Here is a 72,089-nt window from a genome sequence, read left to right on the forward strand (position 1 = left end):
TGATCCCGGCCTTAAAATAACTTGATTACATTAACGGTCATGTGATTTCATTTTTACAACTTCATTCCGATGTTAAACACTTCCATTGAGCCGTAATTAGGTTTGCATGTGCTTGCAAACCGATAAATGTGCTGTTGGAAGCAATTTAGTTTATAGACTGCTTCCAATGGTGCAGACTCAGGCTGCTGCAAACATTTTCGTGTCCCATAGAAAGTATTTGAAGATGTTAATCTATAAATTATTGTGAATATGATAGTGAAAGACAGCACCTATTTTCCTTCTGGGGCACGGGAAAAGGGTTAGCCAGACCCCAATGTATATCCAAAAAAAAGTATTTTTCCAGCCACCAATTAAACTTTAAAAAGACCTTTATTCATTTCTTACAGGGTCCATCATATCAACAACGTTTCAAACCTATGCCAGGTTCTTAATCATGTTTAAGAACCTGGCATAGGTTTGAAACGTTGTTGATATGATGGACCCTGTAAGAAATGAATAAAAATCTATAAATTATACCAGGTTTCCAATGAAAGCGCAAACCGTTAATACACTGTCGGAAGTTGTCGAAACATTGAGAAAAATTACCCCCAGTTTAACTAGATGTAAAAGAAGAAAAATTAGCTTTTTAATGCCTGGTTCCCATTGAAATTTTAAAACTTACAAATAATGCAAGTGTTTCATGTAGAAATAAATTGTAATATGTAATATTTATTGTTCTCCCATGTATAGGAATAGTTGCACTTATGTTTTTATGGAAATATCAGTATGTATTTACATATAAAAATATATGCAAGCAAATATCTACAGAATTCAAACTAGACCTATGCCTAGTTCAGCAATACATATTATATATATTAATAAAGTAGAAACTATAATTCTAATAAAAAATTGTCGGCTAGATTACGAGTTGTGCGTTAGGGTTAAAAAGCAGTGTTAAGAGGTCCTAATGCTGCTTTTTAATGCTCGCTGGTATTACGAGTCTTGCAGGTACAGGTGTACCGCTCACTTTTTTGGCCAGACTCGGAAATACCGCAAATTCACTTACGTCAATTGCGTATCCTATATTTTCAATGGGACTTGCATATCGCCGGTATTACGAGTCTGACCAAAAGTGAGTGGTACAGTCTCTCCTGTCAAGACTGATACCGCATTTTAAAGTCAGTAGTTAAGAGTTTTATGGTACAACGCCGTAGTATAAAACTCTTAACTAAAGTGTTAAAAAGTACACTAACACCCATAAACTACCTATTAACCCCTAAACCGAGGCCCCCCCACATCGCAAACAATAAAATAAATATTTTAACCCCTAATCTGCCGAACCGGACATCGCCGTCACTATAATAAATATATTAACCCCTAAACCATCGCACTCCCGCATCGCAAACACTAGTTAAATATTATTAACCCCTAATCTACCAGCCCTAACATCGCCGACACCTACCTACATTTATTAACCCCTAATCTGCCGCCCCCAAGTTATTAACCGCAAACCTAAGTCTAACCCTAACCCTAACACCCCCTAACTAATAACTAATAGTTACATTGTAGCTATCTTAGGGTTTATTTTTATTTTACAGGCAACTTTGTATTTATTTTAACTAGGTACAATAGTTATTAAATAGTTAAATAGATGGCGTCCCTTCAATTCCGATTGGCTGATAGAATTCTATCAGCCAATCGGAATTAAAGTAGAAAAAATCTTATTGGCTGATGCAATCAGCCAATAGGATTGAACTGGCATTCTATTGGATGATTGGAACAGCCAATAGAATGCCAGCTCAATCCTATTGGCTGATTGGATAAGCCAATAGGATTGAACTTCAATCCTATTGGCTGATTGCATCAGCCAATAGGATTTTTTCTACCATAATTCCGATTGACTGATAGAATTCTATCAGCCAATCGGAATTGAAGGGATGCCATCATGGATGACATCATTTAAAGGAACCTTCATTCAGTCGTCGGCCATCGTTATAAGAGGATGCTCCGCGTCGGATGTCTTGAAGATGGACCCGCTCCGCACCGGATGGATGAAGATAGAAGATGCCGTCTGGATGAAGACTTCTGGCCGGCTGGAGGTCCACTTCTGCCCGGTTGGGTGAAGACTTCTGCCCGTCTGGAGGTCCACTTCTGCCCGGTTGGGTGAAGACGTCTCATGGTAGGGTGATCTTCAAGGGGTTAGTGTTAGTTTTTTTTAAGGGGGGATTGGGTGGGTTTTAGAGTAGGGTTGGTTGTGTGGGTGGTGGGTTTTAATGTTGGGGGGGGTATTTGCGCTTTTTTTTTTACAGGTAAAAGAGCTGATTACTTTGGGGCAATGCCCCGCAAAAGGCCCTTTTAAGGGCTAGTTGTAATTTAGTGTAGGGTAGGGCTTTTTTATTTTGGGGGACTTTTTTATATTGTTAGGGGGATTAGAGTAGGTGTAATTAGTTTAAAAATCTTGTAATTATTTTATTATTTTCTGTAATTTAGTGTTTTTTTGTGTACTTTTATTTAATTGTAATTAATTGTATTTTTAATTTATTTCATTTATTTAATTATAGTGTAGTGTTAGGTGTAATTGTAACTTAGGTTAGGTTTTATTTTACAGGGAAATTTGTCTTTATTTTAACTAGGTAGTTAATAAATAGTTAATAACTATTTAATAACTATTGTACCTAGCTAAAATAAGTTGACTGTAAAATAAAAATAAACCCTAAGCTAGCTACAATGTAATTATTAGTTATATTGTAGCTATCTTAGGGTTTACTTTATAAGTAAGTATTTAGTTTTAAATAGGAATTATTTAGTTAATTGTAGTAATTTTATTTAGATTTATTGTAATTATATTTAAGTTAGGGGGTGTTAGGGTTAGACTTAGGTTTAGGGGTTGTGGGTGGCAGATTAGGGGTTAATAAATATAATGTAGGGTTCTAGCGACGTTGGGGGCAGCAGATAAGGGGTTCATAACTATAATGTAGGTGGCGGCGGTGTCCGGAGCGGCAGATTAGGGGTTAATAATATAATGTAGGTGTCGGCGATGTCAGGGGTGGCTGATTAGGGGTTAATAAGTGTAAGATTAGGGGTGTTTAAACTCAGGGTTCATGTTAGGGTGTTAGGTGTAGACATAACTTTTATTTCCCCATAGGAATCAATGGGGCTGCGTTAGGAGCTTTACGCTGCTTTTTTGCAGGTGTTAGGTTTTTTTTCAGCCGGCTATCCCCCATTGATTCCTATGGGGAAATCGTGCACAAGCACGTTTTAGCAGCTCACCGCTAACGTAAGCAGCGCTGGTATTGAGGTGAGATGTGAAGCTAAATTTTGCTCTTCACTCACTTTTTTGTAAAAACCCGTAATATCAGTGCTGTCTGCAAGTGAACAGTGAGCATAAACTGCTCGTTAGCACCGCACAGCCTCTAACACAAAACTCGTAATCTAGGTGAGTATTTGCTTATAGTTAAAAAATATATATTATAAATAAGGGTATCTTTGTTTTTGTTTCTCATTAGAGGTGATCAATCACAGGTAAGGAGCACAGATGCTAAATGTAAATTTTATAGTGTAAGGTCAGGTTACCAAAACTAATTGATTTTCAAGAAATCCAACGTCGGATGGAAGCGTTAACACAATGTCAACATATTTCAATGGAAAATTGGTACTAAAATGGAGCCGTAAATTACTTTTAGCTGTCGGCAACTTCGGTAGCTTATGGCTCCATTTTTAGCAACTCAATGAAAGCGAGCCCTTTGATGCCGACACAAAGGGGTTAAAGTCTATGGAGCATTTTTATGTTACCACCAGTTTCCAAACTTTACCATCTCAATGGAAACTAGGCCTAATTTGGTTGTTCTTTTGTCTGTTTTTAATTGGCTGATTAGAAGATAAGATTTGACTTAATATCATATTTGTTTCTTTTTTAATGTTTTTCAGTGAAATGTTTAAATTTTCCATTCATTCGTATACGCTGAATTTATGTGAATGGCACTTTTTTATGGTTAGCTTTCCTCATCTCATTTGACAGGAAATGGAGAAGGAGTGTCCTCTGCTAGCTAATTGTCATAAACTGAAATGTTGGGTAACATGGAGAGAGAAAGTGTTTTACACATCATTTTTTGTTACCACGTGAAACCACTTTCCTTAAATCTGAAGAGCTGCAGGTTAAGTGACTACCCAGTCAATCCTATGCTACTTTTCCATGATAGGGTATGGGTGCCTTACTTGATACTGTACTGTTGGCCTGCATGATCCAGGACAAGGCATGGCATGCTAAAGTTAGTGTAGGGACCTCTAACGGGTCTGTAACGCTCTAAGGGTTTAGGCAGCAAAGGGAATGGGACAGGAGAAGACGTAGTGTCTAGATGGCAACTTTGTTGGAAGAGCAGTGGAAGGGGAAGTCTCCCACCTTAAAAAGCCAGTTCCTGAATGTTCCAGCTCTCTTCTCCTTGGATCCTGAAGCTGAACGTTTTTTCTTCAACTGATCCGGCTGTGACTTCTTGCAATTATGCAGCGCTCCAAATGAAAACTGCTCCTCCAAAAAGATTCAAGGAATCTCTGACATTCTTACCATCTAGAAGGACAACAGACAGATGGATAAGTACCAATGAGGAAGACCATGATCTGGTTATGTGCCAGAGTTGCAGTTTTCTTTTGTGCTTTTATTAAATAAGGTGACTGAAAGCCTTCATGTATCCTTTGCTGTTTTCTTTCTTCATAGTTTATATAGCAGTCAAGGGGATAATGGAAGTTAAAGATTATGTTGCAGTAAATAAACCTCCTAGGCGATTACCAGCAACACATTTAGCCATACTCCAAATTACATCCAATAGCGCAAAAACTCTAATTGCACAATTTTGGAAACAATCCAAAATTCCTAACAATGAATTGACACCATACATAAGACTATTCAATTAGAGGAATACCATTACATGAAAGCATCCCGCATAGACTTCTTTCATAAGATACTCTTTATTTGGGAAGACTATATACATAATAAACATGGTAAATGAGCTGCCATCAAGAGTTGAAAACTCTTTTTCTGGATGGGTGACTGGTTAACACATGAAATTCGGGATTCACAATTCAGATGACAATCTTTCTTCTTTCTTCTTCCTCTTCCTTTCCCCTCTTTTTCTTTTTCAATTCTTTCTTCTTTAAAGTTAAAACAAATTGAGGCTCTAGCCATTGTCAATGGTCATGTTTTTGGTTACTGTCTTATGTTGTAATTCTGCTCCTTTGTGACATGATCTTGATCATGTAATATGTTCAATTGTATGACTTGTTTTACCTCAATAAAAAAAATATTTAAAAAAAAAAAAAAAGGATTATGTTGCAGAGCTGCTAACGTTCTTGAGTTTGTGAAAAGCACATAGTTCATAATGTGTAACTTTTTATGTATTGTGTATAATTTGTATTTCATACTTATTTCCTATTTTTCATACTTTATATCAGTAATTCTCAGCCATGGTGTCACAGCCCTCAGCATAAGGTATAACATATGATTATAAAAAAAAAATCCCAAATTGCTCATGAATTGTCTTTTAGCATTCAGCTATAAATTGTAAAAAGTGCAGCCATTATGTTATATTGCCTTTATAGTTCATGGTTACAATCTTTTTTTCATTTTTCCTTGTTTTATGTTACTAGAGTCCTCGGGGCATCACAAATATATAAAAATACATTAAGGGTATCCTGTAAATGTTATAAGTACAACAAACGAGTGTCAAAGCAAAACAGGCTGGGGGCCACTGTCCTATTTATATAAGCAGGTTTTGCAGCCATATCGGCCTGCTGTAAATTACATTGTGCACAATAATGCAAGCTTTACATAAAGTTTGTGGATAAGGGAAAGCCCTGAGAAAGTGAGGTCTGAAAGGTGCACTGATTTATTTGTCTAAAACTGTCCTTTTTTTGCACTTTTGTTACATGTATGCTGTTGACAATTTCTCCTGCATAGCTGGGAGGACTAAACAGTTGCTGTGATTTAGAGAGGAAAAGAAAATGTTTCTATTAAGTTGTGTTACTTGATTAAAATGATATATAAGCTAAATATAAACAGCTGATATGAAATGCATTATACTAAACCTTTTTAGACTTTGAAAGAATCTTCCGAGATATTTTATTTACTGTATATTCAAGACAGAGATAATGCTATTCCTTTAAGAAATACCTCAAGACTTTTTTAATCGTTTACCAGATTTTGCAAAAATATGCAACAAATCAGAACTCCCAAACTGACTTGTTATTGAAAACGTGTAAACTAATACAGGATGACAAGGAACGAAAGGCAAATTGCTAACTGGAACAAGAATTGATGCTTATATTCAGAACAAGGGACCTTAACTTTCTTGGCTTGTGACACCTTAGTGCATTCTTTAAACACAAGTGACATTCCAAGCATGAGGTTGGCAACTGGTTGCCCATAGAATCTTTTCATAGGACTATCATTGTGTTCTCTGAAGCAAATCTAGATATCTCATAAACATCAGAACTCATATATACTCTCTTTTAGCTTATTAAACTATTTTTCAATAAGCTGTTCTCACTTTAAAAGATCAGATTGTTTAGGAGTTAAAAACACAATGGTGATTATTTGAGGATTTTGGTGATACATGAGACCCTTAGGGGGAACCTAGTTGCTTAAGAGTGTTAGCTGGTGAAGTTTTGAGTTTGTGGGGCACCTAGGCTCTTCCCAAACTTAACCCGGAATGTGATATCCCATCCCATGCCTCCAACATGCATCACACACAGACACACACATACACGTCACACACACACAAGCACACACATATACATACACACACACACACAAGCACACACATATACATACACACACAAACAACATGAACACATTCTCACATGCATACATGCATCACACAGACACACACATACACGTCACACACACACAGACACACACATACACGTCACACACACACAAACACACACATATACATACACACACAAACAACATGAACACATTCTCACATGCATACATGCATCACACACACAACCACACTCTCACACGCATACTCTCACACAATGCCCTGTTCACGCTCATGAAGGCAAACATATATGGTCTTAATTGGACTTTGGAATGAAAGTGAAGGATGTGGGACATCTGAGACTGACACTTTTTTAGATAAGAAAATCAAACTAAAATCACAATATATGTAACAGGCTATATTTAGAGATAGGTATAAAATCAGGTATTTGTAGATACAACACAAAACTTAAGGACTTATTTTCAGTGTGTTAATTTCTATTTACACCATGAGCCCTGTTTCCTTCCTGTGCAGACTGAGAACACTAAGGACTAGATTACAAGTGGAGCAGTATTTTGCATTTCCACTAGAGCGATAACTCCGCTAGAATTAAGATTTTTGTGCTAGTCAGGTTGCGCTAGTATTACAAGTAACGTTGAATGTGAACTGTATTTGCTCTAGCAGTAAACCAAATCTAAACTTAGAATATCATGTGCTCGTTCACGTATTCCCCCATAGAAGTCAATGGAGAAAAAAAAGTGGAAAAAAACACCGCACTCTTGCGAAACACCATCACATATTCTCATTAGCGCTAATCCACATTAAAATATGGATATTTCATATTCCAATATCCATTATGTAAGGGAATATGTTCTATTTATTCATAAATAAATATTTCTACATATATCTGATGTTTTTTTAAACAAATGTATATTTATACCTATTTATAGATGACAATATACAGTATAGGTATAGATATTTACAGATATACTGTATATAGGAATATCTATTTAAAAATACTTAGAACACATTCCCCTATGTATAGAACTTAGAAATGTGAAATAGTTACAGTAAATACATAGCTAAAAAATGTATTAAATATGAATATTACAAAAATATGTTTTTTAATGTTTTCATCTACTTAAAGGGACACTCAGGTCAAAATTAAACTTTAATGATTCAGATAGAGCATGTAATTTTAAACAACTTTTCAATTTACTTCCATTAACAAAATGTGCACAGTGTTTTAATATTTACACTTTTTGAGTCACCAGCTCCTACTGAGCATGTGCAAGAATTCACAGAATATACGTATACACATTTGTGATTGGCTGATGGCTGTCACATGATACAGGGGGAGTGGAAATAGACATAACTTTGAAATCTGTCATAAAAAAATCCACTACTCATTTGAAGTTCAGACTTTGGAGCCAATTTGCTAATGTCTGTCCGACATGATACGCTGTAGTGTATCATGTCCGACAGACATCGATGCATGCCGACAGCATACACAGTTGGCATTTAACATTGCACAAGCAGTTCACCAGAACTGCTTGTGCAATGCCGCCCCCTGCAGATTTGGGGCATTGCACTTCTAATACACTTCTATATACATGTCTGTATATATATATATATATCTATATATATATATACATATATATATGTATTTATGTGTTTATTATACATATATATATATATATATATATATATATATATATACACACATATAAATACATAAATGTACACACACACACACACATATATATATATATATATATATATATATATATATACACATATACAGTATCTCACAAAAATGAGTACATCCCTCACATTTTTGTAAATATTTTATTATATATTTTCATGTGACAACACTGAAGAAATGACACTTTGCTGCAATGTAAAGTAGTTAGTGTACAGCCTGTATAACAGTGTAAATTTCCTTCCCTTTAAAATAACTCAACACATAGCCATTAATGTCTAAACCGTTGGCAACAAAAGTGAGTACACCACTAAGTGGAAATGTCTAAATTGGGCCCAAAGTGTTACTATTTTGTGTGGTCACCATTATTTTCCAGCACTGCCTTAACGCTCTTGGGCATGGAGTTCACCAGAGCTTCACAGGTTGCCACTGGAGTCTTCTTCCACTCCTCCATGATGACATAACGGAGCTGGTGGATGTTAGAGACCTTGCACTCCGCCACCTTCCATTTGAGGATGCCCCACAGATGCTCAATAGGGTTTAGGTCTGGAGACATGCTTGGCCAATCCATCACCTTTACCCTCAGCTTCTTTAGCAAGGCAATGGTCGTTTTGGAGGTGTATTTGGGGTAATTATCATGTTGGAATACTGCCCTGCGGCCCAGTTTCCGAAGGGAGGGGATCATGCTCTGCTTTCGTATGTCAGTGTACATGTTGGCATTCATGGTTCCCTCAATGAACTGTAGCTCCCCAGTGCCAGCAGCACTCATGCAGGCCCAGACAATGACACTCCCACCACCATGCTTGACTGTAGGCTAGACAAACTTGTCTTTGTACTCCTCACCTAGTTGCCGCCACACACGCTTGACACCATCAAAACCAAATAAGTTTATCTTTGTCTTGGACCCCCACCCCTTCAACCTTTGCAGCAATGCTGGCAGCACTCATACGTATTTTTCCCAAAGAAAACCTCTTGGATATGATGCTGAGCACGTGCACTCAACTTCTTTGGTTGACCATGGTGAGGCCTGTTCTGAGTAGAACCTGTCCGGTGAAGCCGCTGTATGGTCTTGCCCACCATGCTGCTGCTCAGTTTCAGGGCCTTGGCAATCTTCTTATAGCCTAGGCCATCTTTATGTAGAGCAACAATTCTTTTTTTCAGATCCTCAGAGTTCTTTACCATGAGGTGCCATGTTGAACTTCCAGTGACCAGTATGAGAGAGTGTGAGAGCAATAACACCAAATGTAACACACCTGCTCCCCATTCACACCTGAGACCTTGTAACACTAATGCGCCACATGACACAGGGGAGGGAAAATGGTTAATTGGGCCCAATTTGGACATTTCCACTTAGGGGTGTACTCCCTTTTATTGCCAACTCTTTAGACATTAATGGCTATGGGGCATATTTATCAAGGTCTGGCGGACCTGATCCGACACTGCAGATCAGGTCCACCAGACCTCGCTGAATACGGCGAGCAATACGCTTGCCGTATTCAGCATTGCACTAGCCGCTCACAAGAGCTGCTGGTGCAACGCCACCCCCTGCAGACTCGCGGCCAATGGGCCGCCAGCAGGGGTGTCAATCAACCTGATCGTACTCGATTGGGTTGTATTGTGTCGATGTCTGTCTGCCTGCTCAGAGCAGGCGGACAGGTTATGAAGCAGCGGTCTTTGTGACCGCTGCTTCATAACTGCTGTTTCTGGCGAGTCTGAAGACTCGCCAGAAACAGGGGCCATCAAGCTCCATACAGAGCTTGTTAAATAGAGCCCTATGTGTTGAGTTATTTTGAGGGGACAGCAAATTTACACTGTTATACAGGTTGTACACTCACTAATTTACATTGTAGCAAAGTGTCATTTCTTCAGTGTTGTCACATGAAAAGATATAATAAAATATTTACAAAAATGTGAGGGATTTACTCACTTTTGTGAGACACTGTACATCATTATACATGTATATGTATGTATCTCTTTGCTAAGCCCGAGATTTAATTTTTTTTTTTTTTATCAGACAGTGTTATTATTAGTGTAGCGGTACTTTGTAATGTATTCTTGATGTGTTTTGTGCAACTTTTTATTTTCGTCAAACAGTTAACCACAGCTCTGAAGTCACGGTAAGGATTCTAGCATAAATCACGATTTCTCTCACTCAATCACATTTATTTTCAACTTGTAAATACGAGCAGTAAGCCTGATGAGCGCAAACCCTTGCAATATACCTCTTATCGCTACGGTGCAAACGATTGCGCTAAACTTGTAATCGAGCCCTTAAAGTGGAAAAAGTGGTAGGGACAGCAAAATACATGACTGCTACAATAAAATAAAATAAAAATGATTACCTGATCTTCAGGTGATTTCCTCCTACTTCCTGTTATGAAGGAAATCACTGCACAAGTTTTCTAAAGAGACACGCCTATCTATGCTGTCAATTGTTTTTAGGCATCCAATCAAAGGCAGTTTAGGCAGGCCATTGATTGGTAAGACAAGGTGCCTGGCTGAAAATATGTTTAAAGGGATATGAAAAACTATTTTTATAAAAAATTGCACTCATTAATTTGCGCTGTTTGGAAGGCAAGCTGGGGCAAAATTATGATGAATTTCTCCACTCGAAACATGGAAGCTGATTAATCATTTCAAACCCATGTTTTACATGGGGCAAATATGCACATTAATTTTGGTGAGACACATTTTTTATTTAATTTTGTTATAATAATGACCCTTTGTAACCATAACACATTCAAATAGTTAATAGAATTTTCGTTCTTTGGGGGGCAATTTTGCATTCTATATTTTGCATATGTGTGTTCTATATTTTGTCCCTGTATTTTGAGCCTTTGCAAGCGCATATTTTCTTCATTCTCCCACCTTTCCTGGCTCCTATCCAAAGATAGAGCTGCTAGAATCAGAAAGTACTCCATCAGAAATAGATGTGAACATGACACAAGCTCAAAGACACAATGATTTCTAATGCTGTTTTCCTCAGTACCTATGGAGAACTATAATGTGCGTATTTGTAGGAGAACTTTGCGTTCTCCAAAATGATAAATTGGCAACTGAGCGTTATGCTAAAGCAAACTCTATGACATGCAATTAAAAGTAGCTAATTTAACATTTTTTTAAACGCACCAGTGCACCTTAGCAAGCAAAGCGAGAGGAATGTATAGTCGGACCTGCCAGATTTTAGGCGCACATTGCATTAATAAATCAGAGGATTCAGTCGTATGCGGATTTATAGGCACAATTTTAGGAGAATGATATGTATGAACCTGCAGTTGTATTGAGTGATAATGAGGAGCTATTAAGTAGCTCTGAATATTCATATAAGGGAGCGTTCTAGTAATATCCTGGACTATACTGACTATTGTTTGAGCTATCAGGTGCTAGGTCAGTGCAAGAGTCTTGCTTTTTCATCAGTAGCTAGCATCAGAGATATGAATTCTCTTTACTCACTAGAATTAGTACTATTAGAAGGGGAGTTGGATCTTTATTCATTCATTGGCAGCTGAATATTGTTCACTAAGTTCTATACAGTGTATGTTAATTTAAAATAATAATTGTTAATTGCACATATGTTATAAATGTATATTATCATAGAAATTGCCTGCAAACATCCTTTGAAAAGCCTGCAAAGTGTCTGTGATAGATTTTTTCTCCAGTGATATTGCAGATCTCCCAGATCTTGTGGGAATGTCCTGGATTGTGACATCTGCCTGCTGTAAGGGCAAATGTCCAGGTTTCCAGTGACTGCCCCAGTTCTGCCTACTGCACTCACTGACTCTGCCTAGCTGGTTCCGCCCTGCCCACAGCGCATCCACTTCCCCACCTGCTCCTGCCACTGCTCCACCAACCAAACACTGGTTGTCCAATGCTCACAAGTCCTCTCATCTATATATACAGGTAGCCCTCAGTTTACACCGGGGTTAGGTTCCAGACAGAATGGTTTTAAATCGAAACCGTTGTAAATTGAAACCCAGTTTATAATGTAAGTCAATGGGAAGTGAGGGAGTTAGGTTCCAGGCCCCTCTCAAAATTGGCATAAGTAACACCTAATACATTATTTTTAAAGCTTTGAAATGAAGACTTTAAATGCTAAACAGCATTATAAACCTAATAAAATAATCACACAACACAGGATATATAATTAAACTAAGTTAAATGAACAAATACATTTGCTAAACAGCATTATAAACCTAATAAAATAATCACACAACACAGACTTGTATTTTTCTGCAAACAGTTCTTTCTATGCATTCCAATCTGGACTGATTTATAGTCAGGAAGATCTTGTTCCTTTGCAAGCTGCTCAATAGCTCAGGTCTGGTTAAACCGATTCATTTCAGCTTGCTTGGCTTGCATATCTTTGCTGCAACATCAGACTGTATATATGCGTCCATGAAATTGTATATAGATTTATAGTTGTACTGCTTTAGACAGTTGTAGATTTAGCTTACTGTGAAGGCTACGGAAATGAAGCAAAAAGCAGCCAAGCAGGCACAGTCAGTTATCACAGCTTTTCTAATGGATTGGAATGGGGGACAGTATTTGCTAATTGTTCTTTTCAAAGGAATTTGGTAAAATATGTGCTAATTTTCATGTTCTGTGAGGTTGTTCAATCATCCATAAGCTCTAGGATAAAGCATATGCCTTAATTAGCAGTGCTGCAGGCACCACGATAGGTATAAATCCTTTATTATTTTACTGAATTTCTTAGAGACTCTCTTATCTTAGACATATAACGTTAATAAGACACATCATTAATGCTACTTAAAAACATCCATTGTAGTACGCTTGATCCAGACATTTGCACCTATATTAATTAATGAGTTAAAATGTATAAATTCAGAAAATAAGGTTTTAATAAGTAGATATGACAAATTAGAAAAAAAATGAACATATGAGAGACACAGATTATTCTTTTAGGAAGCAGAGTTTTAAGGATTGTTAGTATACTCTATGTGAAGGGTAAAATAGGAACCCATTTATAAGTGCCATTTCTTGTTTGTATTAATCTTTATTATTTGAATTACCTTCATGGGTTATAGAAAATATAGAAGTTTTATGAAAATACCCATGCAGCAATATAAAAAGGAGTGTATTAAATAAATGTGTTTTATCCCTCTATCCCATTGCAGTCAAAGGGGTTAAAGGTTCAAGCTTGCAAGTTACAACTTTATAAATACTAACGGCTAGATTTAGAGTTCTGCGTTAGCCTTAAAAAGCAGCATTAAGGGGTCCTAACGCTGCTTTTTAACGTCCGCTGGTATTATGAGTCAGGCAGGAAAGGGTCTACCGCTCACTTTTTTACTGCAACTCGAGGCTACCGATTGGCTGATTGGATGAGCCAATAGAATGCGAGGTCAATTCTATTGACTGATCCAATCAGCCAATCAGATTGAACTTCAATCCGATTGGCTGATTAAATCAACCAATCAGATTTTTCCTACCTTAATTCCGATTGGCTGATAGAATCCTATCAGCCAATCGGAATTCGAGGGACGCAATCTTGGATGACGTCATTTAAAGGAACCTTCATTCGTCGTTAGTCCGTCGGAAGAAGAGGATGGCTCTGCGTCGGCTGGATAGAAGATGGCTCCGCTCCAGAAGGATGAAGATAGAAGATGCCGCCTGGATGAAGATGTCTGCCTGTCCGGATGTCCTCTTCTGCCTGGATAGGATGAAGACTTCTGCCGGTCCGGATGACCTCTTCTGTCCCATCGGTGGCCGGCTGGCTGAAGACGGCTCAAGGTAGGGTGATCTTCAGGGGGCTAGTGTTAGGTTTTTTTAAGGGGGGATCAGGTGGGTTTTAGAGTAGGGGTGTGTGGGTGGTGGGTTGTAATGCTGGGGGGGATTGTATTTTTTTTTACAGGTAAAAGAGCTGATTACTTTGTGGCAATGCTCCACAAAAAGCCCTTTTAAGGGCTGGTAAAAGAGCTGATTACGTTGTAATTTAGTTTAGGGTAGGGAATTTTATTATTTTGGGTGGCTTTTTTATTTTATTAGGGGTCTTAGATTAGGTGTAATTAGATTAAAATTCTTGTAATATTTTTTTATTTTTGTAATTTAGTGTTTTTTTTTTTTTGTATTATAGTTTAGTTTATTTAATTGTATTTTAGTTTAGATCATTGTAGTTAATTTATTTAATTAATTTATTGATAGTGTAGTGTTAGGTGTATTTGTAACTTAGGTTAGGATTTATTTTAAAGGTAATTTTGTAATTATTTTAACTAGGTAGCTATTAAATAGTTAATAACTATTTAATAGCTATTGTACCTATTTAAAATAAATACAAAGTTGCCTGTAAAATAAATATAAATCCTAAAATAGCTACAATGTAACTATTAGTTATATTGTAGCTATATTAGGGTTTATTTTATAGGTTAGTATTTATTTTTAAATAGGATTAATTTATTTAATTTTAGTAATTTTAGTTCGTTTTATTTAAATTATATTTAATTTAGGGTTAGGGTTAGGGTTAGACTTAGGTTTAGGGGTTAATAACTTTATTATAGTAGCGGCGACGTTGGGGGCGGAAGATTAGGGGTTAATAATTGTATGTAGGTGGCGGGGATGTTAGGAAGGGCAGATTAGGGGTTAATACAATTTATTATAGTGTTTGCAAGGCGGGAGTGCGGCAGTTTAGGGGTTAATACATTTATTATAGTGGCGGCTATGTCCAGTCGGCAGATTAGGGGTTAATAAGTGTAGGTAGGTAGGTGTAGGAAGGTGGCGGCGACATTGGGGGGGGCAGATTAGGGGTTAATAAATATAATATAGGTGTCGGCGATGTTAGAGACAGCAGATTAGGGGTTCATAGCTATAATGTAGGTTGCGGAGGTGTCCGGAGCGGCAGATTAGGGGTTAATAGTATAATGCAGGTGTCAGCGATAGCGGGGGCAGCAGATTAGGGGTTAATAAGTGTAATATTAGGGGTGTTTAGACTCGGGGTTCATGTTAGGGTGTTAGGTGTAGACTTAGAAAGTGTTTCCCCATAGGAGCTGCGTTAGGAGCGGAACGCTGCTTTTTTTTCCAGGTGTTAGGTTTTTTTCAGCCAGCTCAGTCCCATTGTTTCCTATGGGGAAAACGTGCACGGGCACGTTTTTCCAGCTTACTGCTACCGTAAGCAACACTGGTATTGAGGGTTGAAGTGGAGATAAATTTTGATCAACGCTCACTTTTCTGAGGCTAACGCAGCCATTCAGACAACTCGTAATATCAGCGTTGTCTTAAGGGTGCGGTGAAAAAAAAGGCTCGTTAGCACCGCAGGACTTTACCGACAAAACACCAAATCTAGGCGTAAACTTTTCAAAGTTCATCCAATAATTTGTATTTGTTAAAGTGGTATACATATCAACATATACAGTACATAAACATACAATCATATATTTTCATGGAAACGATCATTGTGAGACTGGTTTGGATGGCCTATACCACCTTTTCCATGCAGCAAGTAGAAATTTGTCATTGGCTGATAAGGCATAATAACACCAAAACAGCTGTTTTCATGTAATTTCTCTTGTTGAACCCTAAGGGGGGTATTTATCAAAGTTCTGGTGGACCTGATACGCTCTCCGTATTCAGCATTGCACCAGCAGCTCTTGTGAACTTCTGGTGCAACGCAGCCCCCTGCAGGTTCGCGACCAATCGGCCGCCAGCAGGGGGGTGTCAATCAACCCGATCGCACTCGATGGGGTTGAATTGCAGCAATGTCTGTCCGCCTGCTCAAAGCCGGCGGACAGGTTATGGAGCAGCGTTCTTTAGACCGCTGCTTCATAACTGGTGTTTCTGGCGAGTCTGATGTCTCGCCAGAAACACGGGCCCTCAAGCTCCATCCGAAGCCTGATAAATGGGCCCCTTAAGGATTAAGTAAACTCATTGATTCACCAAGATGCCAAGAAATAACCTGCAGCCTCTTCTCCATAAACCCACAGCAACCTTTAACAAAACACAAAGAAACAAAGCTTGAGAATAAGACCATCATGGTTGCTTTATGTATAAACAATATTCTTTAATAAGACATGGAAATCTAAACTTTTTGTTAAGAAAATGAGCTCCAAGAAAACAGAGTTCCTATAATAAGAACCCAAGCAATAGCAGGTCAGGGCTCCAGTTTTGGTTATGCTGTGAAGCCCCTGCCAAGCTTTACCCTAAAAAATTTAAACTTCCAGATGCCCTGGAGCCATGTTCAGCAGACCCTTGAGGAGAGATACTCCAGGCTCCAACCTGCAGTATCTTGCTTTTCATATTAGTTTGACGCATACTCTATCCAGGCCCTGGCGCTGCCACAAGAAAATCACCAGCATAAAGACAATGGGAACTCTTGCCACCAAACCATTATAAAGATATCTGAACTAAAAGGGACAGTATAATCCAAGAACAGATTCAAACCCTTTTTGGTCAGATGCACCAATCATGATAAAGGTGCCTCATGTCCCCCCATATATTTCCATGCCAAACAATAAAATAACCAGCGACCACTATGATTCTCCCCAGTTTCCTGTTTATTAATTTCCTAATTATGTAGGCTGCATAAAGACAGTGAAGATTTCCCCACACCTAGCAATCATACAGGACCATTCAATCTGAACACCGGGGAGCCTGACACATGCTTTTATTCTATTGATTTGGTCTAGTACTAGGGCTGACCCCAAGTAGGTGCCCCCAAGATGGATCACAACATTCTGAGACCTACTCCACCTGACCTACTCTACTTCTTGAAGGACCACCAGTTACTCCAGAGCATTCCTCTCCTTTCCAGCCATCTAACAGAAGCCTGCATATGTGCAAAACCTATGCTCTGACTTCCAGGAGGTGCCAAAGCTCATATTAAAGAACAGTGGATGTAGAAGGTCTATACAATGCCTGTAAAAAACAAGACCAAAGAGCTTCAGGTGGTGAGGAAAGGAAGAAAGAGGTGGTAGGCAGTAGGAAGGTAAAGAGGAGGAAGATAGGTAGAACTGCTGAGTTGTTAAGGTAGAGAAGCAGTATGCCGAATGTATTTCTGGTACTTACATGAGCACCATTGTGACGTACCGCCTGGTACCCCAAATGGGTACCTCCACCAAAAGCTGCCTCCTTCCCTCCAAACCCCTCCAGCAGATGGATAGCTAACACCAGCCCTTTACCCCAAACAGGACTCAAGTTCAGTTAAAACCAAAGGAATGACTGTTTATTGCAAGGTTCACACACATTTTTTACACTTCCAGGGACAACCCCCTTCATGAATAGACATTAACTGGATCAGCAGGTCAAACATTAGATTATCAGATCAAACAATAGAAATGTCTCCAAACTGTTGAAAATGACATACAACCAGTAGAAACATGACACTTTAAATTTCAAACTTCAAACATTAATCTAATCAGCTAGACACTAGACAAGTCTTATCAGTAGGATTAGTAGTTACAGGAATCCCCCATCCTGCCTCCCTTGTCTATGTGCTGGGAAACATGAACACTGTAAATTCTGATTAGCCTGGGCGTGCCAACCAAGATGCCCAGAAACAGTTCCACAATCCAAGCTCCCTTCCGTGACCTGACTGGGCAAATAGGGCAAAATCCCTGGTCTCTTCCACTGGCCATAATCAGTGGGCCTCCAGAAGCCCCAGTGATGGTAGGTTCCGTCACATTCCTTCAGGCAGAAAAACCCCACAACACACTTCCATTGGAGAGTCAGTTTCCGCTGATGGGGAGCTGAGCAGACTGCCCAGTCTCCCGGAAACATACACTGCTGCTACTGCTGCGGAGGAGCTGAGCTGACAACCAAGGCTTCCGGAGGCTCATCCGATGGCTGTGAAGATACTTCCCTGGTGTGGTCTTGGAACTGTAGCTGAAGGGATGAGCTGCCCGCTCCATCTCCCAGAAACACAAACTCTGGTTGTGGATGTGAAATGGTTTCTTTCACGCCTGGGTCCTTTTACTGAGATATCGCTTCTCAGGGATTGTCTCCCATGCTCCCGGACTCACATTGGGTAGCGAGGACAGCTTCCTCCGCTCCCGGGTCTACAGACTGCCACTGGTGAGATGTCTCCCGGGGACCGTCTCCCAAACTCCCTGACTCTGGCTGCCATTTGGGAGATGAACCGGTTGCTCCATCTCCCAGACCCCCTTTCAGTTGCTGGGCAGACGCATCACCAGTGCTGTCTCCCATGCTCCTGAACTGTTGCTGGAGAGGGAAGATGGTTTTCTTTGCTCCCAGGTTCTTGCACTCCTGCTGGTTAGATGAGCCAACTGCTGCATCTCCCAGATCCCCCTCCTTTAGCTGGGGAACATAGGAAGCTGTTTTCACTCCCGAGTCATCACACCGCTGCTGAGGAGCGAGGATGGCTTCCTCCACTCCTGTGTAATCCCACTGCTGCTGAGGAGAGGCTTTCCTGGACTCTTGATGCTACTTGGGGAATGAGATGATTTCTCCATCCCCCAGACCCCCAACCAGCTGTCGGACAGATGTATCCCTCCATCTCATCTTGCCCTGTGCAGAAACAGACTAATCGAGATGGACCAATATTTGATGCATGCGCAATAGGAGATCTTCCATAACTGTGGGTAGAGGGGGGTAGAGCACACTATTAATTGGCCCTATTGCAGACACTTCAGCCAGGTCTTCAGAGCTGTCGGCTGTTACCTCCTGATAGTCCCAGGCAAAGGGAGCCTTGCCGGGCTGCTGAGCAGAGTCTAGCAGCTGTCAGTTGGCAATCTCCAGCTCCTATTCCTGAATGGCCAGAGCCTCTAAATCTTCCTGAGCCCAGTACACTTCTGAGATACCCCGCAGCCGGTCTTTGTAATCCAGGATTTCCTCCCATCGCCACTGCAGGTCACTCCTGAAGACAGGGTCCGTGGAAAGCTTTCCATACAACAGCCCCAAGCCGATGTAGCCAAAGCCTTCTGTCAGGCTATCATCCGCGGTCCAGGGGCACACTTGGGGTACATACCAGTGGAGGGCTCTGTAGCTCTCGTCCAGTCGCATCTCTTCCCGGACCAGCCTACTCAACTTAGCTGTCCACTCTTTGTGCATTTTTTCTCCCAAGAACAGTACCCACACCTTGTACTGCGCCTAGTAACTTTCCTGGAGGTAGGGGAGAATCTTTCTCTGGTGGCTCTGATCTCTGTCTAGAGCTTCTTGCCAGAGTTGCCTGCAGACGGAGTCATACTACTCCAGCAGGACCTGCTCTGCCACTGGTCTTCTGTGTTCTGCCGGCATTTCTGGCAACCTTCTTCTAAATTCCTCTTCCATGGCTGCTGGTGTCTGTTCCCCTCCTCTCTTGCTAGACAGACCTCGGATCCTGGTGGTCTTTTGGATATCCTATACTGCAGGAAGCATCCCACTACTGCCACCAATTTTGATGGACCGCCTGGTACCCCAAATTTGGTACCTCCACCAAAAGCTGCCTTCTGCCCTCGAAACCCCTCCAGCAGATAGATAGGGGTTAATAGGTAGTATATGGGTGTTAGTGTACATTGTAACATATTTTTTATGAGTTTTGTGAAACATCTTTGATTGCGGAATGAATTGTTGCGGTATAGGCTATAACGATCACTGTACAGCCATACCACACAACTTGTAATATTAAGTAGCTGACCATTTCGCACTCAAAGGCCATGTTTCAAGTGGTATAGCCACACCGCACAACTTGTAATCTTGCCCTAATAGTCTAATATAATTTTTTTTAATTTAATTAAAATGTAAATATCTGCATCTGTGATTATGTACATATGTTTAAAAATTATATATATCCACATGTAATGGGCAAGATTACATATGTGGCGTCGGACGCAAAACCCGGCGTTGCCAATTTTTAGTCGAATCGATCAATTACATATACGGTGTAGCATGCAATCAGCCAATAGGATATAAGCAGCTATCATCCTATTGGCTGATTTGAAATTTTCAACCAATAGGAATGCAAGGGTACCCCAATATAAAAGAAATACCTTGCATTCAATATTCAGTGTACGGCGGACGATCGAATAAAGAGGACCTCCACGTTTCAGATGACTGCTGCCGCCACCAACGAAGATGCCCGCTCTGGATCCGAGCCTCGGATGACCGCTCCACGCCTCTGGGAAGAAGAAAGAAAATGGGCCTGCGGTGAGTACCTATTTTGGGGTTTGTGTTAGTTTTTTTTAATTTTTTTTTAATTAGATTAGGGCTTGTTTGTATTTTTATGGGCTGTAAAAGAGTTGAATGCCCATCTAAGGGCAATGCCCATACAAATGCCCCTTTAGGGGCAATTGATAGGTTAAGTTTTTTTAAGTTATTTTTTTTTTATTTTGGAGGAGATGGGTGGGTGGGGCATTGTAATGTTAGGGGTACTTTGTATTTTTTTCAGGGAAAAAGAGCTGTTAAACTGAGGGCAATTTATTTATAGATAAGGTTTTTTTATTTTGGGGTGGCTGTTTTGTTTTTAAGAGGGTATTAGATTAGGATTAACTTTTTTATTTTGGATAATTTTGTTTGTTATTTTCTGTAATGTTAGGTTTTTTATTTTTGTTATCTTAGCTTTTTTTTGTAATGTTAGGGTTTTTTTAATGTAATGTTTGATTTTTTATTTTATGTAATGCTAGGTTTTTTATACATCTGATTGGTTCGTGTCTCAGTAAGTGACAGGATTCACAACCAATCAGATGGGCACTGTGATCGCCTATCTTTACTATCTATTTTGCCACCGCCTGGGGGGTTCAAGGGGGTGAAGCCCCCCTTGTAAACCTCATTCCCCAAAGTTAACTTGGGCTGTATGCCAGAAGATCGGCGGTGCGCCCCCCAAGACAGGCAAAACAGATAGTGAAAATAGAAGAGCCACCGGAAGTGACGTCAGATTGGAGTTTTCGAGGAATTGGAGTTCTCGACAGAACATGCAATTGCTGTATAAATACACAACCCTAGTTTATTTTTTATAAACAAATATTACTAATTTCCTTATGTGTCTAGAACAGGGTTCTTCAAACCACGGGTCGGGACCCACTACTGGGTCGCAATACCATGTTTACTGGGTCACGACTTATGTGTTTGGGGTTTGTATGTTGTAGGAGAGTGTGTATATGGTATATATGTGTGTTGTATGGGAGTGCGGTATGTATGTGTGTTGTATGACAATGTGTGTGGTGTGTGTATTGTATGAGATTGTGTGTAATAATATGGTGTGTATGAGTGTGTTGCCAAATATTGCAGCTATCTTGTTGAATATTACTTCAGAAATGTTCAGACCAAGCATAAAAATAGGGTCACAAAGATATGTGGAATCATTGCACTGAGTCTTGGGGATAAAAGTTTGAAGAACTCTGGTCTAGAAGACTGTGGAGGCTGTAATTCCAGCATGCCATTATATATAGCTACTTTAGTTCTAAAGATCCTAAACTGCTGAGACTAACAGGTAGTTACTTTTGTTGCAACCTCACTTGGTGCAGTCAGCTAAAGATCCTATTAGTATACTAGCATGCTGCTGAGACTCACATATAGTTACTTTTGTTGCAACCTCACTTGGTGCAGTCAGCTAAAGATCCTATTAGTATACTAGCATGCTGCTGAGACTCACATATAGTTACTTTTGTTGCAATCTCATTCTGGGCAATCGGCCAAAGATTCCTCCTAAGTCAAAATACTCGGCAGAGTTGGTGTGTGATTATATTTATAATTGTCAGTTTTCATGCTGGCAGTGACATCCCTGTGGGACCCAGCACATGTGTATTTGACTGTTGGGAGTGCGAGCAGAGTGGCCGCATGGCCATAAAATACAGTACTGGGTTTTGGCAACAAAATATAAGAACAGACTTTTCAAAAAAATGTTTTAAAGCTAAGAAAAACTAACTTTGAGGTTGGACCAGCAATAGCCTATGTAATTAATTAATCTAAATAAGTTAAAAATGATTCTCATATCAAGTAAACTGTCCCTTTAAGTTAGGGGGTGTTAGGTTAGGGGGCTTAGTTATTAGGTTAATACTTTGCATTGTGGGGGGTTGGTGGATTAGGGATTAATAGTTTTATAAGGTAGATTGCGTTGTGAGGGGTTGGCGGATTAGGGGTTAGTATTTTTATTAGGTAAATAGTGTTGTGGCGGGTTGACGGTTTAGGTGTTAATAGGTTAATTAGATACTTAATATTAGGGGTTAATACTTTTATTAGGTAGTTTTTGATGGGGGGATGGTGGATTAGGGGTTAACACTTTTATTATTTATTGCGATGTGGGGGTTTAGAGGTTATTAGATTTAGATAGTAGTTTGCGTTTTTGGGGGAAGGCGGTTTAGAGGTTAATAGGTTTATTAGGTAGTTTGCAAAGTGGGGGGATGTCGGATTAGGGGTTACGGCAGTATATCATTCGCCGGTGCCGTTTATGTGATCCACCCGATGTGTGAGGTGAACTTAAGGGCGACATGGTTTTCAGCTCATTTCGCTACATATGTAATCTCACCCAATCACTGCATTGCTAAAGATTTGCAGGCAAAGGCATAGATTACGCTTTCATGAGCACGATAGTTGCGCTCCACTCAGTAATACCAGCCCACGCAAATATTCGCTGGTATTATAAGATAAGCGCAATGTAAAACTGTCATTTTATAAGCAAAATTTGTTTTGTTCAGACATTATTATTATTGTATTGATAACAAAAAATAATAATGTATGTTAAAATACTTTTTTTCAGATGCAAGAAAGAACAAACAAAACATGAAGCAGTGTAAATGTCATAATAATTATCAATAATATATTTTATTTTTGTATTAAAATCATAACAATCTACATGCTTTTCCAGGGGAATTATCCTTAGGTTAAAAAAATGTTCAGGAGCAAGTTTAAAACTAGACAGCTCTGATAACAAAAACCAATAAATAGAGATTAACTAGGATCTTTTGTTCACTGTGGTGTTCAATAGCTTTTTTTCCTGTCTACTTAATCAGAGGAACAAGTACTAATCACCTTTTAGAATGCAATAAACGCACACATGCACAGAGGAGACAAGCAATAAACAAATAAATCATTTTCTTTGTGCTTGGGTGGTATACATCATTTTGTAGAGTTAATTAAAGAGGTGAATTGTAGATAGATCCCAAATTTTCACCTGTTAAGTACCCTCTCAAGTTAGTTCTTATAGGAATCTACTACAAGCTGATGAAAGGAATTGTTCTATTTTACATAAGGATTAATTCATCTTAGTGGGTGTCACTGTGAAAAAATCCAGTAGTGAACTGTCGATGACACAAACAAAAAACCTGGAACTGATTAACATTTCTGTTCTTTGTTAAAGCACCTAGTACACAGCTATAAGGCTCAATGATTTTATCATTTGAAGTTTGATACTGTTATAAATACAAAATCATTTTCCTTATTGAATAACCAAACCAAAGAAGACTATTTAATACCATTTCTTCCTATTATTTAATGTATCTCTGTAACAAAATATAGTAACTAAAACATCCACAGGTTCCTTTGCTGAAAACAAGGATTTTAATAATAGTTTTTGCAACCAGCATTTATAGCACAGCACTGTAATACTGTGTACAGCACATATACGTTACATTTCCAGGCCTGAACTCATAAGAGAGTAGTCTAGCTCATTGTCTAGCAATGGTGTTTTCTGATTGATCCAGTTGTTTTTTGTTAGTTAGTAAAGTTGTTAAGGGCTTATGGTCAGTACGTAGTTTGAATACACTTCCCCATAGATAAGTTCTCCCCTACTCACTGTACATTTGCATTGCATCACAGAGTTCTAAGTCTTCCAAATCATATTTTCCTCTTGAGTGACAACTAAATAAAACTCTGTCTGAAAAAATGTACACTCGATAAGCTACTTCCCTTAATTTTCATGGTCATAATGATGTAATTACCCTTTTCAAACCATTTCACTTCTGGATGCTTTTACTGAGAACATTTTTCAATTGGGACGCTCCACTTGGATCTTTCTTCTATTCCTTCAGCCTCCTGACAAGTGCTGCTCCTTCACTACTTAGTATGCCACCAGCAACCACTTCAAAATTTTCGGGGAAGGCATCTACTTTGCTTAATAAATAACTGAACAAGGCTATGGGGCCTAGAAGGAGCGCACTCCCACTCGCTCATAAGACAGGTACCAGGGTGCATAAAATTCTCAATAAACACAGTCCAGCAATTGCGCTCTCTGGATTTAAATCACAGCAAACTTTATTGTGAACGTTTTCGGAAAAAAAGCAGGCAGGGTACAGACTAGATCACAAAACAGACCACCAACACATTAAAAAAAGGAGGGAGTAAAAGAAGCAGAAACCATGTTAGACGAAGGGGGGGGGGGGTACCAAAACAAAATAAAAAATGCAGCAATAGAATGGGTAGTCATAAATCTTATCAGTCAGGAAGAAGCATCACTTTTCAACAAAGGGTTGAACTATGTGGCCACTCCTAAGATTGATGATTTTGAAACCCAAATTGATTTACCTAGGATTCAGCGCCAACTCAAACTCAAAGATCTGTTTCAAAAGTCTAAAACTAATAATGATCAATGCCATTCTTAATTCAAGTCTAAGTTAAGATTTGAACCTTCCAACACCCACCCTTCCATCAAAACCTACACATCTTTGTGTGCTGGGGAAATAAATAAGGGATGCAAGTCTCTGGTTCAGCAACATGATACTATGGGTGCACAGGAATGGCAAGCTATTTGTAGTTTACGAGATGACAAATCTATTGTAATCTGTGCCGCAAACAAGGGCGGTGCCATTGTTATCCTGGATTACTCGTATTAAAGAGAAGAGTTGCTGAATCAGTTAAAAGGCCCACAAACATATCGAGTTTTATCCAGGGGTCAAGTCCTACAAAAACAAGTGTGGGAACTCACCAAGACTTCTACCCCCCTCATAATGAATATTGTTCTATACACACTGTATTTATATGTATATAAACTATACACTCTGGTTAATGAAAGCTAATTAAAACCAATGAAGGGCTGAATGGTTGCCTTTGGGCCTGAGGATGGACACCCATGGTTAAATTTTTACATGGCAGGGGTGACATTTTTATTTGTAATTTTATTTAATTGTAGGAAGTGTTACTGCCCATTACTAGAGGATCTCACTATCCCTCTAACCAGACTGTGCTCCAGCTTCTCCCACCAGCAGCAAAAAGTGTTTACTGAAGCATTTCTGTTCTCTGTCCAGGGGGAAATTAGTTCCTCCTGCAAAAATAGTGCAGGAACTCCATTCCCATGCGTCCCCGCTCGACTTGAGCCCTGGTTTTATCTAAAATCTGACCAAAGAATTTAAAATAGAACTGGACAAAATATTACTAATGGCCCTTCAAAGTGGGTACATTTGATGAGAACATACACAAATTTCTGAGGACTGACCACCTCAGATATCCATTTATTTATAGTATCCCCAAAATACATAAAGATTCTCAAAGACCCCCGGGATGCCCCATTATGTCTGCTATTATGTCACTCTATCAGAGTGTGGCCCAATATGTGGATTATTTTTTACAGGACACACTTAGGAAAACAAGAGCCTTTCTCTTGGATTCCATTGAATTTATCAGAATACTGAGAGACAAATCTTTTGCCAAAAATGTGATACTGGTCACATTAGATGTGGCTAGTCTTTACACTATCATTCCTCATAGTCTAGGTCTCGAGTCAGTAAGAACAAAGTTATCGTCTGATCAAAATTATACTGGTCCTCCAATTGAATTCATTATTGAACTGTTCAGACATATGTCTAACGCACAATTATTTTTGATTTGAGAATACATATTATTTGCAACTCATGGGTACCGCCATGGGTTCTCCAATGGACCCGGTGTATGCAAACCTCTTTATGTCATGGTATGAGGACTGTTTTGTTTTTAAAGATAATAATCAAAACATCCTTCTGTATCACCAATACATCGAGGACTTGTTAATAGTATGGGGTGGCAGTGAGTCAGAACTTTTACTATGGTATGAACAGCTAAATAGCAATTTATCTAATGTACAATTCAAAAGTGAAAATGACTGTGAGCAAATTAAGTTTTTGGATTTGTGTATCTACAAGAACGATGTGGGCACTCAGTGTAGGCTGAACACTAAACTTTTTTCAAAGACAACAGATAGAAACACACTGTAAAAAATTCAAAGTTTTCATCCTCTGCAGTTAAAATTTGGCATTTTGAAATCTCAGTTATTGAGAGTAATTAGAAACAATACAGAGGCCACTGATAAATAATCCCAATTCAATCTCATGAGAGACAAGTTTTTGGGAAGGGGCTATAAACTTAAAGATATCATGAAAATATGGAGTAAGATAGAACACTTAGATCAGGGAGCTGTCATTACCCATAGTAGAGTTAAGAAACCAGAATTAAAGGCACTTAATTTTATTACCACGTACATGCCAGCCAGTAATTTGGTCAAAAATACTTTGGCTAAAAATTGGTTTATCCTTGTTGAAGACCCAACTCTATCTACCCTTACAAAAAAAGGCAAAAGTCTTAGCTCTATGATAGTCAAACATGATACAAACTGTGATTTGCAAACTTGGTTACCAAAGACAAAGGTGGTTTATTACAAATGTGGCAGCTGCGTAACTTGTAACACCATATTAATAGGGGAGACATTCAGACATCCTTACAGGACCAAACAATACGCCATTAGACACAGACTTACATTTTGTTATTTACATTATTATCTGTCCCTGTGGGAAGTACTATGTTGGCAAGACCTGTACCTTCTTCAGAGAGTGCCTTGCCAACCACAAAAGTGCCATTAGGGCAGCATATAAGAACAGGGAGAGTGACCAACCTGTGGCACCATCATTTTTCAGAACATGACCACACTATTGCCATGATGAGGACCATGCTGATAGCTAGGGTTCCCCCATCTCAAAAAAGGTGGCAACAAGGATGAAGAGCTTTTAAAGAGAGAGGCCCGTGGATACACCGGCTTGGCACTATGTGCCCAAAAGGTCTCAATACTCATTTAGATCTGTCTCTTTTTTTTACAAATAGTACATTTTGACAGTATCCAATGTTCATTTTACCATTTTGATATTTGCTGTACCTTGTTCATTTGAGTCCCTAGGGACCGGGTATCTATCACTTGTGATGCATTAAGGGTTGGTCAACGATAACTTATATGTCATATCCTGTTCTTTAATGTGGGTTTTCCTCAATGTGGTTTTCTTGAGTGCTGAATCAGCATCTTTAGGATATAGGTGATAACTTTAGACATGTAGGGTCTATTCACACTCCATAGACACTTAGAGGCGCATTTATCAAGCTCCGAATAGAGCTTGAGGACCCGTGTTTCTGGCGAGTCTTCAGACTCACCAGAAACAGCAGTAATGAAGCAGCGGTCTAAAGTCTGATGAGGCGGACAGGAATCGACACAATTCAACCCGATTGAGTACGATCGGGTTGATTGACATCCACCTGCTGGCGGCCGATTGGCCGCGAATCTGCATGGGGCGGCGTTGCACCAGCAGCTCACAAGAGCTGCTGGTGCAATGCTGAATACGGAGAGTGTATTGCTCTATGCATTCAGCAATGTCTGTCGGACCTGATCCGCACTGTCGGATCAGGTCCGACAGACATTTGATAAATAGGCTTCTTAATGTTTAATTTTTAGCTTTCCAACCCAAAAAGAAAGAGCAATGAGCAGCAACGATGAGGTAAAATAAAATGTAGCTTTTATTGATGCAAAGGCATTAAAAAGTTCATGGAGGTGCAAAGATACAAGTGAAATATGACAGTATACGCGTTTCGGCGTTGTGCCGTATTCACTACTGCAAGCCGTGGAGTCGGCTCTTTGGTGAGACAATTCACAACATTGAGAATTGGAGATTTACATTGGCCCAGACGCACAAGCCCACGGACGCACCTCCTGTTTCCAGCTTCCCCATTGGTTCACAGAGTATTGCAGTCATTTCCGGTTTGGCGACTCCAGAGAAGCTAGCGGCTGCACATCGGTGCAGCGTTTCTTTACCGGGACCCACTGTGACGAAGCCTGGTCTTCGCAGGGACGACTGGAGAATAAAGGAAAGACAAGCAGCAGTTGAGGTGCGGGGCGGTCGATTGACAGCATCTGTAACGGAGCCTGGACTTCGAGAGGACAGATCGGTGAGTGCGCTGAGCCGGCTTCCAAACATAGACATATCATTTTTTGGCAGGTACTGTTTCCTCAAATTGCATAAAGGGATTCATTTCCCCACTGTCATCGTGGACATTCGATAGCAACAGTATTTAGTATCCACATATAAGGAGCAGCATCTCAGCTGAAATGGATCATTTTTACTTGCTTTTTGTATATGTTGTTCTCAATTGAATTAACACCCACTATCTACCACACTGAGGCCTAGATTTGGAGTGTGGCGGTAGCCGTGAAAACCAGCGTTAGAGGCTCCTAACGCTGGTTTTAGGCTACCGCCGGTATTTGGAGTCACTCAAAAAAGGGTCTAACGCTCACTTTTCAGCCGCGACTTTTCCATACCGCAGATCCCCTTAAGTCATTTGCGTATCCTATCTTATCAATGGGATCATTTTAACTCCGGTATTTAGAGTCGTGTCTGAAGTGAGCGTTAGAATTCTAACGACAAAACTCCAGCCGCAGAAAAAAGTCAGGAGTTAAGAGCTTTCTGGGCTAACGCCGGTTCATAAAGCTCTTAACTACTGTGCTCTAAAGTACACTAACACCCATAAACTACCTATGTACCCCTAAACCGAGGTCCCTCCACATCGCCGCCACTCGATTACATTTTTTTAACCCCTAATCTGCCGACCGCCACCTACGTTATACTTATGTACCCCTAATCTGCTGCCCCTAACACCGCCGACCCCTGTATTATATTTATTAACCCCTAACCTGCCCCCCACAACGTCGCCGCCAGCTACCTACAATAATTAACCCCTAATCTGCCGACCGCAAAGCGCCGCCACCTACATTATAGCTATGTACCCCTAATCTGCTGCCCCTAACACCGCCGACCCCTATATTATATTTATTAACCCCTAATCTGTCCCCCTCAACGTCGCCTCCACCTGCCTACACTTATTAACCCCTAATCTGCCGACCGGACCACACCGCTATTATAATAAAGTTATTAACCCCTAATCCGCCTCACTAACCCTATAATAAATAGTATTAACCCCTAATCTGCCCTCCCTAACATCGCTGACACCTAACTTCAAACATTAACCCCTAATCTGCCGACCGGAGCTCACCGCTATTCTAATAAATGTATTAACCCCTAAAGTAAAGTCTAACCCTAACACTAACACCCCCCTAACTTAAATATAATTTAAATCTAACGAAATTAATTAACTCTTATTAAATAAATTATTCCTATTTAAAACTAAATACTTACCTGTAAAATAAATCCTAATATAGCTACAATATAAATTATAATTATATTATAGCTATTTTAGGATTTATATTTATTTTACAGGTAACTTTGTATTTATTTTAACCAGGTACAATAGCTATTAAATAGTTAAGAACTATTTAATAGCTACCTAGTTAAAATAATTACAAAATTACCTGTAAAATAAATCCTAACCTAAGTTACAATTAAACCTAACACTACACTATCAATAAATTAAATAAAATACCTACAATTACCTACAATTAAACCTAACACTACACTATCAATAAATTAATTAAATAAAATACCTACAATTACCTACAATTAAACCTAACACTACACTATCAATAAATAAATTAAATACAATTCCTACAAATAACTACAATGAAATAAACTAACTAAAGTACAAAAAATAAAAAAGAACTAAGTTACAAAAAATAAAAAAATATATGCAAACATAAGAAAAATATTACAACAATTTTAAACTAATTACACCTACTCTAAGCCCTCTAATAAAATAACAAAGCCCCCCAAAATAAAAAAATGCCCTACCCTATTCTAAATTACTAAAGTTCAAAGCTCTTTTACCTTACCAGCCCTGAACAGGGCCCTTTGCGGGGCATGCCCCAAGAAGTTCAGCTCTTTTGCCTGTAAAAAAAAACATACAATACCCCCCCAAAATTACAACCCACCACCCACATACCCCTAATCTAACCCAAACCCCCCTTAAATAAACCTAACACTAAGCCCCTGAAGATCTTCCTACCTTATCTTCACCATACCAGGTTCACCGATCGATCCAGAAGAGCTCCTCCGATGTCCTGATCCAAGCCCAAGCGTGGGGCTGAAGAGGTCCATGATCTGGCTGAAGTCTTCATTCAAGCGGGAGCTGAAGAGGTCCTCCATCCGGTAGAAGTCTTCATCCAAGCGGGGCAGAAGAGGTCTTCCATCCGATTGAAGTCTTCATCCAAGAGGCATCTTCTATCGTCATCCATCCGGAGCGGAGTGGCAGCATCCTGAAGACCTCCGACACGGAACATCCATCCTGGCCGACGACTGAACGACAAATGACGGTTCCTTTAAATGACGTCATCCAAGATGGCGTCCCTCGAATTCCCATTGGCTGATAGGATTCTATCAGCCAATCGGAATTAAGGTAGGAATATTCTGATTGGCTGATGGAATCAGCCAATCAGATTGAGCTCGCATTCTATTGGCTGTTCCGATCAGCCAATAGAATGCAAGCTCAATCTGATTGGCTGATTGGATCAGCCAATCGGATTGAACTTGATTCTGATTGGCTGATTCCATCAGCCAATCAGAATATTCCTACCTTAATTCCGATTGGCTGATAGAATCCTATCAGCCAATCGGAATTCGAGGGACGCCATCTTGGATGATGTCATTTAAAGGAACCGTCATTCGGCTAGTAGGCGTCGGGAGAAGAGGATGTTCCGCTTCGGATGGAAGATGATGGCTCCTGAAGAAAGAAGATTGAAGATGCCGTTGATAGAAGACTTCATCCGGATCATGGACCTCTTCAGCTCCCGCTTGGATGAAGACTTCAGCCGGATCATGGACCTCTTCAGCCCCCCGCTTAGGCTTGGATCAGGACATCGGAGGAGCTCTTCTGGATCGATCGGTGAACCTGGTATGGTGAAGATAAGGTCGGAAGATCTTCAGGGGCTTAGTGTTAGGTTTATTTAAGGGGGGTTTGGGTTAGATTAGGGGTATGTGGGTGGTGGGTTTTAATGTTGGGGGGGGGGGTATTGTATGGTTTTTTTTACAGGCAAAAGAGCTGAACTTCTTGGGGCATGCCCCGCAAAGGGCCCTGTTCAGGGCTGGTAAGGTAAAAGAGCTTTGAACTTTAGTAATTTAGAATAGGGTAGGGCATTTTTTTATTTTGCGGGGCTTTGTTATTTTATTAGGGGTCTTAGAGTAGGTGTAATTAGTTTAAAATTGTTGTAATATTTTTCTTATGTTTGTAAATATTTTTTTATTTTTTGTAACTTAGTTCTTTTTTATTTTTTGTACTTTAGTTAGTTTATTTCATTGTAGTTATTTGTAGGAATTGTATTTAATTTATTTATTGATAGTGTAGTGTTAGGTTTAATTGTAACTTAGGTTAGGATTTATTTTACAGATAAATTTGTAATTATTTTAACTATTTTAGATATTAAATAGTTCTTAACTATTTAATAGCTATTGCACCTGGTTAAAATAAATACAAAGTTACCTGTAAAATAAATATTAATCCTAAAATAGCTATAATATAATTATAATTTATATTGTAGCTATATTAGGATTTATTTTACAGGTAAGTATTTAGCTTTAAATAGGAATAATTTATTTAATAAGAGTTAATTAATTTCGTTAGATTAAAATTATATTTAAGTTAGGGGGGTGTTAGTGTTAGGGTTAGACTTAGCTTTAGGGGTTAATACATTTATTAGAATAGCGGTGAGCTCCAGTCGGCAGATTAGGGGTTAATAATTGAAGTTAGGTGTCGGCGATGTTAGGGAGGGCAGATTAGGGGTTAATACTATTTATTATAGGGTTAGTGAGGCGGATTAGGGGTTAATAACTTTATAATAATAGCGGTGCGGTCCGGTCGGCAGATTATGGGTTAATAAGTGTAGGCAGGTGGAGGCGACGTTGTGGGGGGCAGATTAGGGGTTAATAAATATAATATAGGGGTCGGCGGTGTTAGGGGCAGCAGATTAGGGGTACATAGGGATAATGTAAGTAGCGGCGGTTTACGGAGCGGCAGATTAGGGGTTAAAAATAATATACAGGGGTCAGCGATAGCGGGGCAGCAGAATAGGGGTTAATATGATGTAAGGTTAGGGGTGTTTAGACTCGGGGTACATGTTAGAGTGTTAGGTGCAGACGTAGGAAGTGTTTCCCCATAGGAAACAATGGGGCTGCGTTAGGAGCTGAACGCGACTTTTTTGCAGGTGTTAGGTTTTTTTTCAGCTCAAACAGCCCCATTGTTTCCTATGGGGGAATTGTGCACGAGCACGTTTTTGAGGCTGGCCGCGTCCGTAAGCAACTCTGGTATCGAGAGTTGCAGTGGCGTTAAATATGCTCTACGCTCCTTTTTTGGAGCCTAACGCAGCCATTCTGTGGACTCTCAATACCAGAGTTATTTTAAAGGTGCGGCCAGAAAAAAGCCAGCGTTAGCTACGCGGGTCATTACCGACAAAACTCTAAATCTAGCCGTGAGTGATTTCAAAGCCACATTAATCTCTTCCTCATCCTGCGATTTGGTTCATTTAATTTTTAGCTTTAACATGTTCAGTTGCATTAACATTTGTCCATCAATTCTGCTCTCGAGCCTGTAACATTACCATATTGTAATGTGATGTTTATAAGGCTTTGTTAATACCCCTTATCAGTATTGTAGTATATTCTCCAAGGGTTTAGTGATTCAAATTCCCATCTTTCTGTGTTCGGGTTGTGTAAACTATCTGAACTATAATATACTAGCGATGTCATGTTAAACTACTGATAACTTTCTACCAGCTTGCTAATCTCGTTATAGATATCCAGCATACATATTTGTCCTATTTTGCTGTATAACAAACAGCGATCATAACATCATAAGCCCATTTGGCCAACTGGGTTAGCTGTCTATATGACACGAAGAGGCAGATCTATAAATCTCAGAAACATTGATTCAATCTCTGAAGACAACAAGAGAAAATAAATATAGAGGCCTTAAAGCTATAGTAGTTGCGCTACATTTTTAGTTCTACTATAATGAGTTGGAAGCGATGTTGCTGAAGTAGTGACAGGGTCTCTTTAAGTATGTTGTTAAAGCTGACCCAGATGTACATTTATACATACATTTATTTCAGGATGTGCCACAAGAAAATCACATGACTTAGATGTTTAGAATTTTCTTTTCTGATAAGTGTGAGGCCATATAGAAAGCATCTAAATATTCAGCCAAGGTAACAGAACTCAGCAATATTTTCCTGCAGAATGGCATTAAAAATGCAGAGAGGATGTCTGGCAACCTTCTGCTCAGTAAGCATACTTCAAAATGAATTAATAAATATAGATCCAGATTATATTGAGGGAATAATGCAGTGGAATCTGATGCAGCACAATTAGCTAACTTCTGCAATATTAATTTCTATGCTGACATAAGAACAATAGAAATAATCTTTGCATTTTAAAATAAATATATTTCCCCTTTTGCCTACAAAGTTCCTTGAAACTACTGACATAAATAAGAATTCTAGAGGCATGCCAGGTTACAGACAATATTAGGGAATTACCCTCTTGCAAGGACACATCAGATTCTGAAACAAAAATGAGCAATATTTCTATAATTATTTTATATTATGGTTAGCTGAGACATAGTGGTGATTATGTAGTTAACCCATACTAGTGCTTTTGGCTAGATTACAAGTGGTGCGCTATTGTTAGCATGAGTCACAATAAGCAATATCACCAAGCTTACTTGCAGGCATATTACAAGTTGAAAATAAACATATTTGCTTGAGTGCAAACCAAATTAGCACTTGAGTTTGCGTGAGTGAAGACATTGCATAAAGGGGTAAGGGTTAACAAAATGTGCACCAAACACAACATAAATACATTAAAATAAAGTGTTAAACCCATATATACAGTTTTTATAAGGGTTAAAGAAATTGGGTAATTCTATCATTACCTGGATAAACCTGACATTACCCAAGCAGCTGTGGGTAAAGCCCCACGTAACATGATAAATCTTTTCAGAGTGCATTGAGTCACTGCTTCAAACATATATAGGATGTGCTGTAATTCACACTTCAACACTAGCTATTTTGGCTCCGCCTGGGGGGGTTCAAGGGTTATGAAGTCCCCCTTGTAAACCTCATTCCCCAAGGTTCACTTGGAGTGGATGCCAGAGGATCAACGGGCGCCTTCCTTGAACCCCCCAGGCAGAGGCAAAAAAAATAGTGTAGATGGTGAATTATTTACATCAGGCTTTACCCACAGCCGCTTGGGTAATGTCAGGTTTACCAGGGTAATCCTAGGATTACTCGAATTTCTGACTTTAACCCTAACACTGGATTTAGATGATGTCAGGCTTTAATGCTGGTGATGTTTCAAGGACAAAATCTCCTTCCTCAGACAAAACAGAACAACCAAAGTAGTGAGAATTTAAATGTAAAACCCCTCCCCCTTGAGAGAAGCCACACCAAAGTGAGGCTGTAACCATGGTGATATTTACAATTCACACACAGGGCCAGTGCTAGCATTTTTAGCTACACAGTAGGGTTACCATATTGCTGTTTTAAAAAGGGACACATATGAAAAATACATATGTCAGGGTTCTTATACAAAACATTTCTTTAAATAGCCCTGAAAACAGCCCTGACAAATGTATTTTTTATATGTGTCCCTTTTTAAAGCGGTTATAATAATATTATTATTATTATAATTATTATTATTATTATTACTATTAGTATTATAGGTCATTTGTAGAGCGTCAACAGATTCTGCAAACCTATAAACAAATGCGGAGTACAACAAAACATTTATAGGGATCAAATGGGTAGAGGGCCCTGCCAAGAGTTGTACTGTTGTAATCAGCTCTTAAGAATGTGATCTACAAACAGCTGGACTCTTTGGCTTACATGCTAAGGGGGTTCAAGGGGATAACAATGGAGGAGATGTACTGGTATAAAGAAAGGTTGTTGTAGGTTGTATGCATCCCTGAACAGTAGAGTCTTTAGGGAGCGCTTGAAGCTTTCAAAACTAGGGGAGAGTCTTGTGGAGTGAGGCAGAGAGTTCCACAAGATGGGAGCCAGTCTGGAGAAGTCCTGTAAATGGGAGTGTGAGGAGATAACAAGAGAGGAGGAGAGTAGGAGGTCATGAGCAGAGCGAAGGGGACAGGAGGGAGAGTATCTGGAGACAAGGTCTGAGATATAGGGGGGAGCAGTGCAGTTTAGGGCTTTGTATGTAAGAGTGAGAATTTTGAGTTTAATCCTAGAGGCAATAGGAAGCCAGTAAAGGGATTGGCAGAGAGGTGCAGCAGATGAAGAGCGATATGTAAGGAAGATGAGTCTGGCGGAGGCATTCATTATGAATTGTAAAGGAGATAGGCGGCAGCTAGGGAGACCAGAGAGGACAGAGTTGCAGTAATCCGGGCGGGAAAGGATGAGAGAGTGTATTAAAATCTTAGTTGTGTCTTGTGTAAGGAAATGTCTAATTTTAGAGATGTTTTTAAAGTGGAAGCGGCAGGCTTTAGCCAAAGACTAAATGTGAGGAGTGAAAGAAAGATCTGAGTCAAATGTGACCCCAAGACATCAGGCATGCGGGGTAGGGGTAATGATGGAGTTCTCGACAGTTATAGAAAGATTGGGGGTGGAGATTTTGGAAGAAGGGGGGAAAATAAGGAGCTCAGTTTTTGAGAGATTTAGCTTGAGGTTGTGATAGGACATCCAGGAAGAGATATGGTCACTGTACTACACAGGCAAAGACACATTTTGCCCCCCCCCATGAAATTATATACTCTGCCATGATTGTTACTTAACAAAATTTTCTAGTTGTGTGTTAGGCAGCTATAGATAACTATTGCCTAGATTACAAGTTGTGCGTTATAGAGGGTGCAAAACGAACGCAACAAAAGTTGCGTTATTTCACCCTTTCAGAGCACTGCCATTACAAAATTCTAAAAAGCCGCCTTGTGCATGTGATATGGGGGCGATTAGCTCAATTTCTGCTCAAAATCCAAGGGCTGAGAATACATGCTCCTGCACGCTTTCCCCATAGACATCAATGGGGAAAGCGTGTTAGAAAAAACACCTGAAGCACAGAATGGCGATCACCGTAACGCAACCCCATCGATGTCTATGGGGAAAAAAGTTACGCTTAAACCTAACATCCTGATATAAACCCCACGTCTAAACATCCCTAATCTGCCACCCCCGACATCGCTAACACCGAAATAAAGTTATTAACCCCTAATCTGCCGCTCCCGACATCACCATCATTAATAAAAGTTATTAACCCCTATTCGGCCACTCCCCAACATCTCTGCCACAATAATATAGTTATTAACCCCTATTCCCCTGCACCCCAACATCGCCACCACTATAATAAAGCTATTAACCACTATTCCGCCGCTCCCTGACATCGCCGCCACTAAATAAAGTTATTAACCCGTAAACCTCTGGCCTCCCACATCACTGCCACTAAATAAACCTTTTAACCCCTAAACCGCTAGCCCACCACATTGCAAAAAAATTAATTAAACTATTAACACCTAAACCTAACAACCCCTAACTTTAAATTAAAATTACAATATCCCTATCTTAAAATAAATAAAAACTTACCTGTGAAATTAAAAAACCCAACAGTAAAACCCACCACCCAACTAACCCCCCAAAATAAAAAACCTAACTCTAACAAAAACCTAAGCTAACCATTGCCATGAAAAGGGCATTTGTATGGGCATTGCCCTTAAAATGGCATTTAGTTCTTTTGCACTGCCCTTAAAACGGCATTTAGCTCTTTTAAAAAAGCCCAAACCCTAAATTGAAAAAAAAAACCCACCCAAAAAAAGTTAAAAAAACCATAACACAAACCCCCGACGATCCACTTACAGTTTCTGAGGTCCGGACATCCAGGCGGTGAAGTCTTCATCCAGGCGGTGAAGTCTTCATCCAGACTGCGAGGTCTTCATCCATCCAGGTGGCGTCTTCTATCTTCATCCAGACGGCATCTTCTATCTTCATCCTGGCGGCGTCTTCTATCTTCATCCCGGCGCAGCGGAGTGGGTCTATCCTTGAAGACATCCGGCGCGCATCGTACTCTTCATATGGTGACCGCCATACACTGAATCTTCAATGCAAGGAGGCTTTTCAAAATGGCGTCCCTTGCATTCCTATTGGCTGATTTGATTTTTGAAATTCAAATCAGCCAATAGGATGAGAGCTACTGAAATTCTATTGGCTGATTTCAATAGCCAAAAGAATTTCAGTAGCTCTTATCCTATTGGCTGATTTGAACAGCCAATAGGATTTCAGTAGCTCTCATCCTATTGGCTGATTTGAATTTCGAAAATCAAATCAGCCAATAGGAATGCAAGGGGAGCCATTTTGAAAAGGCTCCCTTGCATTGAAGATTAAGTGTACAGCAGTGACCGTAGGAAGAGGACACTCCGCGCCGGATGTCTTCAAGGATGGACCCGCTCCGCGCCGCCGAGATGAAGATAGAAGACGCCGTTGGGATGAAGATAGAAGATTTGCAAGAAGTCAGTAAGAAACTGATTAAGGGGTACAAATGTAGCACTCTGGAACGTGGAAAAGTATAAAGTGAATTTGTAATGAAAGTAAAATATAACCTTTATTAAATCATGTTAAAATCAGGGTTAACATACACTTAAAAATACAAATTGGTTAACTACCATATAGCCATAAGATAATGGCTATAATAACAACACAACCAAATAAATATTCGTGTTGATTGCAATATAGAAATGGCTAGCTACGATTACCTAGGAGGGTGATACTAATGATCTGCTGAAATATTTGACCCTCTCACCCATAATATGGGAACATAGGAATATGGTAAATAGTTTAGAATGGAGACAGAGAGGGTTATACTGTTGCTCCTGTCAGTTTAATATATACAGATCAATAATCACTGTAACCCCAGATATAAAATATTACACATATATTGGTAATTATGAAGATTTTGTATTATCCATTGAGTAATTAAGTAGTAAAAAAATAATTCTCTGTTGGTCCGGAAAAATCGACTAATTACCAATAGGTATCAGTAAATAATCTGAAAAAACTGACTAAATAGTATATATAATAATCTCGTAGTAATTTGTTTTTTCAAATTATATATATTATATATACTATTTAGTCAGTTTTTTCAGATTATTTACTCTTAATCACAGGTACTAACAAGGTAATATGTCAGGCTTTTCCTGACCACTAGATGGTATTATATCATTCTCCACAATATTGGTACTAACAAGGTAATCAGTCAGGCTTTTCCTGACTACCGATGGTAATACAAGTATTGACCTATACATTGCTCTGCCATATAGGGTACTAAGAAGGTAATCAGTCAGGTTTTTCCTGACCATAGGACCGAATCACCCCTTTACCCATACCAGATACCTATTGGTAATTAGTCGATTTTTCCGGACCAACAGAGAATTATTTTTTTACTACTTAATTACTCACTGGATAATACAAAATCTTCATAATTACCAATATATGTGTAATATTTTATATCTGGGGTTACAGTGATTATTGATCTGTATATATTAAACTGACAGGAGCAACAGTATAACCCTCTCTTTCTCCATTCTAAACTATTTACCATATTCCTATGTTCCCATATTATGGGTGAGAGGGTCAAATATTTCAGCAGATCATTAGTATCACCCTCCTAGGTAATCGTAGCTAGCCATTTCTATATTGCAATCAACACGAATATTTATTTGGTTGTGTTGTTATTATAGCCATTATCTTATGGCTATATGGTAGTTAACCAATTTGTATTTTTAAGTGTATATTAACCCTGATTTTAACATGATTTAATAAAGGTTATATTTTACTTTCATTACAAATTCACTTTATACTTTTCCACGTTCCAGAGTGCTACATTTGTACCCCTTAATCAGTTTCTTACTGACTTCTTGCAAATATATGAATAGGTACAAGCACCTACCCTTAATCAGATAGTAACTACACATACTCAACTCACAGAGATGTATTTAACCAAATACTTAGTTGATAAGAAGGGGAACGTATAAATACAATTTTCAGTTCTGAGTAGTGCCATTGTTTCCTTTTCTGTTATGAAGATAGAAGATGCCATCTGGATGAAGATAGAAGATGCCATCTGGATGGATGAAGACCTTGCAGCCTGGATGAAGACTTCACCGTCTGGATGTCCGGACTTCAGAAACTGTAAGTGGATCATCGGGGGTTAGTGTTAGTTTTTTTTTTAGTTTTGTTTAGATGTTTTTTGTTTTTGTTTCGATTAGGGTTTGTGCTTTTCTAAAAGAGCTAAATGCCCTTTTAAGGACAATGCAAATGAGCTAAATGCCCTTTTCAGGTCAATGGGTAGCTTAGGTTTTTGTTAGAGTTAGGATTTTATTTTGGGTGGTTGGCATCTATAAACTAATACACATGCTGCACTGTATAATTATCAAACCAATTACAATGTTTCTTACACATCCCAGGTTAATAGTTCCCACAATATTCAATATCCATTTCACCACATCAGCGCTGTTAACGCATGATAATCGACTCTATATTCAATAACAAATCATAGTCTCAGGCTCAGAAATTTCTTGCTATTTAGCAGTATCCATTTCCCCCTCTACCTTTACAATGTTTGCTGTGCCACTGGCAGCCACACAACCCTGAAGCATAGTAAATCTACCCCTACCTTTGTTGATTGCTGCCACATACCTGAACTTTACTTCATCCGATCACTACACTTAGTTCTAAAATGCCTCTATCTTATTTTAGTGTTGTGTTGCATACTTCAGATGCGAAGTTATGTCTGTAGGCTTGAAAAGCAATCCTGAGTGCCTCCTACTGGGTTAAATATCACAAAAACTATGTCAGGGGTTGTAGCAATTCCAAATTTCAAATTTGCTGCTGCAATCCAGAGTTATAACCATTTAGAAAAAATAAATGCATATAATGGGGAGCTTCTACACTAACTATGGCTGAATTACTCTGTGCGTCTGTCTGACTGTCTTTTTTTTATATGTGTTAATACATTTTTACGTGACTGTTTATGGTGGGCTCAGCTGGAAACATCCATGCTATGAATAGTTATGTTATATTTTGATCGAGCAAGTAACATTATTATGTTAGTAAATTAGTTTGAGTTTGAGACAAAGAGATTATTCTAAACAATGTTTTTTTTTTAATACGTGTACAGTTAATGCATTATGAAATAGCAGTTTTGTTTTTAATAACCAACTGTAGATAATGGTTTTGAAATGAAGCGTTAAATAAAATATTGTGCTCTCACATTGAGAAGGTTCTCCTTAAAGGTTTCCTGTTATGGAAATGAAAATGCTAATCAGATCTCTGTAGTACAATAATGGATAATTAAAGTAATTGTTCTTTTGTCTTAAGTATGTACTGTTACTAGTGATACTAATTCAATAGCTACAGAGGGAGCAAATTCAAAAAGGTAAATAAAACGCATTTCAGTTGACCTCATATTTTTTTTAACATGCATGCAGCTAAAACAACCATTTTAAATTCTAAAATAAGATAATGTTTGCCCTTCACAGAAAACACTCAGTGGCCTGGAATCACTAAAGTTAACAGGATCTGCAAATGCAAAGTCACAGGCCACAATCCAGTGAGATGGCTATTATAGGTGCACTGAAGGCAATTTTGTTTACAACATGCTGTTAAGTATTATTTTTTGTGTGCAAAATAATATCATTAAATCCAGGCCAACTGTGTTCTGAAAGTTATAAAACATTATGTTAAATCCTTTGTAAACAGGAGTGATTGTATAATATTCCAGTACAGTCTCTGTATACTGGGAATATTCCCAGGCACAAGTGCCTGATAACAATGATACCAAATCCATCCAAAGACCTTAACCCTATTGTAGTAAACTATACATCAACAGTGAAAGAACACGTCTCCTTGTCCAGGTTGCCATCATCCCTATTATACAGTTATCAGGCTCAAAAATAATGCAGGAAATCTTGTAAAGACCTCTATAGAACCTGGGCACTCACGATATCTGGTTAACTAATGTAATGCGTAGAGACCTCACAGCATCTTGCTACCAGAGCATCTACCACAATTGTTGTAGGAACCCATTAATCAGGCAGACATCACCCTGGCATTTGAGCAACCACCATCAGGGTCATAATGATTCCTGAAGAACGTAGACTATTGCTAATTAAAGGGACAGTCAAAATTAAACATTCATGACTCAGAGAGGGCATGCAATTTTAAACAATTCCAATTTACTTTTATCATCTAATTTGCTGTGTTCTCTTTGTATTCTTTGTTGAAAGCTAATACAAACTCCTCCAACGCAAGACACAATTCCTATAGAATAATGGTGCCATATCTCCCATCCTAAAATCAATCGGTTAATTATACAATCTTAATGGAAGTACCTCTGGGATAAAAGGTCACAATGTGCAATATAGTCTAGCCAAGCAGTTCAATAAGTGCAGTATACTCACAAAGGATGAGTTAAATCAGATGTCTTTATTCACAAACTGGAACCCTGTTGTAGTTAAAAATCAAACTTTACTGTAAACATTTGCAAAGTTTTACAACAGTAAAATTTCTTGTGTATACAAAAATGCTGAAAAAGCTTTACCGGTTTATCAAGAGCAATAAAACAAATAATAAAACCAATGAAAGAACTATAAAAAAGGTGTACTGTCTCTCAATCCCTCTGTAATTTTATACCTAAGTTAAACTCCTCCTATCCATTTCGAGATAGGTATTACACCTGTTCTGAAATTGGGTTTACAAAATCAGGAGATTAAGCCTTTTGTTTAAACAAGGGGAAATTTAGCCTCTTTAACCTCTTTAATGTAAATTATAAAAGCTGAAATAATTTTCAAACTAAAATAGGTCATCTTAAAGGGACAGTCAACATCAGAATAGTTGTTTAAAAAGAAAGATCATCCCTTTATTACCCATTCCCCCATTTAGCATAACCAACATGGTTATATTAATACTCGTTTTACCTCTGTAATTACCTCTGCTGACTGCCCCCTTATTTTAGTTCTTTTGACACACTTGCATTTTAGCCAATCAATGCTCACTCCTAGGTCACTTCACGTGCATGAGCTCAATGTTATCTATATGAAACACATGAACTAATGCCCTCTAGTGGTCAAAATGCATTATCATATGAACCTCCTAGGTTTAAGTTTCAATTAAGAATAACAAGAGAACAAAGCAAAATTGGTGATAAAAGTAAATTGGGAAGTTGTTTAAAATTACATGCCCTATTTGAATCATGAAAGTTTTTTTTTTATTTGACTGTCCCTTTAATCTATTATATATTTAATAATAAATAAATAAATGATTTCCATTATTTTAAACGCTTACAATCTTTCTATATTACCTGATAACCGTTATTGACCAATGATTTCTATATATATTGAAAACTGAACTGTTTGATTTGAGGAGGGGAGATACGGCGCCGCCATTCTATAACAATTTTGTTGAAAGCTAAACCTAGGTAGGCTCATATGCTAATTTCTAAGCCCGTAAAGGCCACCTCTTATCTCAGTGCATTTTGACAGTTTACACAGCTAGACAGTGCTAGCTCATGTGTGTCAAATAAACATTATGCTCACTCCCTTGTAGTTATTTATGAGTCAGCACTGACTGGTTAAAATGCAATTTTGTCAAAAGAGCTGAAATAAGGGGCAGCCTGCAGTGGCTTAGATACAAGGTAATCACAGAGGTAAAAATGATATTAATATCACTGTGATGATTATGCAAAACGGCAGAATGGGTAAAAAAGGGAAGAATGAATAAGACAGTCGGAAAACCCTATCATATTCTTCACATTCTGGTCATTTTCTTTTTTAACCATTTTTTTTTTTCTTATCACAAGCTGATGCTGAGAGTTTTAAAAACGTTGACATATCGTTATATGAATAGTTTTTTCCCCAGGCTATAAATGTTGCGAATTGGAATATTTCTCTTATTTCACTTTTGGAGTAACCTTTTTATTATCTATTTGTGCAGATTTATGTAGTGTTTCACAAATTGTGTGCGTGTGTTTTTTTGCACAGATTATATCAATACACACTTCTATGGGTTCACAATCTGTGTTTTTTTTTCTTATCTATTTGCACAGATTATACACACACATACTGTATATGACGTGTTTCACAAACTGTCAGCTAGATTACGAATTGTGCGTTAAGGTAAAATAGCAGCGTTAACAAGTCCTAACGCTTCTTTTTTTACGCCCGCTGCTATTACGAGTCTTGCAGGTATAGGTGTACCGCACACTTTTTTGGCCTTACCGCAAACCAACTTACGTAAATTTCATAAAGGCTTTTTTCTATAGGACTTCCATAGCGCCGGTATTACGAGATTGTCCTGGGAGGCCAAAAAGTGAGCGGTACACCCTCTACCGCCAAGATTCCTAACGCATTTTAAAGTCAGTAGTTATGAGTTTTACGCTACAAAGCTGTAGCATAAAACTCATAACTAAAGTGCTAAAAAGTACACTAACACCCATAAACTACCTATTAACCCCTAAACCAAGGCCCTCCCACATCACAAACACTAAAATAAAATTATTAACCCTTAATCTGCTGCTCCGGATATCACAGCCACTAGAATAAACATATTAACCCCTAAACCGCCGTACTCCCACCTCGCAAACACTAGTTAAATATTATTAACCCCTAATCTGCCACCCCTAACATCGCCGTCACCTACATTATACTTATTAACCCCTAATCTGCCGCACCCAATGTCGCTGGAACTATTCTAAATTAATTAACCCTTTTAACCTGTCTAACCTTAACCCTAACACCCCCTAACTTAAATATAATTAAAATAATTTAATAACTAAATAATTCCTATTTAAAACTAATTACTTACCTATAAAATATACCCTAAGCTAGCTACAATATAACTAATAGTTACATTGTAGCTAGCTTAGGGTTTATTTTTATTTTACAGGCAAGTTTGTATTTATTTTAACTAGGTAGAATAGTTATTAAATAGTTATTAACTATTTAATAACTACCTAGCTAAAATAAATAGAAATTTACCTGTAAAATAAAACCTAACCTAAGTTAAACTAACACCTAACACTACACTACAATTAAATAACTTACCTAAATTAAATACAATTAAATAAATTAAATACAATTAGCTAAATTATAAAAACAAACACTAAATTACAGAAAATAAAAAAACAAATTACAAGATATTTAAACTAATTACACCTAATCTAAGAGCCCTATCAAAATAAAAAAAAACCCTAGCCTAAACTAAACTATCAATAGCTCTTAAAAGGAGCTTTTGCGGGGCATTGCCCCAAAGAAATCAGCTCTTTTACCTGAAAATGAAATACAAACAACCCCCCAATAGTAAAACCCACCAACCACACAACCAACCCCTCAAATAAAAGCCTAGCTAAAAAAACCTAACGGCTAGATTTGGAGTTTTGTCGGTAACAACCCGAAAAACTAACGCCGGCTTTTTTCTGGCCGCACCATAAAAATAACTCTGGTATTGAGAGTCCACATAAAGGCTGCGTTAGGCTCCAAAAAAGGAGCGTAGAGCATTTTTAACGCAGCTTCAACTCTCAATACCAGAGTTGCTTACGCAAGCGGCCAGCCTCAAAAACGTGCTCGTGCACGATTCCCCCATAGGAAACAATGGGGCTGTTTGAGCTGAAAAAAAACCTAACACCTGCAAAAAAGCCGCGTTCAGCTCTTAACGCAGCCCCATTGTTTGCTATGGGGAAACACTTCCTACGTCTGCACCTAACACCCTAACATGTACCCCGAGTCTAAACACCCCTAACCTTACACTTATTAAACCCTAATCTGCCGCCCCCGCTATCGCTGACACCTGCATTTTATTTTTAACCCCTAATCTGCCGCTCCGTAAACCGCCGCTACTTACATTATCCCTATGTACCCCTAATCTGCTGCCCCTAACACCGCCGACCCCTATATTATATTTATTAACCCCTAATCTGCCCCCCTCAACGTCGCCTCCATCTGCCTATACTTATTAACCCCTAATCTGCTGACCGCAAAGCGCCGCCACCTACGTTATCCTTATGTACCCCTAATCTGCTGCCCCTAACACCGCCGACCCCTATATTATATTTATTAACCCCTAATCTGCCCCCCTCAACGTCGCCTCCACCTGCCTACACTTATTAACCCCTAATCTGCCGAGCGGACCTGAGCACTACTATAATAAAGTTATTAACCCCTAATCCGCCTCACTAACCCTATAATAAATAGTATTAACCCCTAATCTGCCCTCCCTAACATCGCCGACACCTAACTTCAATTATTAACCCCTAATCTGCCGACCGGAGCTCACCGCTACTCTAATAAATGTATTAACCCCTAAAGCTAAGTCTAACCCTAACACTAACACCCCCCTAAGTTAAATATAATTTAAATCTAACGAAATTAATTAACTCTTATTAAATAAATTATTCCTATTTAAAGCTAAATACTTACCTGTAAAATAAATCCTAATATAGCTACAATATAATTTATAATTATATTATAGCTATTTTAGGATTCATATTTATTTTACAGGTAACTTTGTATTTATTTTAACCAGGTACAATAGCTATTAAATAGTTAAGAACTATTTAATAGCTAAAATAGTTAAAATAATTACAAATTTACCTGTAAAAGAAATCCTAACCTAAGTTACAATTAAACCTAACACTAGACTATCAATAAATTAATTAAATAAACTACCTACAATTACCTACAATTAACCTAACACTACACTATCAATAAATTAATTAAATACAATTGCTACAAATAAATACAATTAAATAAACTAGCTAAAGTACAAAAAATAAAAAAATATTTACAAACATAAGAAAAATATTACAACAATTTTAAACTAATTACACCTACTCTAAGCCCCCTAATAAAATAACAAAGCCCCCCAAAATAAAAAAAATGCCCTACCCTATTCTAAATTACTAAAGTTCAAAGCTCTTTTACCTTACCAGCCCTGAACAGGGCCCTTTGCGGGGCATGCCCCAAGAAATACAGCTCTTTTGCCTGTAAAAAAAAACATACAATACCCAAGCCCCCCAACATTACAACCCACCACCCACATACCCCTAATCTAACCCAAACCCCCCTTAAATAAACCTAACACTAAGCCCCTGAAGATCATCCTACCTTGTCTTCACCTCACCGGGTATCACACCGATCCGTCCAGAAGAGCTCCTCCGATGTCCTGATCCAAGCCCAAGTGGGGGGCTGAAGAGGTCCATGATCCGGCTGAAGTCTTCATCCAAGCGGGGCAGAAGAGGTCTTCCATCCGATTGAAGTCTTCATCCAAGCGGCATCCATCCGGAGCGAAGCGGCAGCATCCTGAAGACCTCCACCGCGGAACATCCATCCTGGCCGACGACTGAACGACGAATGACGGTTCCTTTAAATTACGTCATCCAAGATGGCGTCCCTCGAATTTCCGATTGGCTGATAGGATTCTATCAGCCAATCGGAATTAAGGTAGGAATATTCTGATTGGCTGATGGAATCAGCCAATCAGAATCAAGTTCAATCCGATTGGCTGATCCAATCAGCCAATCAGATTGAGCTTGCATTCTATTGGCTGATCGGAACAGCCAATAGAATGCGAGCTCAATCTGATTGGCTGGTTCAGGCTGTTCAGGGCTGGTAAGGTAAAAGAGCTTTGAACTTTAGTAATTTAGAATAGGGTAGGGCATTTTTTTATTTTGGGGGTCTTTGTTATTTTATTAGGGGGCTTAGAGTAGGTGTAATTAGTTTAAAATTGTTGTAATATTTTTCTTATGTTTGTAAATATTTTGTTATTTTTTGTAACTTAGTTCTTTTTTATTTTTTGTACTTTAGCTAGTTTATTTAATTGTATTTATTTGTAGCAATTGTATTTAATTAATTTATTGATAGTGTAGTGTTAGGTTAATTGTAGGTAATTGTAGGTAGTTTATTTAATTAATTTATTGATAGTCTAGTGTTAGGTTTAATTGTAACAGGTTAGGATTTCTTTTAAAGGTAAATTTGTAATTATTTTAACTATTTTAGCTATTAAATAGTTCTTAACTATTTAATAGCTATTGTACCTGGTTAAAATAAATACAAAGTTACCTGTAAAATAAATATTAATCCTAAAATAGCTATAATATAATTATAATTTATATTGTAGCTATATTAGGATTTATTTTTCAGGTAAGTATTTAGCTTTAAATAGGAATAATTTATTTAATAAGAGTTAATTAATTTCGTTAGATTTAAATTATATTTAATTTAGGGGGGTGTTAGTGTTAGGGTTAGATTTAGCTTTAGGGGTTAATACATTTATTAGAATAGCAGTGAGCTCCGGTCGGCAGATTAGGGGTTAATGTTTGAAGTTAGGTGTCGGCGATGTTAGGGAGGGCAGATTAGGGGTTAATACTATTTATTATAGGGTTAGTGAGGCGGATTAGGGGTTAATAACTTTATTATAGTAGCACTCAGGTCCGGTCGGCAGATTAGGGGTTAATAAGTGTAGGCAGGTGGAGGCGACGTTGAGGGGGGCAGATTAGGGGTTAATAAATATAATATAGGGGTCGGCGGTGTTAGGGGCAGCAGATTAGGGGTACATAAGGATAACGTAGGTGGCGGCGCTTTGCGGTCGGCAGATTAGGGGTTAATAAGTGTAGGTAGGTGGAGGCGACGTTGTGGGGGGCAGGTTAGGGGTTAATAAATATAATACAGGGGTTGGCGGTGTTAGGGGCAGCAGATTAGGGGTACATAAGGATAACGTAGGTGGCGGTCGGCAGATTAGGGGTTAAAATATGTATTTGAGTGTCGGCGATGTGGGGGGACCTCGGTTTAGGGGTACATAGGTAGTTTATGAGTGTTAGTGTACTTTAGAGTACAGTAGTTAAGAGCTTTATGAACCGGCGTTAGCCCAGAAAGCTCTTAATTACTGACTTTTTTCCTGCGGCTGGAGTTTTGTCGTTAGATGTCTAACGCTCACTTCAGAAACGACTCTAAATACCGGAGTTAGAAAGATCCCATTGAAAAGATAGGATACGCAATTTACATAATTGGATCTGCGGTATGGAAAAGTCGCGGCTGAAAAGTGAGCGTTAGACCCTATTTTGAGTGACTCCAAATACCGGCGGTAGCCTAAAACCAGCGTTAGGAGCCTCTAACGCTGGTTTTCACGGCTAACGCCAAACTCCAAATCTAGGTGTAAGTTTCCCATTGCCCTGAAAAGGGCATTTGGATGGGCATTGCCCTTAAAAGGGCATTTAGCTCTATTGCTGCCCAAAGCCCTAACCTAAAAATAAAGCCCACCCAATGCACCCTTAAAAAATCCTAGCACTAACCCCTGGGGAGCTTCGTTTTTTTTAGTTAGGGTTTTATTTGGGGGGTTGGTAGTGTGGGTGGTGGGTTTTACTGTTGGGGGGGTTGTTTGTATTTCTTTTTCAAGTAAAAGAGCTGATTTCTTTGGGGCAATGCACCGCAAAAGGCCCTTTTAAGGGCTATTGATAGTTTAGTTTAGGCTAGGGTTTTTTTTATTTTGGGGGGGCTTTTTTTATTTTTAAGGGCTCTTAGATTAGGTGTAATTAGTTATCTTGTAATTTGTTTTTTATTTTCTGTAATTTAGTGTTTGTTTTTTTTGTAATTTAGCTAATTGTATTTAATTTATTTAATTGTATTTAATTTAGGTAAGTTATTTAATTGTAGTGTAGTGTTAGGTGTTAGTGTAACTTAGGTTAGGTTTTATTTTACAGGTAAATTTGTATTTATTTTAGCTAGGTAGTTATTAAATATTTAATAACTATTCTACCGAGTTAAAATAAATACAAACTTGCCCGTAAAATTAAAATAAACCCTAAGCTAGATACAATGTAACTATTAGTTATATTGTAGCTAGCTTAGGGTTTATTTTACAGGTAAGTATTTAGTTTTAAATAGGAATAATTTAGTTGATTATAGTAATTTTATTTAGATTTATTTAAATTATATTTAAGTTAGGGGGGTTAGGGTTAGACTTAGGTTTAGGGGTTAATAAATTTAGAATAGTGGGGGCGATGTTGGGGACGGCAGATTAGAGGTTAATAAATATAATGTAGGCATCGGCGATGTTAGGGGCAGCAAATTAGGGGTTAATAAATATAATGTAGGTGTCGGCGATATTGGGGGCAGCCCAATTCTATCAACCAATCGAAATTAAGGTAGAAAAAAATCCTATTGATACAATAAGCCAATAGGATTGAACTTCAATCCTATTGGCTGATCCTATCAGCCAATAGGTTTGAGCTCGCATTCTATTGGCTGATTGGAACAGCCAATAGAATGCAAGCTCTATCCTATTGGCTGATTGGATCAGCCAATAGGATTGAAGTTCAATCCTATTGGCTGATTGCATCAGCCAATAGGATTTTTTCTACCTTAATTCCGATTGGCTGATAGAATTCTATCAGCCAATCGGAATCTAAGGGACGCCATCTTGGATGACATCACTTAAAGGTACCTTCATTCAGCTTTAGTCGTCAGAAGAAGAGGATGCTCCGCGTCGGATGTCTTGAAGATGGACCCGTTCCGCGCCGGATGGATGAAGATAGAAGATGCCGTCTGGATGAAGACTTCTGCCCGTCTGGAGGACCACTTCGCCCGGCTTGGATGAAGACGTCTTCCGGCTTTGTTGAGGACTTCGGCCCGGCTTGGATGAAGACGTCTCCCAGTAAGTCGATCTTCAGGGGGTTAGTGTAAGGTTTTTTTTTTTTTTATTGAGGGCTCAAAATGACATATACAGAAGAAAAAGAAAAAATTGAAACACAATACATGTCAGATATTCATGTCATATCTATAAAAACTAAAATATACATACTATTTAATAGTCCTCATTCTTTTTTTTCCTCTGAATTGTGGGTACTATGCTTTTCTAGAGGTTGTTAAATTTAAGCATAAAACATATAGATATGAAGCAATATAAGAGATATTAAGGTAACAGCCAGGACTGGATAAATAATCTAGGTATTGCAGTACCATGCAAAAAAAATAAAAAAAATAAAAATAAAATACCTTTATATCAATGTTAAGTCTTGCACACAGTGAAAATACAATGGTAGGTATAAAGAAATAAGGACACTATGATAAAGGTATAATGACACTATGGTAAATTAATGTTTTCTTACACCAGAGGAAAGTTGGCTTGTTATCAGGAAATACCGAGGTGAGAAACTGAGATCGTAAAAGCTTTTACAATGCAGGGATGGCCCTCTAGTGGCCATATCCTGAATTGAACTGGATTAAAAGTAAATCACAGGAGATAGTTAAATGACTACAGGTTGAACACAATGATAAATATATAAATACCATTCCCATAAATTTGCTATAAACTGCTGGGATGGTTTGCTCAGAATTCAATAGAGACATATCAGCAACCTACGATCCCACATAAAAACAAAAAGGGGAATATTTAGTGTATAATGTATATAAAGGTGCAGGGCATCAAATAAACTGTGATAATTAAATCAACTTTTACATCAACAAAGGTACAATCTCCGCAGCGAGAATAGGTTATATGCATAATCAAAATAGGAGAGTCCTGGTATGGTATGTAATATATGAGTAGTAAGGTAAATTATCGCTCAGTCTCTAGCCTTCTCCAGTCCTCTCAATCCTCTGTGTGTCAGTTCGTATGCTGGACAAAGGCATATGTGAGTTGGTCGTGAGGGAGAGAGCAAAGCTTGTGAGCACCATATGGCTACTGGGCAGACCGGCAAGATAAAAGATGTAAAGATCGGGTAGGTACTGTGTGCGCCAGAGTCTAGCAATTTGTGGGTCATTTATAAGGAGTGTTTCATCCAGTAGATTCCCAAGTGAAAGCCCAAGTGCTGTTAATCCCTTACCGCATGCAGTTTGTGTCCATGTAATTTTCTGTAAGGAGGATTTCCGTCAAGGGTGGTCGCACTGTTCTCTTCAAGCCCTGTGTTATGGTTTTAGGGGGATTTTCCATCATAGCTAATGTTGACCTTGTTAGACTATGTTGCGCTAGAATGGGTGGCATGCTAGCATGTGAGACTGCGTTCTCCAGATAATTGCATGTCCCTGTAAGCAGCATAGAGTTATGGTCGCGCTGGACATCTTGAAGATCTTTGGTTGGCTCAAGTACCTCTGATTTAGCCATGGGAGCATATGGGAGCAAAGGGTTTTCTCTGTGATCTGCTTTATCTTCCAATCACCATTCAAAAGGTCCTGTTCAGATTATTTTATAGGTAAGTAACAGTTCAATTTGCTCTAGGAAGTCTCTGGGCAGAGATCTTTGGTAAAGTTTGATTAGCAGATTATCTAGCTTTGCAAAGCGTTGTTCTAAGATCTGCTCTAGATCGCTCTCCCACTCAGTCACCATCTTGGATTAGTCTTCTGGCAGATGTATTAAAGGTTGTAGATTCGTTAGGCTGCTGGGGTGACTATGTATATCGTACTGCCCGGTGTTGTAAAAAGCTCAGTAAGACAGGTATCAGCTGTCAGCACTGGTAACCCGTTGAGTCCGGGGGGGGGGGGGGTCACTACCTAGTAGTAGGCCACCGTCTTAGGCTTTATGCTTCCGATCTGTGTCTCCGGTTTCATAAATACAGCAACTGCAAGCTGACATATAACCACAGACTGTTATGTGTCTATTGTTTGATGGTCAATGTAGAGGGATGTGCTGCTTGAGCTCAATAATCGGTGGATTAAAGAGGATTCTTGTAGAGCTCACAGAAAATGCGTCCTATCAGGTACACCATTTGGACACGCCCCCAGTGTTAGGTTTTTTAAGGGTGTATTGGGTGGGTTTTATTTTTAGGTTAGGGACTTTGGGCTGCAATAGAGCTAACTGACCTTTTAAGGGCAATGCCCATCCAAATGCCCTTTTCAGGGCAATGGGGAGCTTAGGTTTTTTTTAGCTAGTATTTTATTTGGGGGGTTGGTTGTGTGGGTGGTGACTTTTACTGTTGGGGGGGGTTGTTTGTATTTTTTTTTACAGGTAAAAGAACTGATTACTTTGGGGCAATGCCCCGCAAAAGGCCCTTTTAAGCGCTATTGATAGTTTTGTTTAGGCTAGGGTTTTTTTATTTTGGGGGGGATTTTTTTATTTTAATATGGCTTTTAGATTAGGTATAATTAGTTTAAATATCAGTCATTTGTTTATTATTTTCAGTAATGTAGTGTTTGTTTTTTTGTACTTTAGCTAATTTAATTTAATTAATTGTATTTAATTTAGTTAATTTATTTAATTATATTGTAGTGTTAGGTGTTAGTGTAACTTAGGTTAGGTTTTATTTTACAGGTAAATTTGTCTTTATTTTAGCTAGGTAGTTATTAAATAGTTAATAACTATTTAATAACTATTCTACCTATTTAAAATAAATACGAAATGCCTGTAAAATAAAAATAAACCCTAAGATAGCTACAATGTAACTATTAGTTATATTGTAGCTAGCTTAGGGTTTATTTTATAGGTAAGTATTTACTGTAGTTTTAAATAGGAATAATGTAATAAATGATAGTAATTTTATTTAGATTTATTTAAATTATATTTAAGTTAGTGGGTGTTAGGGTTAGGGCTAGACTTAGGTTTAGGGGTTAATAACTTTAATATAGTGGCAGCGACGTTGGGGGCGGCAGATTAGGGGTTCATAAGTATAATGTAGGTGGCGGCAGTGTACGGAGTGGCAGATTAGGGGGTTAAAAATTTTATTATAGTGTTTGCGATGCGGCAGGGCCTCAGTTTAGGGGTTAATAGGTAGTTTATGGGTGTTAGTGTACATTTTAGCACTTTAGTTATAAGTTTTATGTTACTGCATTGTACCATAAAACTCTTAACTACTGACTTTTAAATGCGTTAAGACTCTTGACAAGAGAGGGTGTACCTCTCACTTTTTGGCCTCCCAGGACAGACTCGTAATACCGGCGCTATGGAAGTCCCATAGAAAAAAGAGTTTACGAAGTTTACGTAAGTCGTTTTGCGGTAAGGCTAAAGAAGTGTGCAGTGCCCCTAAACCTGCAAGACTCGTAATAGCAGCGGGCGTAAAAAAGCAGCGTTAGGACCCTAACGCACAACTCGTAATCTAGCCATGTGTTTTTTTAACTAGCACTTTATTGCATTTTCTTGCACAGATCGTATTATTGCACCTATTTCTAATTGACGGACTTGATAGAAATGGTGTGTTTCACTAAATATTTTGATGATACAGACATTAAAATTTCAACACCTTGTTCCAACCATTACACCAATAAACATTCCTTGTATATTTTTTATACTTGCTGAATAAATTATTCTATTTTATGCTATTCTATTCCTTTCACTTTGTTCTTTGCCTCCAGCCCTCACTAGCATGTCTGACATGATTTCCATGCCACCTTCCCTGCCACGTACAGTGCTTCTGTGTCACACTTACTGAGGAAGGGGTACAACTGTTCTAGTATTAAGCAGAAGGTACAAGACAGACCCTTCAGGTATAAAAAAGCACAACACATCAGAAGTGCATCCCCTGCATGTTAAACAACCATTTGGCAGTCTACAGGTATGTGCACAAAAAAACATTAGGGGCGAGATTACATAGGCGGCGTCGCAGCAAAAGCCGACGATGCCGGTGTTTTGTCGGGTTTTGCTATCACATATACGGCGCCGCATATAAATGCGGCGTGTATATTTCACCCATCGGCCGTTATTTTTGCTCCCATAAGCTAACATAGAACCGCGTCGCAAATCGGTATCACATATTCAGTGTAAGGAATTACGCGGTGAATATTGAGAAATTTTACTCCATTTTCACCTTAGCACACTTTGGTTCAGAGCACCTTGAGGTTAGAGCTTAATTGAAAGCTAGAACAGAGTTTTGTAGTGCACCCCATACAAGTATATGAGGTGAGGGACTTGGCTATTCGACCTTCACATGTTAGAGCACCTGAGGCTGTCGCTCAAGCGCAACCATTTTACTTTCAACTCGTAATATGAGAGCAAGAATAAGAGCACTCTTGAGTTAACTTGAACAGTGTTATCTCTTAATTGAGCTAATATTTTTGTGCTCTACTTGTAATCTGGGCCTATAACTTTTTATGCAACATTTTATCCCTTTACCCATACAATTAGTTCAACCACATAACTGATACATTTGTGTACATACTTTATAAAATGATAACTATAAGCTGAAAACTTTTTTTTTTAAAGTATAGCTTGAATATTTCAAATAGACTGAAATTACAAAGACATTTCTTGTATAGCAAATGACTTGCAATAATAGTTAATTATAAGACATCTGTGCAATCCTACAGCAATTGGCCAGTCAGGATATTTTGTTAAAGTGAAAATAACCTTTCCTAGCAGTAGATTCTTGCCCAATAATAGTTAATGATAGCAGGTCATTTAGAACATTATTACTGTTTCATGCAGACAGTAATGTTACTCCTGCTGATAGCTGGAGAAACTGCTGTGCGCTCAATAAAACATAGTGTAAGTGATCATTTACAGAACATAACTTGTTTTGCAATTCTAATCTCTGGAGTGAATCCTGCAGGTGTTGAGACATATTAGTTCTTTAATATCAGAATTATAAATTTGTACCTAAATTATGTAGAATGAATGATTCAAATAATAATAAAAAAAAAATAAGGAGCCAGGGAGTATGACTTTAATATACAGACACTAACAGTAAATCTTTCTATCCTCTCCTTTTCGTTTTAAAATGGATTTAATGTAGATAAACTTAAAATTAAATCTCTTATACATTATTTATTTAATCTAATAGTATATATATATCTGCTACAACATTTTTACTTTTTAGATGTTGTAATCATTAGGCGGCACATCCAATCCAAATCTGTGCTACTTGGCACATAGTTGTAAATGCAGTTCCACTCCTGGCTCACAGCAAATCTGAAACCTGGAGTGATTTACACTAAAGGGCCATAATACCCAAATGTTTAAATACTTGAAAGTGATGCAGCACAGCTGTAAAAAGCTGACTAGAAAATATCACCTGAACATCTCTGTGATGAGAGCAGGATGTGATGTCACTAGTTTGGGGGCGGGGCTTAGGTCCGGTGTCTGTGTCGCAGTTAGTTTAGTACAATCAACCTGACTAGATGTGTATTGCTATGCTCTGCAAAATAGAGTTGTACCATCATTGCTGTGTCCTGCATATGTCCTGCATCTCATGACATGGTGTCAGAAGTTCTGGACTGCGCTTCTGTTCCTGATAGATTGCAATGTCAAAGTTTACCCCACCTGAGCCTTTTGACTTCTCTCAGCCTGCAGCTTGGCCCACATGGCGTCAGCGGTTTCAGCGCTTCAGGATTGCATCCAAACTGAACAAGGAGAGTGGTGAAGTACAAGTTAATTCTCTTTTATACTCTATGGGGAAAGATGTGGAGCCAGTATTCAATGCTTTTATTTTCCAAGAAGTGGAAGAATTTAACTTTGATATAGTTATGGATAAACTCAGTGCCCACTTTGTGCCCAAAAGAAATGTGATTCATGAGAGAGCTTGTTTTCACAAACGTAATCAGCGTGTGGGAGAATCTGTGGAGTCATTTGTGCGCAGCCTGTATGAACTAGCTGAATTCTGTGAGTTTGGTGTTGCTAAAGAAGAGCAAATCAGAGACAGAATAGTTATTGGAATTGCAGATGCTGAAGTCTCCCTGAAGCTGCAGTTAGAGCCTGATTTAACATTAGATGGGGCTATTAGGATGGCCCGCCAGAGTGAACTGGTGAAAAAGCAAAGTGCTGATCTGAGGTCTGAGAGTATTGTGGATGAAGTGCAACAGTCTAGGAAAAATGCTAGTGAAAGGCACAGTGTGAGCGGTAGATCTAAAGTACTGGAAAGGCCTAGAAATGGATGGGCGCAACATGCCCGATGCACGCGGTGCTACCGTGCTCATGATCAGAGTGTTATATGCCCGGCCAGGGATAAAAGATGCAGGAAATGTAACAGAATGGGCCATTTTGAAGTGGTGTGTAGAACTGAATACATTAAGGAGATGCAGGTGGACGGTGACCAGGAGGGTCAGGAAGTCTCTTTTGTGGGGTCCGTTGTGGAACGGCCAAGCTCAGAGGAAGATTGGAAAGTTACTTTTACTGTAATGGGAGACAAAGTTGATTTTAAGATTGACACAGGAGCAGATATTACCTTACAGCTGGCGAAGGTTACTACAAATGTCCATTGTCCTGGTGGCCGCATTGATTGTGCGGGGAAATTTCTTGCCAGCTGTGAGTACAAGCAAAGAAAGTTCACCATGTGGGTGCATGTGATTCGAGGTCAGTGTGTTAACAATTTATTGAGCAGAAAAGCAGCCTGTGACTTGGGCCTCGTGGCCAGAGTGAATGAAATTTCCGAAGATATGTTTGGCGAATTGGGCCTACTAAATTGCAAACCAGTCCGTATAGCACTTAAAAGTGACGCAGTCCCATACAGTATTTCTACTCCTCGTAGAATTCCGTTCCCGCTCATGCCTCAAGTGAAGGAAGAGCTTGTGCACATGAAGTCTATGGGGGTTATTGAAGAGGTTGTTGAAGCGACTGATTGGTGTGCCCCCATTGTTCCAGTTGCAAAGAAAAACGGAAAGGTGCGCATCTGTGTGGACCTGAAAAGGTTGAATGAGGCGGTGAAGAGAGAGAGATTTGTGCTGCCGACATTAGAAGATATAGCTCCGAAGTTGGCTGGGGCGAAGTTCTTTTTCACATTAGACGCTTCTAGCGGCTTTTGGCAGATCCCCCTGGATCCAAAGTGCCGCAAACTGACTACCTTTACCACACCGGTAGGTCGGTTCTGCTTCTGCAGACTCCCTTTTGGGATATCCTCCGCTCCTGAAATCTTTCAAAGGGAAATGAGTTCTCTCCTGAGTGACCACGTGGGCACAGCGGTTGTCATGGACGACATTCTAGTGTATGGGTCCACAGTGGAGGAGCATGATCAGCGTTTGAGTTCTGTGCTACAGGCTATCAAATAGTCTGGGTTGAAGATGAATAAAGAAAAATGTCATTTTAGGAAAACTGAATTATGCTACTTTGGGCATATCATCAACGGGGATGGCATCAAGCCAGACCCCGAGAAAATTCGGGCTATTGAACAGATGAAGAGCCCCTCTGATGTACATGAGCTGAGACAGATATTGGGCCTTGTAAATTACGTGGGCAAGTTTCTTCCAGATTTATTAACAGTTTTACACCCTATCACAGAGTTGCTTAAGAAAGATGTTGCCTGGGTCTGGGGACCTTCACAAGAAAAAGCTTTCCTGCATGCCAAGTCCCTGCTGGGGTCTGCCCCAGTGCTGGGGTTCTACGACCCTTCAAAAAAGACTGTGGTTAGTGCCGATGCAAGCAGTTATGGGTTGGGGGCTGCACTTCTGCATAAACTACAGCCCATCGCCTACTGTTCCCGCACACTGACGGCTGCTGAGTCAAAATACGCTCAAATTGAGAAAGAGTGCCTGGCTGCAGTTTGGGCCTGTGAGCGCTTCCAGCGCTATCTAGTGGGTTTGGAGAAATTTAGTCTGGAAACTGACCACAAACCGCTAGTGCCTCTAATTAACTCTTATGACATTGACAAAACACCATTGAGATGCCAGAGACTTTTAATGAGACTGCTCAGGTTCAATGTTCAGGCAGTGCATGTGCCTGGGAAACAACTGGTAGTGGCGGATACACTATCCAGGCTCCCGCTGGCTGCTGCTGAAGAATCCTCCACAGAATTGGATGTGAAAGTGTATGTAGATTCAGTTCTGGCCTCTAAGTCCATTTCTTCAAGGAAACTGGAAGAGATAAAGAAAGAGACATATTTGGACACAGATCTGCAAGAAGTTATAAGGTACATAAAAGAAGGCTGGCCCGAGAGCCGGGCAGCCTGGATGTCTTTAAGTGCTTACCAGCCAGAGAGGTTGCAGCTCATGGAGCTGGAGGGGTTGGTGCTGTTCCAAGACCGCATTGTAATTCCTGTCAGCATGAGGAAAGAGATGTTAAACAGGATTCATGATGGCCACTTAGGCATTACAAAGTGCAGAGAGAGAGCAGCTACAGCTTTGTGGTGGCCTGGGATCAGCTCCGACATTCAAATCACGTGTCTAAATGTGCCTTTTGCCGGGAACGCCGGCCTACTCAGAGAAGGGAGCCCTTGATGTCTACTCCGCTGCCTGCGGGGCCGTGGCAGAAAATAGCTGCTGATTTGTGTGAACTGCAAGGGAAAAAGTTTCTTGTTGTGATCGACTACTATTCCAGGTATTTGGAAATTGCACCCCTGAATGATATCACAAGTCAGGCCGTTATCATTCGCCTGAAGAGCTTGTTCACCCGCTGGGGCATTCCAATGGAGCTGGTGAGTGATAATGGTATGCAGTTCGCTTCTACAGAGTTCAGTGCTTTCAGCAGGGAATATGATTTTGTACATTCCACGTCAAGTCCACATTATCCGCAGGCCAACGGAATGGCTGAAAGGGCAGTTCAAACAACAAAATTCATTCTAAAGCAATCTGAGCCGTACCTAGCCCTCTTGTCATACAGGGCGACGCCCATTCAAGCCACCGGGTTTAGCCCGGCACAGCTGATGCTAGGACGCCAGATTCGCACCACTTTACCCTCAGTGGGTGTCTTCAAGCCGCCTGGCCCTGTTCCTCGGGATGAAGTCCTTAGGAGGGATGAAGAGGCCAAAAAGGGTTATCGTTTCTTCTACGACAGGAGACATTCTGTCAGGCCTTTACAGGAACTGAAAGCGGGCCAAAGTGTCAGAATTAAACTGGATGATGAGAAGAAATGGAAGACGCCTGCTACGGCAGTGGGCTGCTCTCCAGAACCAAGGTCTTACACAGTCCTTACGGAGGGAGGGACGGTTACACGCCGTAAGACATCTTCAGCCTGTACCTGAGAGTCTGGAACCGGACACCTCAGTACCACCGCCGGTGGGATCCCCTGTTCTAAGAGAGGTGCCTTCCCCTCAGCAAGATCACAGTGGGGATATATCTTTGCTTCCAGCAGACTCTAATTCACCATCTTCTGTATCAGAGGACAGTTCATGCAAAGTTACATCAAGCGGAAGAGTGGTGAAACTTCCGGCCCGATATAGGGACTGACTTTAGCTAGAACAGTGACTGGAAGTATGGGCAGAATAATCCCATGGTCACTGTGGACTAGGGTAGTCTACCCCGATGTCCAAGTCAGGATGTAATTTATTTGTTTATGTTTTCTAACCTGTTTGCTTATATAATGTTCGAAAAAACAAATTTGTTGTTGTATACTCTGTTCGTATACCTTGTTATTTGTTATATGCAAATATATGCTTCGCCTTTGAAAAAGGGGAAGATGTGATGAGAGCAGGATGTGATGTCACTAGTTTGGGGGCGGGGCTTAGGTCCAGTGTCTGTGTCGCAGTTAGTTTAGTACAATCAACCTGACTAGATGTGTATTGCTATGCTCTGCAATAAAATAGAGTTGTACCATCATTTCTGTGTCCTGCATATGTCCTGCATCTCATGACAATCTCTATGTAAAAAAGAAAGATATTTTACCTCAAAAGTTTCTCAGTAGCCACATCCCATTGTAAAGGACTTCTTAATATATATATATATATATATATATATATATATATATATATATATATATATATTTTTTTTTTTTTTCAAAATTTTATTGGTACAGAAAAAAAAGATTATTATATATTCAATTGACAACATCTAGATATGGGTAATATCCATACCATATCTAGTCAACATCCAAAACATGAAAACAAGAAAATCTAGAGGTCTTACACATGTCAAATATGCCATAGAAAAGAATACAATAAGGCAACCATTCAAAAATATTCCTATGTAATGGGGGGGTCATTAACTCAAATCAGATATCTCTGAGTCCACCAGTTGGGAGAAAAACAAAACAAAAAAGAGATGTATATCTCACTCTCCCTCCCTGAAGGGTAGCTCGAGTGTATTCCAACTTATTTATATTTAAATGATTCTGTGAAGTAGATTAATCTCATCTAACTCTCCTAAAACCCCTTCATCGTTACTTTTATTAAGGACCTAGTCAGTTTTAGCTAGAGATTTCTTCTAACATCTAATACTCATTAGGTCTTATTCCCATTACTAATCTGAGTGATCCGGTTTTGGCCACTTTCTAACCTCTTATTAAATAACACTGATGTCTCCAAGAGCTGAGCTACCTAAGGTCTCTACATCCAGAGTCGGCATGTCTACTTCTTTGTGTATACCAAATTTTCCAAAATCACTATCTATATCTATTGGGGGTACTTTTATGATCATAATCTCTCTATAATACTCCTCATAGAGCTTACTTAACTTAACTTGTATGTTTAGCACAGGATGACAGGATGTCTATAGCTCTATAGGTTGACCCTAGGGAGGGAGGGCGGGGAGGGGGGGAAACCGTAGGGGGGAGAGAAAAAAATAAATAAAAAATAATAATTTATCTACCCTCTCCTTATACTTCTCATGTCTGTTCCTCTAAAAACCAGAGCCTCGGGAGATTCCCTTTTTCGATCTGTTGTTGTATCCAAGTAGATTTTTTCCAATAGGCAACCACCTGTCTGCGTTCCCAGTGGGAGGGAGCTAATATATTTCTTCCATTTATTGAAGAACCTAGGTAACTGTTTAGAATTGATGTCTCTTATATTATATTGTTCAAATACCATCTGGTACTGTACTTCTTTTAAAAAGTCATTAAATCTGGGAGTCTTCTGGCCTCGCCAATGTTTGAGAATTAGATTCCGCCCAATCAAAATAAGTAGATTGAAAAATCTATTATTAACTATAGCAAGAGTATATTTGCATAGGAAAAGGATCTGATATAATGTCAGCTTATATCTTATCCCTGTTATCTTAATGCCCCAGAAATTTATTTTCTGCCAAAATTGATGTATTTTTGGGCATGTCCAAAAACAATGTATTAAATCTGCATTTTCAGCGCAACATTTGGGGCAATTTTGCCTTTCCTGATTCTATTTAGCTAATCTGCCGGGTATATAATACACCCTATATAACATTTTCAAATGTGATTCTTTCCAACTATGCATAATCGTAGCACCTGATACCAGTGCTATACTCTGTAATATTGTCGCAGTGTCTACAATAATCTTATCTTTGGACCATTTATTCATTATATCCAAGATATTATGCTTCCCCCCGACCTTCAAGATGGTGTCATAAATACGGGAGATAGTGTTCACCTCCTCCTGATATTCACTGATTATTATTCTTAATTCCTTGGTGTCAATTTCCAGCCCTGTATCCTGCTTCAATTTCTCAATCCAGTGTCTAGCCTGTAGATAGGCAAAAAAACTGGTCCTGGGAAGATTAAATTGATGAGATAGATTCTCAAACGAATGCAACCTTAAGGAATTACCTTCACATATCTGAGCTACGTGATTCACTCCCTGTTCCGTCCATGCCTGAAATATTGAAGGGTCTAATCCTGGTGGAAAGCTCGGGTTACCCCGAAGAGGTAGGAACTCTGATTTCTGATAATCAATTCCTATTTCACTGCATATTTTTTGCCAAGCCTGTATTATAAATTTAAATGTAGTCATTTGGTGTATTGTTCCTGGAAGACTATTTGCAGGGTGGTGTAAAATTGCCTTTAAATTAAAAGGCTTGACTATTGATGATTCAATCTCAAAAAAGGACACCAATTCCCTTTCAGAGATCCAGTCTAACGCAAATTTACCTACAGCTACATAGTTATAAAGTTTAACATTGGGGCATGCCATCCCTCCATAAGCTTTTGGTAATGTTAGTTTAAATATGGAAATACGTGGTTTCTTTCCTTGCCAGATAAATCGATTGAAACTCCTATGAAGAAAGATCAAATCTTTTTTGTATAATAACAAAGGGAGGTTCTGTAGAAAATATAAAAGCTTTGGGAACAAAACCACCTTGATCAGCATAATTCGAGCTGTAATTGACAAAGGTAAGTTGCCCCAACTCTGGAGCTTCCTATCCAGCCCTCTAATACATGGCTTGAAATTAAGGTCATACAATAAATTGGGGTCTTTACTCAGTGTAATACCTAGATATGTAATCTGTGTTGTTTCAGTGAAAGGATAGTTTCTCTGATCACGGGGTCTACGTATCCACATAATCTTCGATTTCTCAAAGTTAATTTTATAACCTGAGAAGGAACTGAACATATTAAATATCTCAATGAGCCGAGGGATAGAGTCAGCCGTATTACTAAGAAAAAGTATCAAATCGTCTGCAAATAGAGAAAGAACCAGCCTATGTCCTCCGATCTGAATGCCCTGCATTACCTTTCGTAGATAGATTGCCAGTGGCTCGATAGATAGATTAAAGAGAAATGGTGATAATGGACACCCTTGACGCGTACCACACCTGAGAACTATCCTATTGGTAGATCGCCCATTCACTATAATTGAGGAGGTTGGTTCTCTGTAGAGCTGTCTAATAAATTGTGGAAAGACGCCCGTTATACCAAATTTCTCCAATGAGGTGAATAGGTGATCCCATATAATGGAATCAAACGCTTTTTCGGCGTCTATTGTAAGGATGGCCCGATCGGATTTGACATGCTGTCTTTTCTTCTCCATCTTATTCCAATAGTGGTCCAATACTAGTTGAACTTTCCGTAAGTTCTTAACTGGGTTTCTACCCGTCATAAAACCTGTCTGATCGGGGTGTATCAAAGATCCTAAGGGGGATTTTAATCTATTGGCTAAGATGTACGTAAGGATTTTATAGTCCTGGTTAAGGAGTGAAATTCGCCTGTAAGAAGATGGAAGTTCTGGATCCTTACCTTTCTTAGGTATCAGCACTATATTAGATGCTGCAAATAATGAAGATTGTGGTTTATTGCCTACAAAATATTCATTAAATAATTTAACTAAGACTAAAGGTACTTGTTCCAGAAGTATTTTATAGAATTCAGCCGGCAGAGCATCTGGACCGGGGGCTTTTCCAGCTTTTAACTTTTTTATGGCACTTATTATTTCTTCCTCAGATATAGGTTCACTAAGTCTCTGAAGGTCTTCTATTCCAATTTGCGGTACACTTAACCCTTGCCAGAACTGCTCCTTATTTGGCATATTGACCTGCTTTGATGCATAGAGGTGCTGAAAAGTGTGATAAAAAGCTTCCCTTATCTCTACAGGATCAATAACGCTATTATTCCCAATTTTCAGTGTAGAGATATAGTTTTTTTGTTGTCTAATCTTAATGATTCTCGCAACATATTTAGCCGAAACACCCTGCATCCCTGAATAAAGAGCCTTGAGTTTTTGTTCCTCTGAAATTGACTGTTGTTTTAAGAAAAGATCGTACACTGATTTGCTATTTTTATATTTGTTCCATAGATCAATGGAGGGATTGCTCAGATATTTATGATAGCTATTTCTTAGAGTATTGGAGAGTTGCTCCTCTCTCTTGCCCCGGATCGCCTTGACTCTTGCTAAATACGCTTTAATCTCTCCTCTAAAAACAGCTTTCGCTGTCTCCCAGAATATTTCCGGTCTATCTAGATAGCTTGCGTTATCACTCTGAAATTGGTACCATCTATTCTGCATCCAATTTCTAAAATGCGCATTATTGGCCAGATATTGCGGAAAGAATAATCTATTGTTACCTATTGAAAATGTATCACTCAAGCCAATCTCTAATGCGATAATTGCGTGGTCTGAGATCACAATATCCTGAATTGCTGTCCCAATTTTCATTTTTAACATATGTTTCGCGATTAAAAAGTAGTCAATTCGAGAGAAAGAGGAATGCACGCTTGACGCACAAGTGTATTCCCGCTGATCCGGGTTTTGAACCTGCCATATATCTTGCAAAGCCAATTTTTGGCAAAATTTTTGTAGAATAACTGCTTCCCTGGCTTTTCTTGGGGCAAATCTAGACTTAGATCTATCCAGGATATGTGAGAAAGCCATATTAAAATCACCAGCTACCACAATATTCTTCCCGATGTGTAGGAATAACTTTAAACTAATATCTTCCCAAAAATCTTTATCTATCACATTCGGTCCATACACATTGCATAGCACAAAGTTGCAATTATTAATTTCCATCTCAAGAATTTGAAATCTCCCATTAATATCATTAAGGACCGAAATAATATTGTAATTGAGCTGTTTATTTATTAGAATAGCCAGACCTCTTTTAGCCTTGTCATAGGGGGTAAACACTACCTCTCCCACCCATTTACTCTTGAGTTTTGTGGCCTCCTTGGGCCTGAGGTGGGTCTCCTGTAGGAATACTAAATCAGGTTGCTGCTTCCCCAAATGTCTGATCAACAGTTTCCTTTTAATCGGAGATGAAATCCCTCCAATGTTCCAAGAGAGAAAATTTAATTTAACCATCTATGATATTATGGGGAAGAGAAAAGACAAGGAAGAAAAAAAAGAAAAAAAAAAGGGGAACCCCCGCCCTCTCCACTCTCCAGCCCCCCCACAAGCCCGTATTGCTTTCCCTTTTATTATTTGTCCTATTCTTACGCCATAAACGAAGGGAGCCAGGCAGAAGGACATATAAGAAATACATATTATTTACCTCAAAATCACATAACCTATGCATAGCCCTTCTTTCCTAGGGACCCCGTTGACATTATGATAACCCTAAGTTCTGACAGTATGCTTTAATTTGTTAAATTTTAGTAAAAATGTGCGTTTCCCCATCCTTATCCAGGATAATCTTTGCTGGATATACAAGTCTAGCTCTTAGATTAGCTCTGATTAACTGCGAACAAAATGGGGCCATTTCCCTCCGTTTATTTTGAGTCTCATATGAAAAATCCTGAAACAATAAAAGTTTATTAGGTCCCAGCATAATGTTATTATTTTTGCGGTACAATCTGAGTATGTGGAATTTGTCCTGAAAATTCAAAAATTTGATAATCACTACCCTAGGTTTAATTGGGCCATCTAGGTTCCTTCTGGGTGCTCCTATTCTGTGGGCTCTCTCTATAGGTATCCTTATATTATCAACAGTGCTCCCTACCAGCTTGGGAAGCTGGATAGATGCAAAATTTATCAGGTCATGGTATTCTGCTGTTTCTGGCAGGCCAACAACCCTAAGGTTGTTGCGCCTAGATCTATCTTCTAATTCCTCCAATTTGGATTGTAGCAGGTTAAGCTTACTATCATGTATCTTAATCACCTGATCTTGACCTACCGATCTATCTTCCATATCTGAAACTCTAGTTTCTAGCTCATTCATCCGTGATGCAAATTGTTTAATTTCATTTGTGGCCGCGGCCATTTCTTGTCTTAAAGACTCGAATTGTGGCATGACTAACTCAGAGATTTGCTGTAATAGGGAGGGATTATCTGTACAACTTAAGCTTGTTTCATTTTGTGAGTGTGTTTCTGTATTACTTTCGTTGGGCTTAAGTTTTTTATCCTTTGCTTTAGGCGGCATATTAGGTGATAGTGCTTTCGAGTGTGAAATATATCTTTCCATATAGGAAACAGATCTATCAAATAAGATAACAAATTCCCACGTTTGACTATGTTATCCTCTCTGCTTTACAAATATGTATCGTAGTGCCAATACCAAGTGCTGTACAACAAGTGCTCAAAAAACACAGTGAGAGGGAAAAAAAAAAAAAAAAAACAAAGAAGGAAAATAGAGAGAAAGAAAAACGGCGGAGCACAGAAAATACCTTTTTACATGCTGGTTACAAATAGACCCAGCCACACATCAATAGTGCAATTATGTGAAAAAAAACTTTTTGTACATACAATCCAACCTCTTAATTATAATGATAATCAACAGTGAGTAATTGTCATTGTGAGCGTACTAAATACAACAGTACATTTTGTGTGACAATTATATTATGAAAAAAACAAAAAAACAAAAAGAAAACAAAAAAAAATAAAAAATCTCAATATGAGAAAAAGTGTATCAACCGCTTAAACAACCTGGTAAGTCTTCCTATTAATGCCTTTGCATCTCGCCACACTATCAAGAAATTTTTGGCCGCTACCTAATATATACTTGTAAAGAGTAAAAACAAGAGAAAAAAAAAAAACATGCACCAAAAAAAAAACAGACCTCTTTTTCTCTTCCTCTTTTTTCTCTCTTCTTTCCTTTTTTAAACCACTTGGTCCTTACTAAATGGGAAGCTTAACCTATTAAGTATATCTTTTCTGTAGGAGTGGATAACCTTAGTGGGTCATTGTATACCTACAGCAAGGCTATACCAGGCATATTATAAAAATGGTAGACAGCAAACAAAGACCACATTTTGTAATTAGAGGCTAAGGCCCCAAATAAACTCTGTTGAAGTAAGACTCTATTGCATTGACCATATCACATTCAACTTATAGGGTTCAAGCACTCGAGTCCACACTTATACTATACAGTCTTTGTTCAAGAATTCAGGGTAGATAGATAGTTGTATTAATTCTGTAAAGGACTTCTAAGCATCATATCAGTATGTCTGTCCCGGGACAGCTGTAGGGTTGAGCCTCGTGCACTCTGTTATTTTCCCTATTCAGTGTAAGGAAGTTTACAATGAAATCTCATGAAAGTGAGGTCAAATCTCATGAGATCACATTAAAAGAGTTCATGACCTCAGCACTGTTGATGCTGATTGGCTGCAGTTAATTTCTTATTTTTTTTTGTTTTTTTACCTGCAGCTGAGCAGCAGTTGAGTATAACTTTTTACACAGAACTTACTCTGCTGAGCTGAGGAAATTGTGAGGTAAAATATCTTCTTTTTTTACATAGAGATGCTCAGGTGATATTTTCCTGTCAGCTTTTACAATTATACTGCATCAGTTTCAAGTGATTTAGCATATGAGTATTATGTCCCTTAAGCAATGCCTAAGTCGGACTTGCTCTAGCGGCTTCCACACAGTCTCCTGTGACTGGAGATATAGAGCAGGTCTGACTGTGATGAGAAGTTTGCAGGTTGCTGCCTGGCAAAGCTATCAGATAGAGTTGGTAGATGGATGCAGAGGAGAAAAAACCTTGTAATGACAGGAAACAACTGTGGGGTAGCAATCAGGAACGGCTGGGTACCTACCTACTGCTGAAGGAGAACAAATTACCAAGCAGTAAGCATAGTGGGAGTGGCCGGAGTGAACATTATAAGGCGCCGCCTGCATAAGAATAAGGATCTGCCCATTTTTAAGGGAACAGTGAACTAAAAAGTGCCACCCTTCCTCAATCTGCCACCCTAGGCACGGGCCTTGTTGGCCTATGCAGTAATACGCTCCTGAACTGACCAATTATGGTCCAATCATCTCTGCTTAATGGACTTTAAATGCCAATGTATTGATAGGAAGCCATAGCTTTCTACTGCTCCAAGATACGTTCCAGCTAGTAGTTATGTCTTGCTGTGAAGCCCTGTCTTCTCCTTTTCCTGCCTAAGTAGCTGACTGACTTTAACACTGTGGGGGAAGTGGCCTGCAATCTATTTATGCAGTTTAACTAAAGTTGATAACCTAGAATTGCCTTCAGGCATAGCAGCCTTTATCCCCAGGTGGGGATATGAGCTGAACAAAGCACACCAATAAATTCACCCTACAGATGAGCCTTTGCCATATTGGGTGCTCCATCAGTGTGAATGAACCCCACTTCCAGGTGCCTGTCAACTTTCCTACCCATTGTGCCACCATCCGCTTAAGTGCATGCAATATATTTTCAGTGGTATGCTGCTCCAGCAACACCTCAGCATGGAGGAAAAATGATCGGTAGCCTGCAGATCTATTACAAAAAGAAAAATTAATTCTGCACAAAAACGTTTTAAACTTTAACTAAAAGCTGTCACCTAGATCACAAGTTTTGAGCTATAGAGGGTGTGAAACGAATGCAACAAAAGTTGCGTTATTTCACCCTCCATAGCGCTGCCATTACATATGCGATATGGTGGCTATGAGCTCCATACCACACAAAATACAAGCGCTGCCTTGACGTACTCGTGCACGCTTTCCCCATAGACATCAAAGGGGAGAGAGTGATAGAAAAAAAACTAACACCCGCGATCGCGGAATGAAAAGCTCCGTAACGCAACCCCATTGATGTCTATGGGAAAAAAAAGTTACGTTTAAACCTAACACAAACCCCACATCTAAAAACCCCTAATCTGCTGCTCCCGATATTGCCACCACCTAAATAAATGTATTAACCCCTAATCTGTCGCTCCCGATATCGCCGCCACTATAATAAAGTTATTAACCCCTATTCCCCAGCACCCCAACATCGGCCACACTATAATAAAGTTATTAACCCCTATTCTGCTGCTCCCCGACATCACTGCCACTAAATAAAGTTATTAACCCCTAAACCTCTGGCCTCCCACATCACTGCAACTAAATAAACCTATTAACCCATAAACCGACAGCCCCCCACATTGCAAAAAACTAAATTAAACTATTAACCCCTAAACCTAACAACCCCCTAACTTTAAATTAAAATTACAAGATCCCTATCATAAAATAAATAAAAGCCTACCTGGGATATTAAAAAAAACTAAGTTTAAACTGTAAATTAAACTAACATTATTATTAGACTAAAATTAAAATAACTATCAGTTAAATAAATTAAATTACACATTAAAAAAACCTAACACTACTAAAAATAAATAAATCTACAATTACAAAAAATAAAAAATACTAAAGTACAAAAAATAACAAACACTAAATTATGAAAAAAACTAACAAAATTATCCAAAATAAAAACAATTACACCTAATCTTATGGCCCTATAAAAATAAAAAAGCTCCCCAAAATAAATAAACCCTAGCATACAATAAACTACAAATAGCCCTTAAAAAGGCCTTTTGTAGGTCATTGCCCTAAAGAAATCAGCTCTTTTACCTGAAAAAAAAATACAAAGACCCCCCAACAGTAAAACCCACCACCTAACCCACCCCCCAAAATAAAAAAACCTAACTAACAAAAACCTAAGATACCCATTGCCCTTAAAAGGGCATTTGTATGGGTATTGCCCTTAAAAGGGCATTCAGCTCTTTTAAAAAATCCCCAACCCTAATCTAAAATAACCCCGATGATCCACTTACAGTTTCTGAAGTCCGGACATTCAGACGGTGAGAAGTCTTCATCCAGGCGGCAAGGTCTTCATCCATCCAGGCGTCTTCTATCTTCATCCAGGCGGCATCTTCTATCTTCATCCCGGCAGCGTCTTCTATCTTCATCCTGGCGGCGTGGAGCAGGTCCATCCTGAAGACATCCGGTGTGGAGCATCCTCTTCTTACAGTCACCGCCATATATATGCAAGGGAGCCTTTTCAAAATGGTGTCCCTTGCATTATTATTGGCTGATTTGATTTTTGAAATTCAAATCAACCAATAGGATGAGAGCTACTGAAATCCTATTTCGTTTTTTTGCTATGTAGGGGGCTGGCAGTTTAGGGGTTAATAGGTTTATTTAGTGGCAGTGATGTGGGAGGCCAGAGGTTTAGGGGTTAATAACTTTATTTAGTGGCGGCGATGTTGGGGAGCGGCGGAATAGGGGTTAATATCTTTATTATAGTGTGGACAATGTTGGGGTGCATGGGAAAAGGGATTAATAAATTTATTATAGTGGTGGCGATGTCGGGGAGCGACGGAATAGGGATTAATAAATGTTATTAGTGGCGGCATTGTCGGGAGCGGTAGATTAGAGGTTAAGAAGTTTAATATAGTGTTTGCAATGCGGGACGGCCTTGGTTTAGGGGTTAATAGTTAGTTTATGGGTGTTAGTGTACTTTGTAACAGTTTAGTTATGTGTTTTGAGTAACAGTTTTGTTGTGTAAAACTCATAACTACTGGTCTCAGATTGCGAAACGTATCGTGTCGTTATAGGGTGTAACTCAAGCTTTTTAGCTTTACCGCAAAACTTGTAATGGCAGCGCTATGGAAATCCCACACAAAAACGTAATTTTTTTTAGTGCGGGACTGACGTTGCGTTACAGGCTAAAATGCTTGCGATATAGCTATACAGCCAAGACTCGTAATGGCTGCTTTACTGTTTTAAAGGGACAGTCTACACCAGAATTTGTACTGTTTTAAAAGATAGATAATCCCTTTATTACCCATTTCCCAGTTTTGCATAACTAACACATTTATAATAATATACTTTTAACCTCTGTGATTATCTTGTATCTAAGCCTCTTCAAACTGCCCATTTTTTCAGTTCTTTTGACAGACTTGCAGTCTAGCCAATCAGTGCCTGCTCCCAGATAACTTCTCGTGCATGAGCACAGTGTTATCTATATGAAATACGTGAACTAACACCCTCTAGTGGTGAAAAACTGTTAAAATGCAATCTGAAAGAGGTGGGCTTCAAGGTCTAAGAAATTAGCATATGAACCTCCTAGGTTAAGTTTTCAACTAAGAATACCAAGAGAACAAAGCAAAATTGGTGATAAAAGTAAAATGGAAAATTGTTTAAAATTACAGGCTCTATCTGAATCATGAAAGCTTATTTTGGCCTAGACTGTCCCTTTAACGCTGAAACGGCAATTCTTTCAGCGTTAAAACACAAACTCCAAACTTGTAATCTAGGTGTATGTGTATTCCACAAAAAAAAGTATGCAGGCCTACCTGTCAGTCAGAGGTTATGCTCCCACAGCAATATAATAAAGTAAATGTGCAGTTTGAAACTAACTGAAATAAAATAGAAATATATATTTAAAACGTATGTGTTCCCCCCCCAAAAAGGCTGTAATCCTACCTATCAGCCACAAGCTATGCCCCCCACAGTAACATAATAAAGTAAATGTGCATTTTAAAACTAACTGCAAGAAAATAGAGATGTTTCTGTCACTCCGCCGCCACCGGTGGTGACTCGTTGCTATGGCCGTTGCCATAGACGCAGGCAGTGGTGCAGAGCATGTGGCGATGACGTCATCGCCACACACCGTCTCTCTCTCCTTGATGCCGCTCTGATTGCACCTGTGTGTCCTCCTTGACGCCAATATGCGCCTATGTAAGTACTCCATTCACCTTACATCACTGCCCAAGTATAGGTGTTACTGTGTGCTCCTGGGTGTTATTATCTGTTTGTGATGGATTGCTAGTTTGTTACTGAACACTGCCTGTCTGACTACTCTGCTTGCTTAACCCCTGAAGTGCTGGATTGCTATTACGTTACTGAACTCTGCCTGTCTGACTACTCTGCTTGCTTAACCCCTGAAGTGCTGGATTGCCATAACGTTGCTGAACTCTGTCTGTCTGACTACTCTGCTCGCTTAACCCCTAAAGTACTGGATTGCCATAATGTTGCTGAACTCTGCCTGTCTGACTACTCTGCTTGCTTAACCCCTAAAGTAATGTATTGCCATAATGTTGCTGAACTAAGCCTGTCTGACTACTCTGTGTGCAAAACCCCTAAAGTACTGGATTGCTATACTGTTGCTGAACTCTGCCTGCTTGACCCCTGAACTATTGGATTGCTATACTGTTACCAAACTCTGCCTGCCTGACCATTCTATTGGTTTATCCCTGAACTGTTATATTACTGGATTTCCTTTGTTGCTGACTCCTGCCTGTTTCCGGTCCTTCTATTGGTTTATCCCTGAACTGTCATACCGCTGTATTTCCTTCCTGTTGCCGCTAAAGAATACCCTGACTACTGTGAGTACCGCTTACCTCATTTTACAAACTTTCTCTGCTCTGAGATATTTCCTTTCTTTTCAGCTTGACGTCGGGATAA

This window comes from Bombina bombina, chromosome 1 (genome assembly GCF_027579735.1).
Source record: "Bombina bombina isolate aBomBom1 chromosome 1, aBomBom1.pri, whole genome shotgun sequence".
Lineage (NCBI taxonomy): Eukaryota > Metazoa > Chordata > Amphibia > Anura > Bombinatoridae > Bombina > Bombina bombina.